General features: G+C 43.8%; 1 protein-coding gene across 1 annotated transcript; it reads left to right on the forward strand.

The window, feature by feature from the left end:
- The first annotated feature begins 30,116 nt into the window (after positions 1-30,116).
- Positions 30,117-35,485, forward strand: LOC138641352 (uncharacterized). The gene is made up of 3 exons (XM_069728909.1): positions 30,117-30,909; positions 33,314-33,342; positions 35,035-35,485. The coding sequence occupies exons 1-2, from the start codon at positions 30,163-30,165 to the stop codon at positions 33,320-33,322; spliced, it is 756 nt and encodes a 251-aa protein (XP_069585010.1). The 5' UTR covers positions 30,117-30,162; the 3' UTR covers positions 33,323-33,342; positions 35,035-35,485.
- The last annotated feature ends 36,604 nt before the right edge of the window (positions 35,486-72,089 follow it).

Here is a 72,089-nt window from a genome sequence, read left to right on the forward strand (position 1 = left end):
TGTGGAATCAAACTGCTCACTTAGGGAGCAACACTGATTGACAATCAATTTCACATGCTGTTGTGCAAATGGAATAGACAACAAATGAAAATTATTGGCAATTATCAAGACACCCCCAATAAAGGAGTGGTTCTGCAGGTGGGGACCACAGACCACATCTCAGTACCAATGCTTTCTGGCTGATGTTTTGGTCACTTTTGAATGTTGGTTGTGCTTTCACACTCGCGGTAGCATGAGATGGACTCTACAACCCACATAAGTGGCTCAGGTAATGCAGCTCATCCGGGATGGCACATCAATGCGAGTTGTGGCAAGATGGTTTGCTGTGTCTGTCAGCGTAGTGTCCACAGGCTGGAGGCGCTACCAGGAGACATGCTAGTACACCAGGAGACGTAGAGGGGGCTGTAGGAGGGCAACAACCCAGCAGCAGGACCGCTACCTCCGCCTTTGTGAAAGGAGGAACGGGAGGAGCACTGCCAGAGCCCTGCAAAATGACCTCCAGCAGGCCACAAATGTGCATGTGTCTGCACAAACTGTTAGAAACCGACTCCATGAGGATGATCTGAGTGACCGACGTCCACAGATGCTGGTTGTGCTCACAGCCCAACACCGTGCAGGACGCTTGGCATTATTTGCCACAGAACACCAGGATTGGCAAATTCGCCACTGGCGCCCTGTGCTCTTCACAGATGAAAGCAGGTTCTCACTGAGCACATGTGACAGATGTGACAGAGTCTGGAGACGCCGTGGAGAGCGATCTGCTGCCTGCAACATCCTTCAGCATGACCGGATTGGCAGTGGGTCAGTAATGGTGTGGGGGCATTTCTTTGGAGGACTGCACAGCCCTCCATGTGCTCGCCAGAGGTAGCCTGACTGCCATTAGGTACCAAGATGAGATCCTCAGACCCCTTGTGAGACCATATGCTGGTGCGGTTGGCCCTGGGCTCCTCCTAATGCAGGACAATGCCATACCTCATGTGGCTGAAGTGTCAGTAGTTCCTTCAAGATGAAGGCATTGAAGCTATGGACTGGCCCGCCCGTTCCCCAGACCTCAATCCGATTGAACACATCTGGGACATCATGTCTTGCACCATCCACCAACGTCACGTTGCACCACAGACTGTCCAGGAGTTGGCAGATGCTTTAGTTCAGGTCTGGGAGGAGATCCCTCAGGAGACCATCTGCCGCCTCATCTGGAGCATACCCAGGCATTGTTGGGAGGTCATACAGGCATGTGGAGGCCACACACACTAGTGAGCATCATTTCCTTGTCTTGAAGCATTTCCACTGAAGTTGGATCAGACTGTAACTTCATTTTCCACTTTGATTTTGAGCATCATTCCAACTCCAGACCTCCATGGGATATTAGTTGTGATTTACGTTGATAATTTTTAGGTTTTATTCTTCTCAAAACATTCTACTATAGAATGAATACAGATTTACAACTGGAATATTTAATTCAGTGATATCTAGGATGTGGGATTTTAGTGTTCCCTTTATATTTTTTGAGCAGTGTATATTAGCCACAAACTATTCAAAATATAAACTTATTAGCCAGCACTCTGCCCCACACTTACAATAAACTCCGCCACCCAATAAATATAAATTGAAAACTATGTGCATATGTTGCGTTTTTGTTGCTTTTTCCTCACACAGATTTGTTGTGGAAAATAACAGTACAGGAAAAGTGAATGAGATCCCTGAAGTCTCATGCACACGCTGCTTATTGTGATAGCATGTGCTGCATTCTGCTGTCCTTCCTGGGATAGCATGTGCCGCATCCTGGCTTCCTTCCTGGGATAGCATGTGCCACATCCTGGCTTCCTTCCTGGGATAGCATGTGCCGCATCCTGGCTTCCTTCCTGGGATAGCATATGCCGCGTCCTGGTTTCCTTCCAGGCATAGAATGTGCCGCATCCTGGTTTCCTTCCTGGGACAGAAAGTGCCGCATCCTGGTTACCTTCCTGAGACAGAATGTGCAGCATCTTGGTTTCGTTCCTGGGATAGCATGTGTCGCCTTCTGGTTTCCTTTCTGGGAAGCATGTGCCGCATCTTGGTTTCCTTCCTGGTATAGCATGTGCCGCATCCTGGATTCCTTCCTGTGACCCATGAGTGTTTCCTTCCTGGCATAGAATATGGCGCATCCTGGTTTTCTTCCTGAGATAATGTGCCTCATCCTGGTTACCTTCCTGGGATAGAATGTGCTGCATCCCAGTTTCCTTCCAGACATATAATGTGCCCCATCCTGGTCCCTTTCTTGGCATAATGTGCCATATCCTGATCCAGTTCCTTGGATAATTTGTCCTGTTCTTCTGCAACACATGAAAAAAACTATTCTTCTCACCTTCCTCCGCTCCCACACCACGCAACGTACTCTTCTGTAGCCGACGCAGGAGCTGCCAGCTGACTTCGGCATCCCCACTATGGCGCATGACATCACTGCCATGTGTCCCCAGTCTTGGGCACACCGAGGTCAGCTGCTGATCTCTGATTGATGCAGCGCAGGGAGCTGGCGGATCCCCTGCGTTGTAATATCTTTCAGCTGAATGTGTGTTCGTGGATGCACATCCAGCTGAAATATTCCTTGGTGCCGGAGGGCCTCCCTTCAGCTGCAGCGGCAATTTGTCCGCCTCTGGGATAACCTCAATATTTCCCTTTACACAAACTGTCTACAGTATTTCCATACATAAATAAGGGGGCTTTAGACATTGTGGGGAGACTTTTTGAGACTACCATTAGGCAAAAGGGACATACAGTGGTTGCCTTTATCAATGAGCCAGTATATACCTATATATTTAATACACAAGTGGAATATACTCATAAATACACATATGTGTACTATACTGTTTGTGTGCGCATATTATACAGAATTATACTGTATATATTAAGTGCAGCAATATAAATGCAGGACAGGAGGAAGGCTGGGGTCAGGGGCCACTCTGAGCTTGGAGATATTGCATCAGTAATGGCAGGAGGCATCTGGGGTCAGTGATTACAAGCAGTGAATTAGTGCCTGTGATGCAGCTCCCAGCTATCTGAACGGTGCAGGTTCAGGTTTCTCAGCCATTCACTGCACCGACCAGGAAGCACCGAGCACATAGTCACTAAGTCACTGCTGTCATGGACACACTGCCTCCTGACACTGCTGCTCTGCAGATACTAACCAGCAGCAGTTTTAACTCCCAGCCATCCCTCACCTTTAGCTCCAAGAGAAGAGGCCTTGAGGTCTGTAGCAGCTGCAGGAGACACGCTCTGCACAGGATGGATGCTGGAGCAGCAGGCATGTGACAACAAGCAGAGAGGGCCCAGAGGAGGAGCTTCGCGGACCAGCTCAGCGTGTGGGCACAAGGGACGCTATGGAAGTTTGCAATCAAACTATACTAATGTATTTACTGCCTAGCCATGCCCCTGCAAGTGGAACTGAAAGCAATGCTGCAATTCTCCTGACCTGCATCATAGAGCCAGCAGCAGCATCATGACGAGAGAAAGCGGGCCCCCTACAGCATCTGCTGCAGATTGCAGGTCCCCTTCTAACGGCAAATGACTCAGGTATCGGCCCCCTTCCTCTCCACTTACTGGAGATGCTGCCGCTGCCTCTATGACAGAACAAGACATTTCAGCAGCTGATCGGGCCCCCTCTCCTTCGGGGCCCCTGTGCAGCTGCACAGGCTGAACCGGCGGTATGTCCGCCCCTGCCTTTAATAGCGACCAGAGCCGGTGCCAAGTACCTCGCTGCCCTGGTGGGTTATTCACCTGTCAGAGACTTCAGGGGATCTGGTGGTGAAAGGAGAGAAGGCAGTTTTACCTTGCTATTTGCACAGCATAATCTTGGCAGTTCATCTTTCCACTTCAGGGCATTGCAGTACATGCAGACCACATCCATTTTCCTATGTTAACTATTGGATTATCCTGATAGTTAATGTCTGAGTGGTAGCAAAAGGCAGAGTATTTCAAATTTCCAACTTTTTCCTGTGTCCTGGTGGAAGCAGTTGTGATTCTCATGTCTGTAAGTCTTGCTTCTCTCTGCAGAGACGCTTCAGTGGTCCTTGAGGAAGCAGCTTTTGTTCTCATGTCTGCAAGTCTTGCTTCTCTCTGCTGAGACTTTTCTGTTTAGTTTGATGAAGCAGCTCTTGCCTCCCTTTCTTCCATTTCTGTACTCATTTCTGTAAGTCTTGGCTCCCTTTCCTCTTTCTGTAAATTTTGCTCATTAAAGGCATAATGCAGCTTTTCCCTTAGAGAAAGCAGATTTCAACCTTGTGGAAGTTTAATACCATTTAGTTAGAAATTTTAAAGAAGGACTAGCTGTATAAATAAATTTAAAGCGAACCAGGTATTGCCAGGCTGGTGCTGTTACATGATACCTCGGTTGGAGAAATCTGTCTTGTGTTTCTATTTTTAATCTGTGATTGGATTTTTAAGTTAATGAGATGCTTCATGCCAGACAAAAAGAAGTTCATGATTCTGGGCTCCCCCTGCAGTCTATGTCAGAGGGTGATCTGTGTGAGCACAGTAATAAATTGTGTTATTTCCGGCTTTACAGAAGGACGATAACACCATAGAAATAATAACAATAATAGGCCTGAGTTACCACAACTGTCTACAAGGAAAACTGTTGCTCATAGCAACCATTCACAGCTCAGCTTTCATTTTATAAACAACTCTGGTGAAATGAAAGATGCCAAGTGATTGGTTGCTATGGGTAACACAGGCAGAGTAACCTGTAGTGGTCAAGAAGATGTGCCTATGAAATATAGATATCAGATATTAGATAGATTAGATAATATATATATTTATATATATATATATATATATATATATATATATATATATATATATATATAGTGCCTTGCAAAAGTATTCGGCCCCCTGAAACTTTTCAACCCTTTCTTACATATCATGCTTCAAACATAAAGATACCAAATGTACATTTTTGGTGAAGAATCAACAACAAGTGGGACACAATTGTGAAGTTGAATGAAATTTATTGGTTATTTTCTATTTTTGTGGAAATTCAAAAACTGAAAAGTGGGGAGTGCAATACTATTCGGCCCCTTTAACTTAATACTTTGTTGCGCCACCTTTTTCTGTGACTACAGCTGCAAGTCACTTGGGTATGTCTCTATCAGTTTTGTACATCGAGAGATTGAAATTCTTGCCCATTCTTCCTTGGCAAACAGCTTGAGCTCAGTGAGGTTTGATGGAGATCGTTTGTGAACAGCAGTTTTCAGCTCTTTCCACAGATTCTCGATTGGATTGAGGTCTGGACTTTGACTTAGCCATTCTAACACCTGGATACATTTATTTGTGAACCATTCCATTGTAGATTTTGCGTTAAGCTTGGGATCATTGTCTTGTTGGAAGACAAATCTCCAATCCAGTCTCAGGTCTTTTGCAGACTCCAACATGTTTTCTTCAAGAATGGTCCTGTATTTGGCTCCATCCATCTTCGCATTAATTTTAACCATCTTCCCTGTCCTTGCTGAAGAAAAACAGGCCCAAACCATGATGCTGCCACCACCATGTTTGACAGTGGGGATGTTGTGTTCAGGGTAATGAGCTGTGTTGCCTTTATGCCAAGCATATCATTTGGCATTGTTGCCAAAAAGTTCGATTTTGGTTTCATCTGACCAGAGCACCTTCTTTCCCATGTTTGGTGTGTCTCCCAGGTGGCTTGTTGCAAACTTTTACCCCTTTACCCCCAAGGGTGGTTTGCACGTTAATGAACGGGCCAATTTTTTACAATTCTGACCACTGTCTCTTTATGAGGTTATAACTCTGGAACGCTTCAACGGATCCCAGTGATTCTGACATTTTCTCGTGACATATTGTACTTCATGATAGTGGTAAAATTTCTTTCATATTACCTGCGTTTATTTGTGAAAATAACGGAAATTTGGCAAAAATTTTGAAAATTTCGCAATTTTTCAACTTTGAATTTTTATGCAATTAAATCACAGAGATATGTCACACAAAATACTTAATAAATAACATTTCCCACATGTCTACTTTACATCAGCACAATTTTGGAACCAAATTTTTTTTTGTTAGGGAGTTATAAGGGTTAAAAGTTGACCAGCAATTTCTCATTTTTACAACACCATTTTTTTTTAGGGACCACATCTCATTTGAAGTCATTTTGAGGGGTCTATCTGATAGAAAATACCCAAGTCTGACACCATTCTAAAAACTGCACCCCTCAAGGTGCTCAAAACCACATTCAAGAAGTTTATTAACCCTTCAGGTGTTTCACAGGAATTTTTGGAATGTTTAAATAAAAATGAACATTTAACTTTTTTTCACAAAAAATTTACTTCAGCTCCAATTTGTTTTATTTTACCAAGGGTAACAGGAGAAAATGGACCCCAAAAGTTTTTGTACAATTTGTCCTGAGTACAACAATACCCCATATGTGGGGTGACATGCTTGGAAGCGAAGGATCGCCATTTGACTTTTCAATGCAAAATTGACTGGAATTGAGATGGGACACCATGTTGCGTTTGGAGAGCCCCTGATGTGCCTAAACATTGAAATCCCCCACAAGTGACATCATTTTGGAAAGTAGACCCCGTATGGAACTTATCTAGAGGTGTGGTGAGCACTTTGACCCACCAAGTGCTTTACAGAAGTTTATAATGCAGAACCGTAAAAATAAAAAATCATATTTTTTCACAAAAATTATCTTTTCGCCCCCAATTTTTTATTTTCCCAAGAGTAAGAGAAGAAATTGGACCACAAATGTTGTTGTACAATTTGTCCTGAGTACGCTGATACCCCATATGTGGGGGTAAACCACTGTTTGGGCGCATGGGAGAGCCCGGAAGGGAAGGAGCACCATTTGACTTTTCAATGCAAAATTGACAGGAAATGAGATGGGACGCCATGTTGCGTTTGGAGAGCCACTGATGTGCCTAAACATTGAAACCCACCACAAGTGACACCATTTTGGAAAGTAGACCCCTGTTATGATCCGGTGACCTAGGAGCTGCATGAGAACATTCACTGGAGAAAGTGGCCACTGTACTGACCGCAATCCTGAACTTAACACCGCAACTAGAAGTAGCCGTGTAGTGTACCTAACACACCTAGACACCTCGTCACAGCCGGAGAACTAAATATCCCTAAAGATGGAAAAAGGAATACTATCTTGCCTCAGAGAAAATCCCCAAAGGATAGACAGCCCCCACAAATATTGGCGGTGAGTCGGAGAGGAAAAAACATACACAGGCAGAAAAACAGGATTAGCACAGGAGGCCACTCTAGGTAGATAGGACAGGATAGGACAGAGTTCTGTGCAGTCAGTATAAAAACCCTTCAAAACATCCACAGCAGAATATACAAAAACTTCCTACATCTTTACTAAAAGATGTAGGAGCGTAAATCTGCAACTCCAGTGAATCCTACAATCAGAGCAGGAAAAAAACTGAAACAAGCACACTGGCAGTGTGCCACAGAAACAAAAACCAAACACTTATCTTTGCTGAAATAGGCAGCGAGCAGGAGAAGCCAGAAAGTGATCCAACACTTCACAAGGAACATTGACTACTGGCAAGGGCTAAAGGATCCTGCCCACTTAAATATCCCAGTCAGAATTGTAATTATCCGATACACCTGGCCAGGTCTGTGACTCAGAGACAACTGCATTCCCACCTACAACCACTGGAGGGAACCCAAGAGCAGAATTCACAACAGTACCCCCTTTGAGGAGGGGTTACCGAACCCTCACCAGAGCCCCCAGGCCGATCAGGACGAGCCAGATGAAAGGCACGGACCAAATCAGCAGCATGGACATCAGAGGCAAAAACCCAAGAATTATCCTCCTGGCCATAACCCTTCCATTTGACCAGGTACTGGAGCTTCCGCCTCGAAAAACGGGAATCCAAAATCTTCTCAACAACATATTCCAACTCCCCATCAACCAACACAGGGGCCGGAGAATCAACAGAGGGAACAACGGGCTCCACATATTTCCTCAACAAAGATCTATGGAAGACATTATGGATAGCAAAAGAGGCTGGAAGCGCCAGTCAAAAAGACACCGGATTAATAATCTCAGAAATCCTATAAGGACCAAAAAACCGAGGCTTAAACTTAGGAGAAGAAACCTTCATAGGAACATGACGGGAAGACAACCAGACCAGATCCCCAACCCGAAGCCGGGAACCAACACACCGACGACGATCAGCAAAACATTGAGCCTCCTCTTGAGACAACACCAACTTGTCCACAACATGAGCCCAAATCTGCTGCAACCTGTCCACCACAGAATCCACACCAGGACAGTCAGAAGGCTCAACCTGCCCAGAAGAAAAACGAGGATGAAAGCCAAAATTACAAAAGAAAGGCGAAACCAAGATAGCAGAACTAGCCCGATTATTAAGGGCAAACTCGGCCAATGGCAAGAAGGCCACCCAATCATCCTTATCAGCAGACACAAAGCATCTTAAATAAGTCTCCAAGGTCTGAATAGTTTGCTCGGTCTGGCCATTTGTCTGAGGATGAAACGCAGAAGAAAAAGACAAATCAATGCCCAGCCTAGCACAAAAGGCCCGCCAAAACCTAGAAACAAACTGGGAACCTCTGTCGGACACAATATTCTCCGGAATACCATGCAAACGAACCACATGCTGAAAGAACAATGGAACCAAATCTGAAGAGGAAGGCAATTTAGGTAAGGGCACCAAATGAACCATCTTAGAGAACCGGGCACAAACAACCCAGATAACAGACATCTTCTGGGAGACCGGAAGATCAGAAATAAAATCCATCAAAATATGCGTCCAGGGCCTCTCAGGGACTGGCAATGGCAAAAGTAACCCACTAGCACGGGAACAGCAAGGCTTGGCCCGCGCACAAGTCCCACAGGACTGCACAAAAGAACACACATCACGTGACAATGAAGGCCACCAAAAGGACCTACCAACCAAGTCTCTGGTACCAAAAATGCCAGGATGTCCGGCCAATACGGAACAGTGAACCTCAAAAATCACTCTACTAGTCCATCTGTCAGGAACAAACAATTTCCCCACAGGACAGCGGTCAGGTTTGTCAGCCTGAAATTCCTGAAGAACCCGTCGTAAATCAGGGGAAATGGCAGAAAGGACCACCCCCTCTTTCAGAATACCGACCGGCTCTAAGACCTCAGGAGAATCAGGCACAAAACTCCTAGAGAGGGCATCAGCCTTAATATTCTTAGAACCCGGAAGGTACGAGACCACAAAATCAAAATGGGAAAAAAACAAGGACTATCGAGCCTGTCTAGGATTCAGCCGTTTAGCAGACTCGAGGTAAATCAAATTCTTATGATCGGTCAAGACCACAATACGGTGCTTAGCTCCCTCAAGCCAATGTCGCCACTCCTCAAACGCCCACTTCATAGCCAACAACTCCCGATTGCCGACATCATAATTGCGTTCAGCAGGCGAAAACTTACGGGAAAAGAAGGCACACGGTTTCATTAAGGAACCAACAGGATCCCTCTGAGACAAAACGGCCCCTGCCTCAATCTCAGAAGCGTCAACCTCAACCTGAAACGGAAAAGAAACATCCGGATGGCGCAACACTGGAGCAGAAGTAAATCGACGTTTAAGCTCCTGAAAGGCAGAGACAGCCGCAGAGGACCAATTCGCCACATCAGCGCCTTTCTTCGTCAAATCAGTCAAGGGTTTAACCACGCTGGAAAAATTAGCAATGAAACGGCGATAAAAATTTGCAAAACCCCAAAATTTCTGAAGGCTCTTCACAGATGTGGGCTGAATCCAATCATGAATGGCCTGAACCTTAACCGGATCCATCTCTATAGACGAAGGAGAAAAAATGAAGCCCAAAAAAGAGACTTTCTGCACCCCAAAGAGACACTTAGACCCCTTCACAAACAGGGCATTGTCACGAAGGATCTGAAATACCATCCTGACCTGTTGCACATGAGACTCCCAATCATCCGAAAAAATCAAAATATCGTCCAAATATACAATCAAGAATTTATCAAGATAAGTCCGGAAGATATCATGCATGAAGGACTGAAAAACAGATGGAGCATTAGAAAGTCCGAATGGCATCACAAGGTATTCAAAATGGCTTTCAGGCGTATTAAACGCAGTTTTCCATTCATCACCCTGCTTAATATGAACAAGATTATATGCCCCCGAAGGTCAATCTTCGTTAACCAACTAGCTCCGTTAATCCTAGCAAACAAATCGGAAAGCAAAGGTAAAGGGTAGGGTTGAGCGAAACGGATCGTTCATTTTTAAAAGTCGCCGACTTTTCATGAAACCCGATCCGACCCTTGTGTGGGGTCAGCCATGCGGTACGCGACTTTCGCGCCAAAGTCGCGTTTCAATGACACGAAAAGCGCCATTTCTCAGCCAATGAAGGTGGGCGCAGAGTGTGGGCAGCGTGATGACATAGGTCCTGGTCCCCACCATCTTAGAGAAGGGCATTGCAGTGATTGGCTTGCTGTCTGCGGCGTCACAGGGGCTATAAAGGGGCGTTCCCGCCGACCGCCATCTTACTGCTGCTGATCTGAGCCTAGGGAGAGGTTGCTGCCGCTTCGTCAGAAGCAGGGACAGCGTTAGGCAGGGTCCATTAACCACCAAACCGCTTGTGCTGTAGCGATTTCCACTGTCCAACACCACCTTTTGTTTGCAGGGACAGTGGAAGCTACATTTTTTTTCCTCAGCGCTGTAGCTCATTGGGCTGCCCTAGAAGGCTCCCTGATAGCTGCATTGCTGTGTGTACGCCGCTGTGCAAACCAACTGCTTTTTTAAAAGCACAAATCCTGTTGTTCCATCCTTTCTGCACAGCTATCTTGTTTGTTTGTCCACACTTTTTATTTAATTTGTGCATCAGTCCACTCCTTATTGCTGCCTGCCATACCTGGCTGAGATTACTGCAGGGAGATAGTAATTGTAGGACAGTCCCTGTTTTTTTTTTTTTTTGTGGGAGATTAAGATTGGCATTTCTGCTAGAGTGCCATCCCTGTGTGTGCCATCTCTCTCACATAGTGGGCCATAGAAAGCCTTTTCATTTTTCTGTTTTTTTTGTGGGGTTTATAAATTCTCCCTGATAAAAAAAATACAGTGGGAGATTAATATTGGCCTTTGGGCTTCTGTGCCAGTCCTGAGTGTGCCATCTCTCTCTCAAATAGTGGGCCATAGAAAGCCTATTATTTTTTTTTTTTATTGGGTTTCTAAATACTCCCAGAAAAAATAAAAAAAAATCAGTGGGAGATTAATATTGCCCTTTCTGCTTGTGTGCCACTCCTGACTCCTGGGTGTGCCATCTCTCTCTCTCAACTAGTGGGCCATAGAAAGCCTATTTTTTTTATTTTTTATTGTGTTTCTAAATTCTCCCTGAAAAAAATCAAAAAGAAATCAGTGGGAGATTAATATTGCCCTTTCTGCTTGTGTGCCACTCCTGACTCCTGGGTGTGCCATCTCTCTCTTTCAAATAGTGGGCACTGGGCCATAGAAAGCCTATTTTTTAAATTTTTATTGTGTTTCTAAATTCTCCCTGAAAAAATCAAAAAGAAATCAGTGGGAGATTAATATTGCCCTTTCTGCTTGTGTGCCACTCCTGACTCCTGGGTGTGCCATCTCTCTCTCTCAAATAGTGGGCCATAGAAAGCCTTTTTTTTTTATTGTGTTTCTAAATTCTCCCTGAAAAAAAAAAAAAAAAAAAATCAGTGGGAGATTAATATTGCCCTTTCTGCTTGTGTGTCAGTCTTGACTCCTGGGTGTGCCATCTCTCTCTCAAATAGTGGGCCATAGAATGCCTATTTTTTTTTTATTGTGTTTCTAAATTCTCCCTGAAAAAATCAAAAAGAAATCAGTGGGAGATTAATATTGCCCTTTCTGCTTGTGTGCCAGTCTTGACTCCTGGGTGTGCCATCTCTCTCTCTCAAATAGTGGGCACTGGGCCATAGAAAGGCTATTTTTTTTTAATTTGGTTTCTAAATTCTCCCTTAAAAAATCATTTTTTTAATTTGGTTTCTAAATTCTTCCTGAAAAAATCATTTTATTTTATTTTGTTTCTAAAGTCTCCCTGAAAAAAAAAATCAGTGGGAGATTAATATTGCCCTTTCTGCTTGTGTGCCAGTCTTGACTCCTGGATGTGCCATCTCTCTCTCTCAAATAGTGGGCCATAGAAAGCCTATTATTTTTTTTTTATTGGGTTTCTAAATACTCCCAGAAAAAATTAAAAAAAATCAGTGGGAGATTAATATTGCCCTTTCTGCTTGTGTGCCACTCCTGACTCCTGGGTGTGCCATCTCTCTCTTTCAAATAGTGGGCACTGGGCCATAGAAAGCCTATTTTTTTTTATTGTGTTTCTAAATTCTCCCTGAAAAAATCAAAAAGAAATCAGTGGGAGATTAATATTGCCCTTTCTGCTTGTGTGCCACTCCTGACTCCTGGGTGTGCCATCTCTCTCTCAAATAGTGGGCCATAGAAAGCCTATTTTTTTTTATTATGTTTCTAAATTCTCCCTGAAAAAATCAAAAAGAAATCAGTGGGAGATTAATATTGCCCTTTCTGCTTGTGTGCCAGTCTTGACTCCTGGGTGTGCCATCTCTCTCTCTCAAATAGTGGGCACTGGGTCATAGAAAGGCTATTTTTTTTTATTTGGTTTCTAAATTCTCCCTTAAAAAATCATTTTATTTTATTTGGTTTCTAAATTCTTCCTGAGAAAATCATTTTATTTTATTTTGTTTCTAAAGTCTCCCTGAAAAAAAAAAAAATCAGTGGGAGATTAATATTGCCCTTTCTGCTTGTGTGCCAGTCTTGACTCCTGGGTGTGCCATCTCTCTCTCTCAAATAGTGGGCCATAGAAAGCCTATTATTTTTTTTTAATTGGGTTTCTAAATACTCCCAGAAAAAATTTAAAAAAATCAGTGGGAGATTAATATTGCCCTTTCTGCTTGTGTGCCACTCCTGACTCCTGGGTGTGCCATCTCTCTCTTTCAAATAGTGGGCACTGGGCCATAGAAAGCCTATTTTTTTTATTGTGTTTCTAAATTCTCCCTGAAAAAATCAAAAAGAAATCAGTGGGAGATTAATATTGCCTTTTCTGCTTGTGTGCCACTTCTGACTCCTGGGTGTGCCATCTCTCTCTCTCAAATAGTGGGCCATAGAAAGCCTATTTTTTTTTTATTGTGTTTCTAAATTCCCCCTGAAAAAATCAAAAAGAAATCAGTGGGAGATTAATATTGCCCTTTCTGCTTGTGTGCCAGTCTTGACTCCTGGGTGTGCCATCTCTCTCTCTCAAATAGTGGGCACTGGGCCATAGAAAGGCTATTTTTTTTTATTTGGTTTCTAAATTCTCCCTTAAAAAATCATTTTATTTTGTTTGGTTTCTAAATTCTTCCTGAAAAAATAATTTTATTTTATTTTGTTTCTAAAGTCTCCCTGAAAAAAATAAATAAATCAGTGGGAGATTAATATTGCGCTTTCTGCTTGTGTGCCAGTCTTGACTCCTGGGTGTGCCATCTCTCTCTCTCTCAAATAGTGGGCCATAGAAAGCCTATTTTTTTTATTGAGTTTCTAAATTCTCCCTGAAAAAATCAAAAAGAAATCAGTGGGAGATTAATATTGCCCTTTCTGCTTGTGTGCCAGTCTTGACTCCTGGGTGTGCCATCTCTCTCTCTCAAATAGTGGGCACTGGGCCATAGAAAGGCTATTTTTTTTTATTTGGTTTCTAAATTCTCCCTTAAAAAATCATTTTTTTAATTTGGTTTCTAAATTCTTCCTGAAAAAATCATTTTTTTATTTGGTTTCTAAATTCTTCCTGAAAAAATCATTTTATTTTATTTTGTTTCTAAAGTCTCCCTGAAAAAAAAAAAATCAGTGGGAGATTAATATTGCCCTTTCTGCTTGTATGCCAGTCTTGACTCCTGGGTGTGCCATCTCTCTCTCTCAAATAGTGGGCACTGGGCCATAGAAAGGCTATTTTTTTTATTTGGTTTCTAAATTCTCCCTTAAAAAATCATTTTATTTTATTTGGTTTCTAAATTCTTCCTGAAAAAATCATTTTATTTTATTTTGTTTCTAAAGTCTCCCTGAAAAAAAAAAAAAAATTAGTGGGAGATTAATATTGCCCTTTCTGCTTGTGTGCCAGTCTTGACTCCTGGGTGTGCCATCTCTCTCTCTCAAATAGTGGGCCATAGAAAGCCTATTATTTTTTTTTAATTGGGTTTCTAAATACTCCCAGAAAAAATTTAAAAAAATCAGTGGGAGATTAATATTGCCCTTTCTGCTTGTGTGCCACTCCTGACTCCTGGGTGTGCCATCTCTCTCTTTCAAATAGTGGGCACTGGGCCATAGAAAGCCTATTTTTTTTATTGTGTTTCTAAATTCTCCCTGAAAAAATCAAAAAGAAATCAGTGGGAGATTAATATTGCCTTTTCTGCTTGTGTGCCACTTCTGACTCCTGGGTGTGCCATCTCTCTCTCTCAAATAGTGGGCCATAGAAAGCCTATTTTTTTTTTATTGTGTTTCTAAATTCCCCCTGAAAAAATCAAAAAGAAATCAGTGGGAGATTAATATTGCCCTTTCTGCTTGTGTGCCAGTCTTGACTCCTGGGTGTGCCATCTCTCTCTCTCAAATAGTGGGCACTGGGCCATAGAAAGGCTATTTTTTTTTATTTGGTTTCTAAATTCTCCCTTAAAAAATCATTTTATTTTGTTTGGTTTCTAAATTCTTCCTGAAAAAATAATTTTATTTTATTTTGTTTCTAAAGTCTCCCTGAAAAAAAAAAATAAATCAGTGGGAGATTAATATTGCGCTTTCTGCTTGTGTGCCAGTCTTGACTCCTGGGTGTGCCATCTCTCTCTCTCTCAAATAGTGGGCCATAGAAAGCCTATTTTTTTTATTGAGTTTCTAAATTCTCCCTGAAAAAATCAAAAAGAAATCAGTGGGAGATTAATATTGCCCTTTCTGCTTGTGTGCCAGTCTTGACTCCTGGGTGTGCCATCTCTCTCTCTCAAATAGTGGGCACTGGGCCATAGAAAGGCTATTTTTTTTTTATTTGGTTTCTAAATTCTCCCTTAAAAAATCATTTTTTTAATTTGGTTTCTAAATTCTTCCTGAAAAAATCATTTTTTTTATTTGGTTTCTAAATTCTTCCTGAAAAAATCATTTTATTTTATTTTGTTTCTAAAGTCTCCCTGAAAAAAAAAAAATCAGTGGGAGATTAATATTGCCCTTTCTGCTTGTATGCCAGTCTTGACTCCTGGGTGTGCCATCTCTCTCTCTCAAATAGTGGGCACTGGGCCATAGAAAGGCTATTTTTTTTATTTGGTTTCTAAATTCTCCCTTAAAAAATCATTTTATTTTATTTGGTTTCTAAATTCTTCCTGAAAAAATCATTTTATTTTATTTTGTTTCTAAAGTCTCCCTGAAAAAAAAAAAAAAATTAGTGGGAGATTAATATTGCCCTTTCTGCTTGTGTGCCTGTCTTGACTCCTGGGTGTGCCATCTCTCTCTCTCAAATAGTGGGCCATTGAAAGCCTATTTTTTTTTAATTTGGTTTCTAAATTCTCCCTGAACAAATAAAAAAAAAAAGTGGGAGATCAATATTGACATTTCTGCTTGAGTGACAGTCCTGCGTGTGTGGCATCTCTCTCATTTGGTGCCACCGAAAACAGAGTGTGTAACATTGTGCCTGATTTTCCTTGCGGTCTCACCCACCTGTAAAGGGATATCTAAATCATACTGAAGTTATAGCTCACCGTGTAAGTTGTTTGACAGCAACAAATACCGTTACTTTGGTTACGTTTTTAAAACAATGAGGAAGTCTGGTGGAAGAGGTCGTGGCCGTGGGCGTTCATTGTCAGCTGGTAATGATGGTAGTGGTAGTGGAGCATCAGGTGGTCGTGGGAAAAAAAATATTGCACTTAAGCCTGGAGCTGTGGAGCCAGGTTCGTCGTCTGGCTACAGAAGACCTCGAACACTCCCTTTTCTGGGAGTAGGAAAACCGCTTTTAAAGCCGGAGCAGCAAGAGCAAGTTTTGGCTTACCTTGCTGACTCAGCCTCTAGCTCTTTTGCCTCCTCTTTTGAAACTGGTAAATGTAAAAGCAGCATGTCGTTAGTGGATGTTCACGGTCAGGGACAAGTGGCTTCCTTGTCCTCTTCAGCAAAAACAACAACAGAGAAGGATGCAGCAGGCGACACAACGGGTTACTCCATGGAGCTCTTTACACATACCGTCCCTGGCTTAGAAAGTGAAGCAGTTAACAGGCTATGCCCATTAGAAGTTGATTCTGACATGGAGTGCACTGATGCACAGCCACAGCCAGACTACTATGCTGGTCCTTTGACTCAGACCACAACATTGCCCTCGCAGGGTACTGATCCAGAATCAGACCCTGATGAGACTATGTTGCACCGTCACGAACGCTCTACCACCGACTTACACGGTGACACAGACAAAGTTGCGCACGAGCTAGAAGAGGAGGTTATAGATGACCCAGTTGTTGACCCCGATTGGCAGCCATTGGGGGAACATGGTGCAGGCGGCAGTAGTTCTGAAGCGGAGGAGAAGGGGCCGCAGCAGGCATCAACATCGCAACAGGTTCCATCTGCCGGGCCCGTAGATGGGACAAAACGCGTGGCAAAGCCAAAAACTGTTGGAGGACAGCGTGTCCATCCGGTTAAAGCTCAGTCTGCAATGCCTGAAATGGGATCCGAGGCTCGAAAGAGTGCAGTCTGGCATTTTTTTAAACAACATCCAATTGATCCGCACAAAGTCATCTGTCAAAAATGTTCAACTACCTTAAGCAGAGGTCAGAATCTGAAAAGTCTGAATACAAGTTGCATGCATAGACATTTAACCACCATGCATTTGCAAGCCTGGACTAACTGCCAATCGTCCCTTAAGGTTGTAGCACCCTCGGCCAATGAAGCTACTCACCAACGCTACATCCCTGCCGTCACTGTAAGGCCACCATTTTCCACACCACCTGCAGTATCTGTGCAGGTTTCTTTGCCAGGCCAAAGCAGTCAGGGTCAGGGAATCACCAGTTTCGTAGTAGGAAACACTGCATCTAGGGCACAGGCGGAAACAATACCGTCTCCAACCGTCTCTCAGTCTGCCATGTCCACCGGCACACCCGCTAGTTCCACGATCTCCAGCTCTCCAGTCCAGCTCACCCTACATGAGACTCTGGTTAGAAAAAGGAAGTACTTATCCTTGCATCCGTGTACACAGGGTTTGAACGCCCACATAGCTAGACTAATCTCGTTAGAAATGATGCCCTACCGGTTAGTTGAAAGTGAAGCATTCAAAGCCCTGATGGACTACGCTGTACCACGCTACGAGCTACCAGTCGACACTTCTTTTCGAGAAAATCCATCCCAGCCCTCCACCAGCATGTTAAAGAGCGCATCGTCCATGCACTCAGGCAATCTGTGAGTACAAAGGTGCACCTGACAACAGATGCATGGACCAGTAGGCATGGCCAGGGACGTTACGTGTCCATCACGGCACACTGGGTGAATGTGGTGGATGCAGGGTCCACAGGGGACAGCAATTTCGGGACAGTTCTGCCTAGCCCACGGTCTAGGAAACAGTTGGCTGTAGACGTTCGCACCCCCTCCTCCTCCTCCTCTTCCTCCTGCAGAAGCGAGAGCTCGTCCACAGATCGCAGTCGCCCAATCACTCCATCCACAGCTGCCACTGTTGCACACCAGTTGTCCCATTATGGGGCAGCTACTGGCAAGCGTCAGCAGGCTGTATTGGCTATGAAGTGTTTGGGCGACAACAGACACACCGCGGAAGTTCTGTCCAAGTTCTTGCTGAAAGAAACGCAGTCGTGGCTGGGCACAGTAGATCTTGAGGCAGGCAAGGTAGTGAGTGATAATGGAAGGAATTTCATGGCTGCCATCTCCCTTTCCCAACTGAAACACATTCCTTGCCTGGCTCACACCTTAAACCTGGTGGTGCAGTGCTTCCTGAAAACTTATCCGGGGTTATCCGACCTGCTCCTCAAAGTGCGCGGACTTTGCTCACATATCCGCCGTTCGCCCGTACACTCCAGCCGTATGCAGACCTATCAGCGGTCTTTGAACCTTCCCCAGCATCGCCTAATCATAGACGTTGCAACAAGGTGGAACTCAACAATGCACATGTTTCAGAGACTGTGCGAACAGAGGCGGGCTGTAATGTTTTTGTGGGAGGATACGCATACACGGGCAGGCAGTAGGATGGCAGACATGGAGTTGTCAGGTGTGCAGTGGTCGAAGATACAAGACATGTGTCAAGTCCTTCAGTGTTTTGAAGAATGCACACGGCTGGTTAGTGCAGACAACGCCATAATAAGCATGAGCATCCCCCTAATGCGTCTGCTGATGCAAAGTTTGACGCACATAAAAAATCAGGCGTCTGCAGCAGAGGAACAGGAAAGCCTTGATGACAGTCAGCCATTGTCTGGTCAGGGCAGTGTACAGGACGAGGTAGCGGGCGAAGAGGAGGAGGACGAGGAGGATGATGGGGATGAGTATATTTTTAATGAGGAAGTTTTTCCGGGGCCACTGGAAATTGGTGGCGTGGCAAGGCCGGGTTCTGGTTTTTTGAGGGACACAAGTGACGTAGATTTGCCTGAAACTGCCCCTCAACCCAGCACAACCGCAGATTTGACAACTGGAACTTTGGCCCACATGGCGGATTATGCCTTACGTATCCTCAAAAGGGACACACGCATTACTAAAATGATGAACGATGACGATTACTGGTTGGCCTGCCTCCTTGATCCTCGCTATAAAGGCAAATTGCAAAATATTATGCCACATGAGAACTTGGAACTAATATTAGCAACCAAACAATCAACTCTTGTTGACCTTTTGCTTCAGGCATTCCCAGCACACAGCGCCCGTGATCGTTCTCACACGAGCAGCAGGGGGCAGCAGAACAGAAGTGTTAGAGGTGCAGAAATCCGAAGTGGCGTTGGACAGAGGGGTTTTCTGACCAGGTTGTGGAGTGATTTTGCTATGACCGCAGACAGGACAGGTACTGCTGCATCAATTCAAAGTGACAGGAGACAACATTTGTCCAGTATGGTTACTAACTACTTTTCATCACTTATCGATGTTCTACCTCAACCGTCATTCCCATTTGATTACTGGGCATCCAAATTAGACACCTGGCCAGAATTGGCAGAATATGCATTGCAGGAGCTTGCTTGCCCGGCAGCTAGTGTCCTATCAGAAAGAGTATTCAGTGCTGCAGGTTCAATATTAACCGAAAAAAGGACTCATCTGGCCACCCAAAATGTTGATGATCTAACCTTCATTAAAATGAACCACAACTGGATTTCGAATTCTTTTGCCCCACCTTGCCCGGCCGACACCTAGCTTTCCTATGAAAAGGTATTGCCTGTGGACTACTCTGAATGACTTAATCAATCTCGTAATTTGCAGCAGCTGATTGTCCAGCATACGACATGTTTACACCTCCCTAAATGGCCAAACTCCCCACACGGGGCCGTGGTATCGCCACTTGGCGCAAGCACCCGTGAGAGTGCTGTTTGTCTGAAGAGGTGGGTGTGCCCGCTTTTGGTCGACGGCACTGCCACTGGGTCCCTCATAGTACAATAAAGTGTCTCTGGCGGTGGTGGTGCGCACCCAACGTCAGACACACTGTTGTAACATGAGGGGCCCTGGGCATGTACCGCCGGCCACAAGAGAGTTCACCCACCCCCAGCTCAAACATTGCTCTACCACTTGCACAATTATCTCTCACAGTTACACCTATGTTTAGTCTATGCGCTGACATCCGTAAATTACTGCCACTGACAATACTATTGTGTTGACATGTATGATGGTACTTAACATAGTCAGGGGCAGTGTCCTATATTTACCCAAGTAAATACTTTGTGCAAAATTACTAGGTCTGAAACTACGCAGAGGAGCCCAACCCTGTACCTAATTATTGCACCCTTTTGGTTTTTCTTTTGTTGTAATGCGAGACATTAACATGTATTGATTTTTTGGGACTACTAACTGGCAGACACTCATTACAATCGGCCGCCGCTGACAACACCAATGGTGCCCACTGCCTGTGTACCCCTGCAAGAGAATTCAAAGTGCCTACAGCCCAATTTTATTATGTTAGGCATTCGAAGCCTGTCTGCGGTCCCTCCTTCCACTAGGCCTCCACTGACCTGTCTACTGCTGCCCGTGTTCCCCTGGAACCAATGTTAAAGTGCCCACAGCCCTAATTTATTATGTTAGGCCTTTGAAGCCTGTCTGCGGTCCCTCCTTCCACTAGGCCTCCACTGACCAGTCTACTGCTGCCCGTGCACCCCTGGAACCAATTCTAAAGTGCCTACAGCCCAATTTTATTATGTTAGGCCTTCGAAGCCTGTCTGCGGTCCCTCCTTCCACTAGGCCTCCACTGACCAGTCTACTGCTGCCCGTGTACCCCTGGAACCAATTTTAAAGTGCCTACAGCCAAATTTTATTATGTTAGGCCTTCGAAGCCTGTCTGCGGTCCCTCCTTCCACTAGGCCTCCACTGACCAGTCTACTGCTGCCCGTGTACCCCTGGAACCAATGTTAAAGTGCCCACAGCCCTAATTTATTAAGTTAGGCCTTCGAAGCCTGTCTGCGGTCCCTCCTTCCACTAGGCCTCCACTGACCAGTCTACTGCTGCCCGTGTACCCCTGGAACCAATGTTAAAGTGCCCACAGCCCTAATTTATTATGTTAGGCCTTCGAAGCCTGTCTGCGGTCCCTCCTTCCACTAGGCCTCCACTGACCAGTCTACTGCTGCCCGTGCACCCCTGGAACCAATTCTAAAGTGCCTACAGCCATATTTTATTATGTTAGGCCTTCGAAGCCTGTCTGCGATCCGTTTTTTCTACTACTCCTCCACTGACCAGACCACTGCTGCCCGTGTACCCCTGGAACCTATTTAAAAGTGCCTACAGCCCAATTTTTTTATGTTAGGCCTTCGAAGCCTGTCTGCGGTTCCTTCTTTCTACTACTCCTCCACTGACCAGACCACTGCTGCCCGTGTACCCCTGGAACCTATTTAAAAGTGCCTACAGCCCATTTTTTTATGTTAGGCCTTCGAAGCTTGTCTGCGGTCCCTCCTTCCACTAGGCCTCCACTGACCAGTCTACTGCTGCCCGTGCACCCCTGGAACCAATTCTAAAGTGCCTACAGCCCAATTTTATTATGTTAGGCCTTCGAAGCCTGTCTGCGGTCCTTCCTTCCAATAGTTCTCCACTGACCAGACCAATGCTGGCCGTGTACCCCTGAAACCCAGCTGAAAGTGCATGGAGCCTCCTTTTTTTCTTTGTTTTATATTTAGAAAGCCCAGATGAACTACGCTGTACCACGGTTCAAGCTACCCAGTCGACATTTCTTTTGCGAGAAAAGCCATCCCAGCCCTCCACCGGCATGAAATAGTCTGCATTGTCATAGCACTCAGGCAATCAAACAGTAGAAAGGTGGACCTGACAAGAGACGCATGGACCAGTAGGCATGTCCACAAAAAGTTACGTGTCCATTACGGCGCACTGGGTTAATGTGTTGGATGCATGGTCCACAGGGGACAGCCTACAAAGTCTGTCTGCAGTCCCTAATTCAAATTGTCCTCCGCTGACCACACCACTACTGCACGTGTACCCCTGGAACCAATTTTAAAGTGCCTACAACCTAATTTTGTTATGTTAGGCCTACTACGCCTGTCTGCGGTCCCTCCTTCCAATACTCGTCCACTGACCACACCACTGCTGCCCGTGGACCCCTGGAACCTATTTTTAATTGCATAGAGCATCCTTTTTTTAATAGTAGGCGTACAAAGTCTGTCTGCGGTCCACTATTGAAATTGTCCTCCACTGCCCAGAGCAATGCTGCCTGTGTACCCCTGTAACCTTTTTTAAACTGCAGTGAGCCACATTTTTGGTTTAAGGCCTACTACCTGTGTCTGTCTGCGCCACTCAATACAGCTGTCCTCCTTTGAAAAAAGCAGAGCGTCAATAGTCTTGTTTTCAGCCTCTAGGAATTTTAAAACTGCATTGGGGCTACTACTTTGGTAGGGCCTACTAACGGTGTCTGCCGCCCCAAGGTGTGCCCCAGGTTTCCTCTCCATTGCTTCGATCTTCCTACTCTCGTTTAGTAGTTGTTGCAAACAACACTGCATTAGGCCTACAAATTGGGTATGGGGTGTAGAGACGGTGTGTCCCACTCCAAGGTGTTCCCCAGGTTTCCTCGCCATTGCTTCGGTCTTCCGACTCTCGTTTAGTAGTTGTTGCAAACTACACTGCATTAGGCCTACAAATTGGGTATGGGGTGTAGAGACGGTGTGTCCCACTCCAAGGTGTTCCCCAGGTTTCCTCGCCATTGCTTCGGTCTTCCGACTCTCGTTTAGTAGTTGTTGCAAACTACACTGCATTAGGCCTACAAATTGGGTATGGGGTGTAGAGACGGTGTGTCCCACTCCAAGGTGTTCCCCAGGTTTCCTCGACATTGCTTCGATCTTCCTACTCTCGTTTAGTAGTTGTTGCAAACTACACTGCATTAGGCCTACAAATTGGGTATGGGGTGTAGAGACGGTGTGTCCCACTCCAAGGTGTTCCCCAGGTTTCCTCGCCATTGCTTCGGTCTTCCGACTCTAGTTTAGTAGTTGTTGCAAACTAAACTGCATTAGGCCTACAAATTGGGTATGGGGTGTAGAGACGGTGTGTCCCACTCTAAGGTGTTAGGCAGGTTTCCTCGCCATTGCTTCGGTCTTCCAACTCTCGTTTAGTAGTTGTTGCAAACTACACTGCATTAGGCCTACAATTGGGTATGGGGTGTAGAGACGGTGTGTCCCACTCCAAGGTGTTCCCCAGGTTTCTTCGCCATTGCTTCGATCTTCCTACTCTCGTTTAGTAGTTGTTGCAAACTACACTGCATTAGGCCTACAAATTGGGTATGGGGTGTAGAGACGGTGTGTCCCACTCCAAGGTGTGCCCCAGGTTTCCTCTCCATTGCTTCGATCTTCCTACTCTCGTTTAGTAGTTGTTGCAAACTACACTGCATTAGGCCTAAAAATTGGGTATGGGGTGTAGAGAGACGGTGTGTTACACTCCAAGGTGTTCCCCAGGTTTCGTCCACATTGCTTCGATCTTCCTACTCTCGTTTAGTAGTTGTTGCAAACTACACTGCATTAGGCCTACAAATTGGGTATGGGGTGTAGAGAGACGGTGTGTTACACTCCAAGGTGTTCCCCAGGTTTCGTCCACATTGCTTCGATCTTCCTACTCTCGTTTAGTAGTTGTTGCAAACTACACTGCATTAGGCCTACAAATTGGGTATGGGGGGTATAGAGACGGTGTGTTACACTCCAAGGTGTTCCCCAGGTTTCATCCACATTGCTTCGATCTTCCTACTCTCGTTTAGTAGTTGTTGCAAACTACACTGCATTAGGCCTACAAATTGGGTATGGGGTGTAGAGACGGTGTGTCCCACTCCAAGGTGTTCCCCAGGTTTCCTCGCCATTGCTTCGATCTTCCTACTCTCGTTTAGTAGTTGTTGAAAACGACACTGCATTAGGCCTACAAGTTGGGTCTGGGTTGTAGAGACGGTGTCCTCCGCTCCAAGGTGTTCTCCAGGTTGCCTCTCCATTGCTTCAATCTTCATGCCCGTATTAAGTAGTTGTTGAAACAACACTACATTATGCCTACAAGTTGGGTCTGGGTCATAGAGACGGTGTCTTCCGCTCCAAGGTGTTCTCCAGGTTGCCTCTCCATAGCTTCGATCTTCCGATCTTCTAGCTCTCGTTAAGTAGTTGTTGAAACAACATTGCATTAGGCCTACAAGTTGGGTCTGGGTTGTAGAGACGGTGTCTTCCACTCCAAGGTGTTCTCCAGGTTGCCTTTCCTGAGCTTCTATCTTCAGGCTCTTGTTAAATAGTTGTTAAATGGAACAACTGCATTTGGCATACTAGTTGGTTTGGGGCCTACTAACAGTGTCTGCCGCTCCTTGCTGTTCTCCTGGTTTCCTGTCCTTAAATTCCATTTTCAGGCTCTCATTAAGTAGTTGTTAATGTTAGACTGCATTTGGCCTACTAGTTGGGTTGGGGCCTACTATCGGTGTCTGCCACTCCTTGCTGTTCTCCTCCACTGAACAAAGCTGTGCCGCCTGTTTACTACTGTTGCCAATTTTGAACTGCATTTCGACTACTTACTGATTTGGGCCTACTCTCTGTGTCGGCCTCTCATTCCAGTTGTCCTCCACTGCAATGTCCCCTGGTTAGTCCTGTGTTACCAATTTTGAACTACATTTAGCCCACTTTATTCTTTGGGCCTATATCTGTGTTTCCTCCTCATCCTGCCCATTGCCCAGCCAGTGATAGATGAGTCTGCTGGTACATTGACCCATAACGCAACATTCCCCGTGCACGCTACACAGCAAGATTGTGACCCTGCTGAAAGTCAGGTTCCTCTTCCCGCATACCATACCACCTTACACCATGACAAAGAGGAAGGTGCAGAGGAAAGTGCAGGTTCCTTCATCAGGTGGGGGGAGGAATACTAGTTGGCGACGTCACTGGCACAGGGCCTCTCATAGTACGCAAAAGTGTTGCTGCCGGGGGGAGGCGCCCCCGCCGTGCAAACACACCGCTGTACTTTGAAGGGCCCTGTGCCAGTGCCAATGCCAATGAGTGGGCTCCCCCGCTTGCTCAGGATCACAGCACTTGCAAAGTTGAAATACTTACCTCTCCCTGCTCCACTGCCGTGACGTGGTCCAGATTTACTGGGCCCACTAATTACTTGAACCAGCCCTACCCCGCACAACTTTAGCCAAATGACCCCCAATTTCAAATGCCTTCCAATTATTATAAGCTAAATTACGATTGACAAGCTTCTGTAACAAGAATGGATGTTTTTGCTATTAAAATGGGCAGTGTAGGTGTTTTCCTGGCCTCCACTCACTGCCGACTATGCTCCCCCATTGACTTGCATTGGGTTTCGTGTTTCGGTCGATACCCGACTTTTCGCGATAATCGGCCGATTCCACTCGACTCGACTTTTAAGATAGTCGGGTTTCGCGAAACACGGCTCGACTCTAAAAAGGTCAAGGTCGCTCAACCCTAGTAAAGGGTATTGAAACTTGACCGTGATTTTATTCAAGAGGCGATAATCTATACAGGGTCTCAAGGAACCATCTTTTTTAGCAACAAAAAAGAACCCCATTCCCAACGGTGAAGAAGATGGCCGAATATGCCCTTTCTCCAAAGACTCCTTAATATAGCTCCGCATGGCGATATGTTCAGGCACAGATAGCTTAAAAAGTCGACCCTTAGGAAACTTACAGCCTGGAATCAAGTCAATAGCACAATCGCAGTCCCTGTGCGGTGGAAGAAAACTGGACTTGGGCTCATCGAATACATCCTGAAAATCAGACAAAAACTCTGGAATTTCAGAAGGTGAAGAAGAGGAGATTGACATCAAAGGAACATCATTATGAACCCCCTGACAACCCCAACTAGTCACAGACATGTATAGTAGAACAAGACGTGCACTCTCGCTATGGGTGGTGCAGACTGAACATGGAGGGTTGCTCCAGATTATGTTCATACAACAACAGTCACACTCAATAAAGATTATCGGAAGTTGGATTTTTGTCTCAAAAAATTGTGGTTTTCTTTATTTACAAACACCAAACTTAAAGGTAGCACCGCAGTGTTTCAAGGTAGGTAACGTTTCGACCCACAGGGTCTTTCTCAAACCTTATAAAAACAAACAAAGGGTACAGGGTATCACCAAATATGAACATAAACTATTTACAAAATCATATACAGACAATAATTATATACAACACAAACGAATAGACAGGAACAAAATCCCTCTGTACATGCTACATATGTCTAGTCGCCAAGGAAAGACTCGGACGAGGCGACAAAGTAAGGATTATAAGAATAAACAGGTATACGTCCTCAGGTTTGCAATATAATGCTGGGATAACGGTGGAGCGTGAAATATCTGAAGAACAGAAGACTGCTGGGGTGGCAAGCCTAATAACAACATTGACGTAAGGAAAACAGAGTTTTGATTAAATAAAAACAAATTACAATGCATAACAATAGCGAGTACTAAATGGCAAGATGCACAGGCAAGATGCCCTGGTCTGTTGCTCTATGAGTACAACAATGAACTACCTAGGTGGTGGAATCTCTAAATGGTGGACAAATAACCATAGAAAAATGGGAGCACAAATAACCATAGAAAAATGGGAGCACAAAATGGTACACTGGTGTAATCTGAAATATGTACAAAATGAACTAACCAGGTGGTGGAAGGAATGACTTAAATGGCAGACAACTAACCTTAGAATAGTAGGAGCGGAGGACATAGGTCACTGGGTGGGTGCAGGAGTCCCGATCGGGGCTATGGGAAAAAGGGCCACTGGGTTAAGATGGTATACAGATGGTATAAAGAAGAGTAAAAGGACCCAGGAAGGGGGGATATGTACGGGGATGAAAGGAAAAAGACCAGCAAAATTACCTTTGACTTTGAAGATACTGGTGTCTGCGGTGGTGGTGTGTGAGGAGGGCTAGGGAACTGAGCGTGCTTATGAGCAGAGCGGCAGGAAGTGCCTGGATGGCGAAAATGAGGTGTGGAACGCTGGGAGCCAGGTTGCGCAAGCGCTATCTGTAGGGGGAGCGCGGCTGGAGGGTGAGAACGAGGTGTGGGACGCTGGGAGCCAGGTTGCGCAAGCGCCATATGTCCGCAGCTGTGTCAGGGCCGAGGGAGACGAGCGCTAGTAAGTGGGCAGGGCTAAAGCGCTGGGAGCCGGGCTGCGCGTGCGCATGAAGAATGTGGCCGCGCTGTGTGTAAAGGATAGAAGGGTAGAAGCAGGATATATAGAAGAGTGCCGGGAGGGTAGAGATATATGAGCGGCACGATACTACTGGTAGTGTAAACCCCTAGTAGTGCTAAAAGGGGACAGTAGCCATGGAAGCAGGGTGATCGGACAGGGGGCTCCCAATATGTGGCATTGTACATGGGCAGAATAGAAAGCCCACATGAGATGAAGGTAACTATCAGAAATAGTTATATATTTGAGAAACAAAAAGAAGATAAATGAACAAAAATGAAAATAAATGAAAAAATGGATGAAAAGAAGATGAAAAAAATAAAAAAAATAAAGAAAATGAATGAACAAAATGAAATAAATGTGAAAAGAATGAAAAAATAAAAAAATATAAAAATATATAAAAAAATAATAATAAAAAAATAATATAATAATAAAATAAAATAAAATAAAATTAAAAAATGGAATAAATTGAATGGAATGAACGAAAAAGAATATTGATGAAAACAATAAAAAGTAAAAAATAAAAAAATAAAAAATAATAAATAATAAAAAATAAAAAAAAAAAATAAAAAGTAAAAATAAAAATAAAAATTGCACAATGTACCATACTCACCCCACGGGGCAGGTGAAGGGCTAATGTGTCTGAAAAAAGAAGATATAGGTTAGTAAGATAGAAGATGCAGTTCCACCACCTGTATAGATAAAAAGTTCACATACGTCGGGAAATATACGTATATAAGAAGAACATATGGTTACTTGAATGTAAGGTCCAGTTCTCTGTTGAGGCCTCTTGGAGCCAATGTTTGCAGGGTGTAGATCCAGTAGGCCTCCATCTCCTTCAATAGTTTAATATGATTTCCCCCTCTTCGAGGCCTCTTGACTTGTTCGATTATTTGTACTCTCAGTTGCGAGACACTGTGGTTTGCACTAATGAAATGGTGTGGGACTGGTAGCCAGGTCTTCCTGCAGCGTATAGTAGATTTGTGACTAGCTATTCTGTCACGTAGATGTTGGGTGGTCTCCCCCACGTAGAGTAGGCCACAAGGGCATTTCAGGAGATATACCACATAGTTAGTGTCACATGTGTGGAAGCCTTTAATGTTATAATGTTTGCCCGAGTGGGGGTGGGAAATTCTATCACCCTTGATAATATTGGAGCAACATGCGCAGTTGAGGCAGGGAAATGTGCCTCTGCGTTCAGTGCCAAGAAAGGTCTGTTGGGGACCCGGGAGAAACTCCCTATGTCTGCTCTGACTAGGCTGTCCCTAATGTTCTGTGGGCGTCGTTTGCACATGAGTGCCGGGGTTAGGAAAGCTTCAATGTTGGGTAGGATTTGGCCAAGATGGACCAATGTTTACGGATGGTGGTGTAGATTGTGGGCATTACTGGATGATGTGTATGCACGAATGTCACCCTTTCTCTGGTAGACCTGGTAGGTGATTCAGGGTGAGGTTCTAAGGCTCTGGCTTTCTCTTTGGTGAGGAGTTCTTGGGGGTAACGTCTGTTTCTAAATTTATTAGCCATTTCATCAAGGCGGGTGGGGATAAGATTCCTATCGGATACTATCCTTTTAATGCGTGCGAACTGAGACCGGGGTAAACTGTTTTTAGTGGAGGTGGGATGGCAGCTGGTGTAGTGGAGTAGATTGTTGGTATCTGTGGGTTTAGTGAAGATGTCAGTAGAAAGGGTACCTGTGTCATTTTGGCTCACCAGAGTGTCTAAAAATGAAATTTGTGTCGTATGCCAATTTAAAGTAAATTGCAATTCTGGTCTGATGGAGTTGAGAGCCTCGGTAAAAGAGAACAGGTCCTCTGGGGACCCTCCCCATAGACAAAAAATATCGTCGGTGAAACGTAACCAACATTTGCTAAACTGTTGGAAAAGGGTGTTGGTGTATACGTGAGAACGTTCGAAGTTGTCCATATAAATATTCGCATAGGCGGGCGCCACGTTCGCGCCCATGGCGGTCCCGCGTATCTGTTGGTAAAACTGATCACCAAATAAAAAATAATTTTCCCATCATTTCCCATCAAAAAATATCGTCGATGAAACGTAACCAACATTTGCTAAACTGTTGGAAAAGGGTGTTGGTGTATACGTGAGAACGTTCGAAGTTGTCCATATAAATATTCGCATAGGCGGGCGCAACGTTCGCGCCCATGGCGGTCCCGCGTATCTGTTGGTAAAACTGATCACCAAATAAAAAATAATTTTCCCATCATTTTCGCCATCCAGGCACTTCCTGCCGCTCTGCTCATAAGCACGCTCAGTTCCCTAGCCCTCCTCACACACCACCACCGCAGACACCAGTATCTTCAAAGTCAAAGGTAATTTTGCTGGTCTTTTTCCTTTCATCCCCGTACATACCCCCCTTCCTGGGTCCTTTTACTCTTCTTTATACCATCTGTATACCATCTTAACCCAGTGGCCCTTTTTCCCATAGCCCCGATCGGGACTCCTGCACCCACCCAGTGACCTATGTCCTCCGCTCCTACTATTCTAAGGTTAGTTGTCTGCCATTTAAGTCATTCCTTCCACCACCTGGTTAGTTCATTTTGTACATATTTCAGATTACACCAGTGTACCATTTTGTGCTCCCATTTTTCTATGGTTATTTGTGCTCCCATTTTTCTATGGTTATTTGTCCACCATTTAGAGATTCCACCACCTAGGTAGTTCATTGTTGTACTCATAGAGCAACAGACCAGGGCATCTTGCCTGTGCAGCTTGCCATTTAGTACTCGCTATTGTTATGCATTGTAATTTGTTTTTATTTAATCAAAACTCTGTTTTCCTTACGTCAATGTTGTTATTAGGCTTGCCACCCCAGCAGTCTTCTGTTCTTCAGATATTTCACGCTCCACCGTTATCCCAGCATTATATTGCAAACCTGAGGACGTATACCTGTTTATTCTTATAATCCTTACTTTGTCGCCTCGTCCGAGTCTTTCCTTGGCGACTAGACATATGTAGCATGTACAGAGGGATTTTGTTCCTGTCTATTCGTTTGTGTTGTATATAATTATTGTCTGTATATGATTTTGTAAATAGTTTATGTTCATATTTGGTGATACCCTGTACCCTTTGTTTGTTTTTATAAGGTTTGAGAAAGACCCTGTGGGTCGAAACGTTACCTACCTTGAAACACTGCGGTGCTACCTTTAAGTTTGGTGTTTGTAAATAAAGAAAACCACAATTTTTTGAGACAAAAATCCAACTTCCGATAATCTTTATTGAGTGCGACTGTTGTTGTATGAACATAATCTGGAGCAACCCTCCATGTTCAGTCTGCACCACCCATAGCGAGAGTGCACGTCTTGTTCTACTATACTAGATTTCGAGTTGACGTCTGCACCCGCTCCCTCAATGACGACCAATACCTTCGCCTTTGACGAGACGACAGCATCTAGGATACTCTCCAAAATAACCACATCAGGTGATTTCCTGAAAATTCCTGCACAGGAAGTACGAACCAGGGACTACGAAAGGGAACGGAAACGACTGACTTCGTACGATCTACACGCTACCACCTTAGCCGAGTATCACAAACTCAGCAGAATACCGCGGGGTTTGCGGTGCCATCTGAGACCCACCCTATTCTCAGATAAACCTGAATTCTGCGAGAAATTTCAGTCTATACTCAACAAGTGTTCGTTGGACATTATACTCTTAACCATAGAGACACTCCAGACTGCTACTACCGAGTCTACACAGAAGATCACTTCTATTGAGGAACAACTTTGTTCTACCCTCTCAGGTACTGAGTGGCAAAGTCTGAAATCTAAAACGGATAAAATTATCGAGGATCATCGTAAGGCCCTACAGGATAAGAAGAGATCCAAGTTCCAGAGAGATTCGGACGATTATACTCAAGACCGGGTTTACAGATGGAAAGATTCCACCATTACGGGCTCCTGGCGACGAGGTTACAACTACAACCCAAGATTCACCGGCTCGCACAGCACAGACAGCGACAGCTCCACAGGCACTTTCTCTCAGAACCGTTTTTTACAGAGACGACCACCCACCAGAGCACGTGGCCGTCAGACAGGAGGAGACGCACAAGGAGGGCCGCCCGGAAACACCGCAGATCGGATGATGACCAGATCACAGGTAATCCCTCCACCTCCATCCTTAACATCTCTACATACACACTTAGCCCAACTGAACTAGCTATTCTTCAACGAGGGCTGTCATTTTGCCCTACCCCTCCATGGGATAAATTCCAATTATCCCAAGACCTTGAACGTTTTTTCAGGAACGTTCGCCTAAAGACATACTTCGGACAGGAACAAGAGATCAGAGGGAATAGGGTCCCTCCACTAAAAGGGAACCCTGCTCCCGATCTATCCATCACTCAGCTGGGCCTGCGAAACCCAAGCAATTTTTGTCCGCCCCGTTCATTTAATGCCACAGAAGCCTTTATTGATTTAGTCCAGAAGGATGTGAATAAAGTCTTAGACCAACATCAAAAGGGCCATCTACCCACCAGTAACAACATCTCTCCTATTGAGAAGCAAGCCATCAAGTCCCTCAAAGATAACAAACATATAGTCATAAAACCCGCTGACAAAGGCGGAGCCATTGTGATTCAGAACCAAACAGATTACACTAACGAAATCCGTCGCCAACTGTCTGACACAACCACGTATTTACCCATTCCTCGTGACCCGGTGCTTACAATAAAATCTAAAATACAACAGATTCTCTCTAAATACGTAGCTTTAAACACCATCGACTCTAAAACAGCCACTTTTCTAGTTAACCAGAACCCGGTCACTCCGGTATTTTATACCCTGCCAAAAGTTCACAAATCCTTAACCAATCCCCCAGGCCGCCCAATTGTGGCTTCAACAGACTCCATTCTAGCTCCAATCTCGGTATTCTTGGAAAAAATACTGACACCTCTAACTAAAAAAACTCAATCATTCATCTTAGACACAGGTCATTTCCTTCATTCTATTGGTCAAATTACTAATATCCCTCCTGATTGCATATTGGCAACCTTCGATGTAAAAAGCCTATATACCTCCATAGATCATGATCTAGGTATCACTGCAGTTGCAGAGCTTCTTCAGTCATCACACCTCAGTAACAACTCCACCCAATTGTGCCTCGATCTTTTGTCCACCGTACTAAGGGAAAATTATTTTTTATTTGGTGATCAGTTTTACCAACAGATACGCGGGACCGCCATGGGCACGAACGTGGCGCCCGCCTATGCGAATATTTATATGGACAACTTCGAACGTTCTCACGTATACACCAACACCCTTTTCCAACAGTTTAGCAAATGTTGGTTACGTTTCATCGACGATATTTTTTGTCTATGGGGAGGGTCCCCAGAGGACCTGTTCTCTTTCACCGAGGCTCTCAACTCCATCAGACCAGAATTGCAATTTACTTTAAATTGGCATACGACACAAATTTCATTTTTAGACACTCTGGTGAGCCAAAATGACACAGGTACCCTTTCTACTGACATCTTCACTAAACCCACAGATACCAACAATCTACTCCACTACACCAGCTGCCATCCCACCTCCACTAAAAACAGTTTACCCCGGTCTCAGTTCGCACGCATTAAAAGGATAGTATCCGATAGGAATCTTATCCCCACCCGCCTTGATGAAATGGCTAATAAATTTAGAAACAGACGTTACCCCCAAGAACTCCTCACCAAAGAGAAAGCCAGAGCCTTAGAACCTCACCCTGAATCACCTACCAGGTCTAACAGAGAAAGGGTGACATTCGTGCATACACATCATCCAGTAATGCCCACAATCTACACCACCATCCGTAAACATTGGTCCATCTTGGCCAAATCCTACCCCAACATTGAAGCTTTCCAAACCCCGGCACTTATGTGCAAACGACGCCCACAGAACATTAGGGACAGCCTAGTCAGAGCAGACATAGGGAGTTTCTCCCGGGTCCCCAAACAGACCTTTCTTGGCACTGAACGCAGAGGCACATTCCCCTGCGTCAACTGCGCATGTTGCTCCAATATTATCAAGGGTGATAGAATTTCCCACCCCCACTCGGGCAAACATTATAACATTAAAGGCTTCCACACATGTGACACTAACTATGTGGTATATCTCCTGAAATGCCCTTGTGGCCTACTCTACGTGGGGGAGACCACCCAACATCTACGTGACAGAATCGCTAGTCACAAATCTACTATACGCTGCAGGAAGACCTGGCTACCAGTCCCACACCATTTCATTAGTGCAAACCACAGTGTCTCGCAACTGAGAGTACAAATAATCGAACAAGTCAAGAGGCCTCGAAGAGGGGGAAATCATATTAAACTATTGAAGGAGAGGGAGGCCTACTGGATCTACACCCTGCAAACATTGGCTCCAAGAGGCCTCAACAGAGAACTGGACCTTACATTCAAGTAACCATATGTTCTTCTTATATACGTATATATCCCGACGTATGTGAACTTTTTATCTATACAGGTGGTGGAACTGCATCTTCTATCTTACTAACCTATATCTTCTTTTTTCAGACACATTAGCCCTTCACCTGCCCCGTGGGGTGAGTATGGTACATTGTGCAATTTTTATTTTTATTTTTATTTTTTATTTTTATTTTTTATTATTTATTATTTTTTATTTTTTTATTTTTTACTTTTTATTGTTTTCATCAATATTCTTTTTTGTTCATTCCATTCAATTTATTCCATTTTTTAATTTTATTTTATTTTATTTTATTATTATATTATTTTTTTATTATTATTTTTTTATATATTTTTATATTTTTTATTTTTTCATTCTTTTCACATTTATTTCATTTTGTTCATTCATTTTCTTTATTTTTTTATTTTTTTCAACTTCTTTTCATCCATTTTTTCATTTTTTTTCATTTTTGTTCATTTATCTTCTTTTTGTTTCTCAAATATATAACTATTTCTGATAGTTACCTTCATCTCATGTGGGCTTTTTATTCTGCCCATGTACAATGCCACATATTGGGAGCCCCCTGTCCGATCACCCTGCTTCCATGGCTACTGTCCCCTTTTAGCACTACTAGGGGTTTACACTACCAGTAGTATCGTGCCGCTCATATATCTCTACCCTCCCGGCACTCTTCTATATATCCTGCTTCTACCCTTCTATCCTTTACACACAGCGCGGCCACATTCTTCATGCGCACGCGCAGCCCGGCTCCCAGCGCTTTAGCCCTGCCCACTTACTAGCGCTCGTCTCCCTCGGCCCTGACACAGCTGCGGACATATGGCACTTGCGCAACCTGGCTCCCAGCGTCCCACACCTCGTTCTCACCCTCCAGCCGCGCTCCCCCTACAGATAGCGCTTGCGCAACCTGGCTCCCAGCGTTCCACACCTCATTTTCGCCATCCAGGCACTTCCTGCCGCTCTGCTCATAAGCACGCTCAGTTCCCTAGGCCTCCTCACACACCACCACCGCAGACACCAGTATCTTCAAAGTCAAAGGTAATTTTGCTGGTCTTTTTCCTTTCATCCCCGTACATACCCCCCCTTCCTGGGTCCTTTTACTCTTCTTTATACCATCTGTATACCATCTTAACCCAGTGGCCCTTTTTCCCATAGCCCCGATCGGGACTCCTGCACCCACCCAGTGACCTATGTCCTCCGCTCCTACTATTCTAAGGTTAGTTGTCTGCCATTTAAGTCATTCCTTCCACCACCTGGTTAGTTCATTTTGTACATATTTCAGATTACACCAGTGTACCATTTTGTGCTCCCATTTTTCTATGGTTATTTGTGCTCCCATTTTTCTATGGTTATTTGTCCACCATTTAGAGATTCCACCACCTAGGTAGTTCATTGTTGTACTCATAGAGCAACAGACCAGGGCATCTTGCCTGTGCATCTTGCCATTTAGTACTCGCTATTGTTATGCATTGTAATTTGTTTTTATTTAATCAAAACTCTGTTTTCCTTACGTCAATGTTGTTATTAGGCTTGCCACCCCAGCAGTCTTCTGTTCTTCAGATATTTCATGCTCCACCGTTATCCCAGCATTATATTGCAAACCTGAGGACGTATACCTGTTTATTCTTATAATCCTTACTTTGTCGCCTCGTCCGAGTCTTTCCTTGGCGAATAGACATATGTAGCATGTACAGAGGGATTTTGTTCCTGTCTATTCGTTTGTGTTGTATATAATTATTGTCTGTATATGATTTTGTAAATAGTTTATGTTCATATTTGGTGATACCCTGTACCCTTTGTTTGTTTTTATAAGGTTTGAGAAAGACCCTGTGGGTCGAAACGTTACCTACCTTGAAACACTGCGGTGCTACCTTTAAGTTTGGTGTTAGTCACAGACATGGACTTCCAGTCCAACACAGGATTATGTACCTGCAACCATGGAAAACCCAGCACGATAGCATCATGCAAGTTATGCAACACCAGGAATCGACAATCTTCCTGATGGGCTAGCGCCATGCGCATGGTCACCAGTGTCCAAAACTGGGGCTTATTTTTACCCAAGGGTGTAGCATCAATACCTCTTAAAGGAATAGGGTTCTGCAAAGGCTGCAAGGGAAAACCACAATGCTTGGCAAACTCAAAATCCATTAAATTCAAGGCGGCGCCTGAATCCAAAAACGCCATGACAGAAAATGATGACAATGAACAGATCAAGGACACAGATAACAGAAATTTAGGTTGTATAGTACTGATGGTAATTGAACTGGCGATCCTCTTTGTCCGCTTAGGGCAGACAGAAATGACATGAGAAGCGTCGCCACAATAATAACACAACCTATTTTGACGTCTGAAACCTTGTCGTTCCGTTCTACACAGAATTCTATCACATTGCATAGGCTCAGAAATTTGCTCTGAGGATAACGCCACAGCGAGCACAGTTCTGCTCTCCCGCAGGCGTCGGTCAATCTGAATGGCCAGAGACATAGAATCACTCAGACCGGAAGGCGTGGGAAACCCCACCATAACATCTTTAACGGATTCAGAAAGCCCCCTTCTGAAAATTGCCGCCAAAGCATCATTATTCCATTTAGTCAACACAGACTATTTTCTGAATTTCTGACAATACAATTCTGCCGCCTCTTGACCCTGAGACAGGGCCAACAAGGCTTTCTCAGCTTGATCCACAGAATTAGGTTCATCATATAATAGTCCAAAAGCCTGAAAAAAGGAGTCAATATTAAGCAAAGCCGGATTCCCGGATTCCAGGGAAAACGCCCAATCCTGCGGGTCGCCACGCAGCAGGGAGATTACGATTTTTACCTGCTGAATGGAATCACCAGAGGATCGAGGTCTCAGGTCAAAAAACAGTTTACAGTTGTTTTTAAAACTCAAAAATGTAGACCTGTCACCAGAAAACAAATCAGGAATAGGAATCTGCGGTTCTAAAGCAGGAGTCTGAACAATATAATCAGAAATACCTTGCACCCTAGCAGCAAGCTGGTCTACATGAGAAACTAATTCCTGAACATTCATGCTTGCACCAGGCTCCTCAGGCACCCAGAGATAAAGAGGGAGGAGAAGACTAAACAGACTGGAGAAAAAAAATGGCTCAAGAGCTTCCTTCCCTTCTTCTGAGATGCATTTAACTCATTGTTGGCCAGTAGTACTGTTATGATCCGGTGACCTAGGAGCTGCATGAGAACTTTCACTGGAGAAAGTGGCCACTGTACTGACCGCAATCCTGAACTTAACACCGCAACTAGAAGTAGCCGTGGAGTGTACCTAACACACCTAGACACCTCGTCACAGCCGGAGAACTAAATACCCCTAAAGAAGGAAATAGGAATACTATCTTGCCTCAGAGAAAATCCCCAAAGGATAGACAGCCCCCCACAAATATTGGCGGTGAGTCGGAGAGGAAAAAACATACACAGGCAGAAAAACAGGACTAGCACAGGAGGCCACTCTAGCTAGATAGGACAGGATAGGACAGAGTTCTGTGCAGTCAGTATAAAAACCCTTCAAAACATGCACAGCAGAATATACAAAAACTTCCTACATCTTTACTAAAAGATGTAGGAGCGTAAACCTGCAACTCCAGTGACTCCTACAATCAGAGCAGGAAAAAAACTGAAACAAGCACACTGGCAGTGTGCCACAGAAAAAAAACCAAACACTTATCTTTGCTGAAATAGGCAGCGAGCAGGAGAAGCCAGAAAGTGATCCAACACTTCACAAGGAACATTGACTACTGGCAAGGGCTAAAGGATCCTGTCCACTTAAATATCCCAGTCAGAATTGTAATTATCCGATACACCTGGCCAGGTCTGTGACTCAGAGACAACTGCATTCCCACCTACAACCACTGGAGGGAACCCAAGAGCAGAATTCACAACAGACCCCCTAAGGAACTTATATAGAGTTGTGTTGAGCACTTTGATCCACCAAGTGCTTCACAGAAGTTTATAATGCAGAACCGTTAAAATAAATCTTTTCACCCCCAATCTTTTATTTTCCCAAGAGTAGGAGAAGAAATTGGACCCCAAAAGTTGTTGTACAATTTGTCCTGAGTATGCTGATACCCCATATGTGGGGGTAAACCACTGTTTGGGCGCATGGGAGAGCTCGGAAGGGAAGGAGCGCCGTTTGACTTTTCAATGCAAAATTGACAGGAATTGAGATGGGACGCCATGTTGCGTTTGGAGAGCCACTGATGTGCCTAAACATTGAAACCCCCCACAAGTGACACCATTTTGGAAAGTAGACCCCCTAAGGAACTTATCTAGATGTGTGGTGAGCACTTTGACCCACCAAGGGCTTCACAGAAGTTTATAATGCAGAGCCATACAAATAAAACAAAAAATTTTTCCCACAAAAATCATTTTTTAGCCACCAGTTTTGTATTTTCCTGAGGGTAACAGGAAAAATTGGACCCCAAAATTTGTTGTCCAATTTGTCCTGAGTGCGCTGATACCCCATTTGTGGGGGGAACCATTGTTTGGGCGCATGGGAGGGCTCGGAAGGGAAGGAGTGCCATTTGGAATGCAGACTTAGATGGAATGGCCTGCAGGTGTCACATTGCGTTTGCAGAGCCCCTAGTGTACCTAAACAGTATTTTCCCGAGGGTAACAGGAGAAATTTGACCTCAAAATTTGTTGTTCAATTTATCCTGAGTGCGCTGATACCCCATATGTGGGGGGGAACCACTGTTTGAGCGCATGGAAGGGCTCGGAAGGGAAGGAATGCAGACTTAGATGGAATGGTCTGTAGGCGTCACATTGCGTTTGCTGAGCCCCTAATGTACCTAAACAGTAGAAACCCCCCACAAGTGACCCCATATTGGAAACTAGACACCCCAACGAACTTATCTAGATGTGTTGTGAGAACCTTGAGCCCCCAAGTGTTTCACTACAGTATATAACGCAGAGCCGTGAAAATAAAAAATCTTTTTTTTCCCACAAAAATTATATTTTAGCCCCCAGTTTTGTATTTTCCCAAGGGTAACAGGAGAAATTGGACCCCAAAAGTTGTTGTCCAATTTGCCCTGAGTACGCTGATACCCCATATGTTGGGGTAAACCCCTGTTTGGGCACACAGGAGAGCTCGGAAGGGAAGGAGCACTGTTTTACTTTTTCAACGCAGAGTTGGCTGGAATTGAGATCGGACGCCATGTCGCGTTTGGAGAGCCCCTGATGTGCCTAAACAGTGGAAACCCCCCAAATTATAACTGAGACCCTAATCCAAACACACCCCTAACCCTAATCCCAACAGTAACCCTAACCACACCTCTAACCCTGACACACCCCTAACCCTAATCCCAACCCTAATCCCAACCCTATTCCCAACCGTAAATGTAATCTAAACCCTAACCGTAACTTTAGCCCCAAACCTAAATGTAGCCTTAACCCTAGCCCCAACCCTAATCCTAACCCTAACCCTAGCCCTAACCCTAGCCCTAATCCTAACCCTAACCCTAGCCCTAACCCTAACCCTAACCCTAGCCCTAACCCTAGCCCTAACCCTAACCCTAACCCTAGCCCTAACACTAAACCTAGCCCTAACCCTAACCCTAGCCCTAACCCTAACTCTAACCCTAACCCTAACCCTAGCCCTAACAATAACCCTAGCCCTAACTCTAACCCTAACCCTAGCCCTAACCCTAACTCTAACCCTAGCCCTAACCCTAACCCTAGCCCTAACCATAACCCTAGCCCCAACCCTAACCCTAGCCCTAACCCTAACCCTAGCCCTAACCCTAACCCTAACCCTAGCCCTAACCCTAACCCTGGCCCTAACCCTAACCCTAACCCTAGCCCTAACCCTAACTCTAACCCTAACCATAACCCCAGCCCTAACCATAACCCTAGCCCTAACCCTAGCCCTAATCCTAACTCTAACCCTAGCCCTAACTCTAACCCTAACCCTAGCCCTAACCATAACCCTAGCCCTAACCCTAACCCTAACCCTAATGGGAAAATGGAAATAAATACACTTTTTAAATTTTTCCCTAACTAATGGGGTGATGAAGGGGAGTTTGATTTACTTTTATAGCGGGTTTTTTAGCGGATTTTTATGATTGGCAGCCGTCATACACTGAAAGACGCTTTTTATTGCAAAAAATATTTTTTGTACTACCACATTTTGTGATCTATAATTTTTCCATATTTTGGTCCACAGAGTCATGTGAGGTCTTATTTTTTGCGGGATGAGTTGCCGTTTCTATTGGTAACATTTTCGGGCACGTGACATTTTTTGATCACTTTTTATTCCGATTTTTGTGAGGCAGAATGACCAAAAACCAGCTATTCATGAATTTCTTTTGGGGGAGGCGTTTATACCATTCCGCGTTTGGTAAAATTGATAAAGCAGCTTTATTCTTCGGATCAGTACGATTAGAGCGATACCTCATTTATATAATTTTTTTATGTTTTGGCACTTTTATGCGATAAAAACTATTTTATAGAAAAAATAATAATTTTTGCATCGCTTTATTCTCAGGACTATAACTTTTTTATTTTTTTGCTGATGATGCTGTATCATGGCTCGTTTTTTGCGGGATAAGATGATGTTTTCAGCGGTACCATGGTTATTTATATCCGTCTTTTTGATCGCGTGTTATTCCACTTTTTGTTCGGCGGTATGATAATAAAGCGTTGTTTTTTGCCTCGTTTTTTTTTTTTTTCTTACGGTGTTTACTGAAGGGGTTAACTAGTTGGCCAGTTTTATAGGTCGGGTCGTTACGGACGCGGCGATACTAAATATGTCTATAGAAAATGAGGTGCTCACTGTCCTTAGATAAGGTGCTCAGGAGAAAAATAGTAGAATCAACAGAAAAAACTCCGGCACACAATGGAAGTCAATGCAATTTTCTTGTGAATTTATTAGGAAGTAACAGCGTTTCAAATAATGTTAAATCCGTTAGAAGAAAGATATGTAACACCGCATACGGAGGAAAAAGAATTCTATGCATCAATTCACAGGTAACAATTTCATTTCAACGTTTCGGCCTGTAAGCCTTTTTCAAGAAAACCTGTACATGAATCTTACCATCTTTACCTTACCATCCAGTAAAAGCAGGACCTGCCTCTCTGGGCTGTTACACTGACAAAATGCCACTGTTACTGGATAGACAGATGGTAAGATTCATGTACAGGTTTTCTTGAAAAAGGCTTACAGGCCAAAACGTTGAAATGAAATTGTTACCTGTGAATTGATGCATAGAATTCTTTTTCCTCCGTATGCGGTGTTACATATTTTTCTTCTAACGGATCTAACGGATTTAACATTATTTGAAACGCTGTTACTTCCTAATAAATTCACAAGAAAATTGCATTGACTTCCATTGTGTGCCGGAGTTTTTTCTACTGATACTAAATATGTGTACTTTTATTGTTTTGTTTTTTTTATTTAGATAAAGAGATGTATTTATGGGAATAATATTTTTTTTTTTCATTATTTAGGATTTTTTTTTTTTTACACATTTGGAAATTTTTTTTTTAACTTTTTTACTTTGTCCCACTGACTTACAGTGCTGCAGGCTTCACAGTGCCTACTCTAAGCAGGCGCTGTGAAGCCACCTCCCTCCCTGCAGGACCCGGATGCCGCGGCCATCTTGGATCCAGGCCTGGAGCAGGGAGGGAGGTGAGAAAACCCTCGCAGCAACGCGATCACATCGCGTTGCTGCGGGGGGCTCAGGGAGTTAATCATGTTTGATCGCGGTGTGCCAGGGGGTTAATGTGCCGGGAGCGGTCCATTACCGCTCCTGGCACATAGTGCCAGATGTCAGCTGCGATAGGCAGCTGACACCAGGCTGCGATCGGCCGTGCTCCCCCCGTGAGCGCGGTCGATCGCATATGACGTACTATCCCGTCGGTGGTCATAGGGGCCCATCCCACCTCGACGGGATAGTACGTCTAATGTCAGAAAGGGGTTAAACAGCACTTTTTATGGATATCTTTAAGAAATGGCTTTCTTCTTGCCACTCTTCCATAAAGTCTAGATTTGTGCAGTGTACGACTGATTGTTGTCCTATGAACAGACTATCCCACCTCAGCTGTAGATCTCTGCAGTTCATTCAGACTGATCATGGGCCTCTTGGCTGCATCTCTGATCAGTCTTCTCCTTGTTTGAGATGAAAGTTTAGATGGACGGCTGGGTCTTGATAGATTTGCAGTGGTATGATGATACTCCTTCCTTTTCAATATGATCGCTTGCACAGTGCTCCTTGGGAGCTGTCTAGAAGCCGCAAATCATGCAGTTGTTTTGACATAAACTAAATCTCCGAGCACGCCAAAATACTCAGAGACCACCCGAGCATGCTCAGAGAAACTCGTGTAGCGAGCATAATCGCTCATCACTAGTAGTAATTCAAATGCTTAAATTTTACTTGCAGCCTGATGATATCACATCTGTAACCCTGGAGATGTCATAACAGCTGCAGCAAGTCATTGAGCTCAGCACTAATATCGGTTTAGTCCTCATGAGCATTGAGGTCAGTTATTGTCTGCAGCAGTCATTTATGCTAAAGACATGACATCACTGCTGCATCATGTAAACATCACTACAGTGGCAGAAATAGAAGGTGAGTAATGCTGATTACACTGGTCAATAAAAAAAAAAATCATCAGCAATGATAATATGTCTGTTTTAGGGAGTTTGATGTGCTGATTCAAAAAATATGCTTAGTTCACTCTCTCACATAAAGTTTCTGAGGTAGCAGTAGTTTTGTTATTACATTATTTCTGCATTTTCAATGTATGTGGTTTTTCCTATGTTATTCCAATTTCTTTGCTTGTTTTACTTAATTATGAATTTTCTTACAGGGACAACATCAGGAAAGGTTTTAGTGAGTTTTATGGGAAGGAGTATTGACAGTGCAAGCAACCAATGACTGCTTCTCGTAAAGTCACATGTTATGGGGAGGAGCTATTATGAGGTGGTAAGATATGAGTCAGTCAGAAAAGGATGGTGATGGCAGCAAGAACAGGTATGTGAGACTCTCACAGGAGAAAGGCCTATATATCTGCCACAAGGAGATAGAAGGGAAGGCAGCGGACAGCCGCCATTGTGAGAGGATTTTCACTGCATTTCTGGGAGTGCAAGTCGCCTCAGAGGGACGAAAACAGCTCAGCCACTGAGGTGTAACTGAGTGAGGGTCTCCACAGAGAGAACCTGAAGCAGCCAATAAAACACTGAGAAACTGCCTGTCTGCAAATGTTCATCTGTAACGAATAGGCTGACCCATTTACCTTACAACTGTATATAGTTATCTACCAGATAGCCTCCAGTAAAATTAGTTCTGAATACAAGCTGCCTCTGTCATCTCTGGGGAAATATCTACATATAGTCGGTCGGCTCATCGCATTTTTTTTTAGTTTGCCACCACCATTGAACTGAACTTACTCTACTGTTTGATCTAATTTGTAGGAGAAAAATGCCCCAACAGTGTATCAATCCTCTGAACAGATTCTGCTATGTGCATGGTTCTTTTACACCAAAAGGCCAAGTACGTTCAATCACTCATGAAATTAAAAAAATCTGGTCTGCCAATGGGAATGCAAGGAGGTTTCAAAAAATAGTGTTGCTTCTTGTGTTTATTGGACAGTAGAAATACAGTAGAGCATTATGTTCGTCGTGAATGGGAACAGAGAAACATCTATGCTATAGGTAGAGACAATGTTCAGCATAATCCTTAAGTTTCTCCAACAAACATCTTTCTTCCTCCGCTACATATAAAGTTGGGATTGATTAAAAATTTTGTGAAAGCCATGGCAAAGACAAAATCACAAGGGTTCCAGTACACTTAGCAGAAATTATCCAGTATTTCACCAGCAAAACTGAAGGATGGGGTATTTCTTGGTCCTCAGATCAGAGAGCTTATGAAAGATGATGTGTTTGAAGGAACTCTAAATGATAAGGAATTGAGATCCTGGAAAAGCTTCAAGTGGATGTGTGAAAACTTCTTAGGAAAGCAAAAATCATCTCCCGCCTCGACTACTGTAACCTCCTGCTCTGTGGCCTCCCCTCTAACACTCTTGCACCCCTCCACTCTATTCAAAACTCTGCTGCCGGACTAATCCACCTGTCCTCCCGCTATTCCCGGCCTCTCCCCTCTGTCAATCCCTTTACTGGCTCCCCATTACCCAGAGACTCCAGTACAAAAGCCTAACCATGACATACAAAGCCATCCACAACCTGTCTCCTCCATACATCTGTGCAGGCTCGGACTGGCCCACCGGAGAACCGGAGGATCCTCCGGTGGGCCCTGGCACTGACACCTGCTGGCAGGACCCCCACTGCTCCAGGGCCCCCACTGCTCCAGCCTCCAGGGCCCCCCTGCCGCCCGCCTTGAAGATGATACTCACCCTGCTCCAGCGATGGTCTCGGCGTCTGCACTGCAGCTCGTCCTGAACGAGCGGTCACGTGACACCGCTAATTAAGACCATGAATATGCGCATATTCATGACCTTAAATGAGCAGTGTCACATGACCGCTCAAGCAGGAAGAAGGTGCTGCGCCCGTGCGCCGGCGCCTGGAGTCGGGACAGAGCGCGAGGGATGTCGGCACGGCCGTGCAGTGGGACAGGTGAGTACTGTATGAGGGACGGGGGGGATGAAGGAGGACATAAGCCGGCGCGCCGAGCAGGAGCAGGAGCGGGAGCGGGTGCGGGTGCGGGTGCGGATGCGGAGAGATAAGCCATGCATACAGGGGCGGACTATGAGCCATGCATACAGTAATGGGGGAATATAAGCCATGCATACAGGGGCGGACTATGAGCCATGCATACAGGGGGGAATATAAGCCATACATACAGGGGGGGGGGATATGAGCCATGCATAGGGGGGCGGAATATGAGCTATGCATACAGGAGGGGGGGGATATGAGCTATGCATACAGGTGGGGGGGATATGAGCCATGCATAGGGGGGATATGAGCCATACATACAGGGGGGAATATGAGCGATGCATACAGGAGGGGTGAATATGAGCCATGCATACAGGAGGGGTGAATATGAGCCATACATACAGGGGGGAATATGAGCCATGCATACAGGAGGGGTGAATATGAGCCATGCATACAGGTGTGGGGGAATATGAGCCATGCATAGGGGGGCGGACTATGAGCCATGCATACAGGGGGGAATATGAGCCATAAATACAGGGGGGGATATGAGCCATGCATAGGTGGGCGGAATATGAGCTATGCATACAGGGGGAGATATGAGCCATGCATACAGGAGGGGGGGATATGAGCTATGCATACAGGTGGGGGGGATATGAGCCATGCATAGGGGGGCGGAATATGAGCTATGCATACAGAGGGGATATGAGCCATGCATACAGGAGGGGGGGATATGAGCTATGCATACAGGAGGGGTGAATATGAGCCATGCATACAGGAGGGGTGAATATAAGCCATACATACAGGGGGGAATATGAGCCATACATACAGGAGGGGGAATATGAGCCATGCATACATGGGGAGATATGAGTCATGCATACAGGAGGGGGGCCGTTATACAGTATGGAGCATCATCTGTGGCCGTTATACAGTATGGAGCATCATTTGTGGCCATTATACAGTATTGAGCATTATGTGGGATCATTATACAGTATGGAGAACTGTGTGGCCGTTATACAGTATGGAGCACTATGTGTGGGTGGTCATTATACAGTATGGAGCAATGTGTGGCCATTATACCCATTATACACTATGGAACATCATGTGTGGCCATTATACAGTATTGAGCATCATGTGTGGCCATTATACAGTATTGAGCATCATGTGTGGCCATTATACACTATGGAGCATCATGTGTGGCCATTATACAGTATGGAGAACTGTGTGTGGCCATTATACAGCATGGAACATTATGTGTGGCCATTATACAACATGGAACATTATGTGTGGACATTACATGGTATGGAGCACTGTGTGGCCATTATACAGTATGGAGCACTGTGGGGCCATTATACAGTATGGAACATTATGTGTGGACATTATACGGTATGGAGCACTGTGTGGCCATTTTACAGTATGGAGCACTGTGTGGCCATATTTTTCTCTGTTTATAAGTATTGTATATAAAACAGTGTGATCAGCAGTGCTAAATGGCTGCGGTTGGGACGTGGATATGGGTGTGACTAGTTGTGAAATGGGTGTAGTCAGAGGCGTGGCCTAAAATTTGCCACGGCGCACTATGCGCGCCGCAAACTTTATACCTCCTTCCCTTCTTCAAAAGTTGGGAGGTATGGTACCGCATCTGCCAGATCATGGCAAGTGCCGCAAATCCCATAGGGAATGAATGAGGCCGAACGCAGTGTTGCCATAAGTGATCCGTTACGCGGCAGATGCAGAAAAACTGCCGGATCTGCTGCAAAAGGCGACTTTCACATCAGTGATTCTTGCCAAAGTCACTGCTGATAGTGTCATACTCACCAAAAGGGGAGGCAGCGCTAAAAGTGCCTAGGGCAACAGAAACTCTAAATACGGCCCTAGGGGGCTACATTATATTCTGTGGGGGGACTGCATTATACTCAGGGTACTACATTATATTATGGGGGGCTACATCATACTATATGAGGGGTTACAGTATACTCTATGGGGGGCTGCAGTATATTCTGTGGTGGGGCTGCATTATTCTCTCAGGGGACTACATAATATTATGGGGGCTACATCATACTATATGAGGGGGCTACAGTATACTCTATGGGGGGGCTGCATTATATTCTGTGGTGGAACTGCATTCTCTCAGGGGACTACATTATATTTTGTGGTGGGTTGCATTATACTATATGAGGGGGGGCTGCATTATACCCTATAGGGTGCTACATTATATTCTATGGTGGGGACTGCATCATACCTGAGAGGGTTGCATTATATTTTGTGGGGTGCTGCATTATATTCTATGAGAGGGGACTGCATTATATTTTATGAGGGGGCTACATCATATTCTGTGAGGGGGCTACCCCAACCCTTGCTACATTATTAAGACGTGAACTACCTTATATTATACCCTGATATTAGCTCTTTTTACCACACAATTGGTGGTTTTGTATCTATTTCTATGTAGCTACATAGTGGGCCCCAAGAATGATTTTCTCTGGTGGGCCCAAGGTGCTCCAGTCCGACGCTGCATCTGTGACCTCGTCTCCCGGTACTTTCCTGCTTGCAACCTCCGATCCTCACAAGATCTCCATCTCTACTCCCCTCTTATCTCCTCTTCCCACAATCGCATACAAGATTTCTCTTGCTCATCACCCCTACTCTGGAACTCTCTACCACAACATATCAGACGCTCACCTACCATCAAAACCTTCAAAAAGAACCTGAAGACCTACCTCTTCCGGCAAGCCTACAACCTGCAGTAACCACCGATCGACCAAACCACTGCACGACCAGTTCTATCCTCACCTACTGTATCCTCACCCATCCCTTGTTGATTGTGAGCCCTCGCGGGCAGGGTCCTCTCTCCTCCTGTACCAGTTGTGACTTGTATTGTCCAAGATTATTGTACCTGTTTTTATTATGTATACCCCTCCTCACATTTAAAGCACCAAGAAGTAAATGGTGCTATAATAATAAATAATAAATAATAATAATAATAAAAATCTCCAGAATATGTTGAAGGTGTTGAGGAACTGCTAAATGAATACCAATGTCTTGGATGTCGCATGTTTCTGAGAATGCACTTTTTGCATTCACATTTAGTTTTCTTCCCTCAAAATCTGGTGATGTAAGTGATGAACAAGGCGAGCAGTTTCACCTGGACATTAACCCCTTCAACCCGAAGCCTGTTTTCAACTTCCTGACAGGCTATTTTTTTCAATTCTAACCACTGTCAATATATGAGGTCATAACTCTGAAATGCTTCAACGGATCCTGGTGATTCTGAGACTGTTTTCTCATGACATATTGTACTTTATGATAGTGGTAACATTTCTTTGATATAACTTGTGTTTATTTGTGAAAAAATGGAAATTTGGCAAAAATTTTGAAAAATTATCAATTTTCAAATTTTAGTTTTTATGCCCTTAAATCAAAGAGATGTTTCACACAAAATAGTTAATAAATAACATTTCCCAAATGTCTGCTTTACATCAGCACAATTTTGGTAACATCATTTTTTTGTTAGGAGGTTATAAGGGTTAAAAGTTGACCTGTGATTTCTCATTTTTTCAACAAAACTTGCAAAACCATTTTTTTAGGGACCACTTCACACTTGCAAAAAAAAGGGCTTGATTTACTATCTATAGCTCGTTTTTCCAGCAGGTTTTTATGTTTGTCAGCTGTCACACACTAAAAGACGCTTTTTATTGCAAAAATAGTTTTTATATCACCATATTTTGAGAGCTATAATTTATTCATATTTTGGCCCACAGAGTCATGTGAGGTCTTGTTTTTTGCAGGACGAGTTGTTTTCATTGGTACCATTTTCAGGCACATGACTTTTTTTAAATCACTTTTAATTCCGATTTTTGGGAGTCAGAATTAACAAAAACCAGCAATTCAGGAATTTCTTTTCGGTGGGCATTTATATAATTCCATGTGTGGTAAAATTGATAAAGCAGCTTTATTCTTTGGGTCAGTACGATGACAGCGATACCTCATTTATATTTTTTTATGTTTTGGTGCTTTTACACAAAAACGTTTTTAGAAAAAATAATTATTTTTGCATCGCTTTAGTGTGAGAGCTATAACTTTTTTTTATTTTTTTTTAGTTTTATAGAGTGGGTCATTACAACAGATACAGCGATACCAAATATGTGTACTTTTATTGTTTTTTTTATTTGCATCATGGGCATTGCTGCGGGGTGTCAGCTGTCACATACAGGTGACATCCACACGCGATCGCCGAGGCGCTCACCGTGAGACCGCGCGATCGTGCCACCGTATTAAAGTACGCCGTGTTAAAGTAATGGAACAACGCTACCAGGGTTTTTGGAATGACTCAATGATGGCAGATTACTGTTGGCTGCTATATAGGGACAACCATGAAAAATTGTATCAATGTCAGTCTAATGTCATGCACTTTTAATTTCTGCTCATATTTTGGCTTCTATTTTGCATGTGAAATTATTTTGGTTCAATAAAAACTGTTTTGTAAGGGTGAAGCATTTTTTTCTGATATGTAGATTACTGTTTTCCTAATGTCGCCAGTATATTTCTTATACCTTATAATAATGATGTTGCTCCATTGGAACTATATGTGCTACAGAAAAAACTATATACATTTTTGAAATCAAGACAAAAAGATGATTCAGAAAGTACAAAGTTTTTGTAGACCTGTGCTACTTAACATAGATGTATGCAGAAGATTGAAAGATACAAAAAGCGCAGTTGAAAAATCACATTAAAAACGCACTCAAAATCTAAATGAAAAACTGCAAGTAATGTAATTTAGTGAATTGGTGTAGAAAATCTTAACATAAAAATGCGCGTACCAAATACGCATCATGGGAAATTAGCATCACCCTCTCACACTTTCTTTATATGGTAAGGGAAGAATGAAATGGTAAATGACCTGGCTCGGGAATGAGGTTAAGGTTTTTTCTTAAAATTTTGCCACAGGTATGAAGCACACATTATTATCTGTCCTTCTTTTTCTTCTTTGAAAGTTGGGAGGTAAGGGACATCTCCTGAAATCCCCTTGTCTTTTTCTTGAACACACACTAATACAGATGTCAGTGTGTGTGTGTGTGTGTGTGTGTGTGTGTGTGTGTGTGTGTGTGTGTGGACATTGTTTCCTACTAATTCTGTGAAGAACTGTTTGGCATTGCAGAGTATCATGATTTTATATAGATATTTGTGTTGAAACAGATATACTGGCAAGAAACATAATTTTGGACATTAGAATCAAAATAGTTTTTGTGTTTCTCATTAAATGTCTTACTTTTTACTATCTTGTTTTAAAATTGGCATTAACCTAGTAAACATCTTGAATAATTTAAAAATATTCAAAATAATTTATCCACATTCACATTATCGTTGTTCTAAAGTAAATTATATCTGGAGATTAAAGCTAAGTGCTTTTTGTTTATAAATAATTTACTGTAATCCAGGAATTTGTACTTTTTGTTAATGTATTGTTTGGATTGCCATAAAAAAGGAATAATTAATTGCCATTAGTTATTAAAACCAGTGACTCAACTAGTAAATTGTTTCCAGTCTCAACTCTTTTTATTTTGGTTAAAGGGAACCTGTCACCCCGTTTTTTGAGATTGAGCTATAAATACTGTTAAATAGGGCCTGCGCTGTGCGTTACTATAGTGTATGTAGTGTACCCTGATTCCCCATGTATGCTGAGAAATACATTACCAAAGTCGCCGTTTTCGCCTGTCAATCAGGCTGGTCTGGTCAGGTGGGCGTGTTCACAGCGCTCTTTTCTTCCCCAGCTTTCCGTTGGTGGCGTAGTGGTGTGCGCATGTCCAGAGTTCCGACTTCCCTGCGCCCACGTGAAGACACAGCGCGCGATCTGCACTGTAATCCCTTGCATCGGTGGGGGCGGCCATCTTCCTGGGGCCGCGCGTGCGCAGATGGAGTGCTCTGCTGCACGGGGCTTCAGGAAAATGGCCGCGGGATGCCGCGCGTGCGCATTAGAGATCGCGGCGGCCATTTTCCCAAAGCCGAGTTTGCATCTCGGCTTTGGGAAAATGGCCGCCGCGATCTCTAATGCGCACGCGCGGCATCCCGCGGCCATTTTCCTGAAGCCCCGTGCAGCAGAGCACTCCATCTGCGCACGCGCGGCCCCAGAAAGATGGCCGCCCCCACCGATGCAAGGGATTACAGCGCAGATCGCGCGCTGTGTCTTCACGTGGGCGCAGGGAAGTCGGAACTCTGGACATGCGCACACCACTACGCCACCAACGGAAAGCTGGGGAAGAAAAGAGCGCTGTGAACACGCCCACCTGACCAGACCAGCCTGATTGACAGGCGAAAACGGCGACTTTGGTAATGTATTTTTCAGCGTACATGGGGAATCAGGGTACACTACATACACTATAGTAACGCACAGCGCAGGCCCTATTTAACAGTATTTATAGCTCAATCTCAAAAAACGGGGTGACAGGTTCCCTTTAAATAAAATATTTCAAGAAGACTTAAAAAAGACAAAAAGAAACCCAAACCAAAACCAATCAATGAACTTCTCACATGTATAGCCATATTAAATGTGTTATATTATTTTGGACAGGACCAAAAAAGTTCCAGATGATCCTCCGATTGCTCCAGGCTCTTAAGGTACCGTCACACTAAGCGACGCTGCAGCGATACCGACAACGATCCGGATCACTGCAGCGTCGCTGTTTGGTCGCTGGAGAGCTGTCACACAGACAGCTCTCCAGCGACCAACGATCCCGAGGTCCCCGGTAACCAGGGTAAACATCGGGTTACTAAGCGCAGGGCCGCGCTTAGTAACCCGATGTTTACCCTGGTTACCATCCTAAAAGTAAAAAAACAAACGCTACATACTTACCTACCGCTGTCTGTCCCCGGCGCTGTGCTTCTCTGTACTGGCTGTGAGCGCCGGGCAGCCGGAAAGCAGAGCGGTGACGTCACCGCTCTGCTTTCCGGCTGCTGTGCTCACAGCCAGAGCAGAGAAGCAGAGCGCCGAGGACAGACAGCGGTAGGTAAGTATGTAGCGGTTGTTTTTTTTACTTTAACGATGGTAACCAGGGTTAACATCGGGTTACTAAGCGCGGCCCTGCGCTTAGTAACCCGATGTTTACCCTGGTTACCAGCGAAGACATAGCTGAATCGGTGTCACACACGCCGATTCAGCGATGTCTGCGGGGAGTCCAGCGACGAAACAAAGTTCTGGACTTTCTTCCCCGACCAGCGACAGCACAGCAGGGGCCTGATCGCTGCTGCCTGTCACACTGGACGATATCGCTAGCCAGGACGCTGCAACGTCACGGATCGCTAGCGATATCGTCTAGTGTGACGGGGCCTTTACACAGTATTGACCCTTAAGGGACTATCATACATATCTTTAGATATGGCACCTTGTTATAACTGTAAGATTGTACAAGCTCAGAAACTATGTCCTTGCAATCACATTGTGAGCCTGGCGGTGATTTACCTCCTGATGTCATGGCTGAGATAAGAGAAACCTAAGAGGTCGCTATCAGGACATGGTTGCAATGTCCTTTATAAAAACTGGCCTCTTGATATGCTGGAAAAGAAATAGCAATACCTACTCGTTTCAAATCTGCATACAGTAGCATGTAAAAGTTTGTGTACCCATGGCCAAAATTAATGTTATTGTGAACAGTCAAGCAAGTTGAAGATGAAATTACCTCTAAAAAGCTTAAAATTAAAGATTACACATATCCTTTGTATTTTATGCAAAAATTATATATATTTTCATATTCTACATTTTAAAAATGTAAAAAAGGAAAATAGTCAGAAACAAAAGTTTGTGCACCCTTGGAGATTTGTGTGCTTAGATAACTTTGACCAAGGTTTCAGACCTTAATTAACTTGTTTGGGTTAAGGCTTGTTCACTACCATCGTTGGGAAAGGCCAGGTGATGCAAATCTCCAGGATTTATAAAAAAAACCTGCCTAATCTAACCTTGTGCCAAAAAACACCAGCCATTTGGTCTTCTAAGCAGCTGCCTAACAAAAATAAAATGAATGAAAATAAAAATGGTGGAGGCCCACAAAGCAGGAGACGGCTGTAAGAAGAAAGCAAAGTGTTTTCAAGTTGCCCTTTCCTCAGATCAAAATTTAATGAAGAAAGAGAAGTTAACAGGAACACTAGAGACCAAAATAAGGTCTGGAAGACCAAGCAAAATATCAGTGAGAGCTGCTTGTAGGATTGCTAGAGAGTAAAATCAGAACCCCAACTTGACGGCAAGAGACCTTCTGCAGACTCTGGAGTTGTGGTACAGTGTTCTAATGAAGACACCTGCACAAATATGGCCTTTATGGAAGAGTCATTAGAAGAAAACCTCTCCTGTGTCCTCACCATAAAATTCAGCATCAAAAGTATGCAAAAGAATATCTAAATAAGCCTGATGCATTTTGGAACCAAGTCCTATGGAACGATAAGGTTAAAATGTGGAGAAAAAGGGCACAGAATTTCAAGAAAAGATCATCTCGCCAAACATAACATATGGGGATGGTCAATCATGCTTTGAGGTTGTAGTGCAGCCAATGACTTGATATATATATATATATATAGAGAGAGAGAGAGAGAGAGAGAGGGTGTATTAAAATACAAATATATAGAAATGCTAATACAGATAATGACAAGGGCAACATTTCACGGGTAGAGACAAGAATGGATAAAATGAAATGTCAACAAATTCTTGAGGCAGACATAACACCATCTGTAAAAATGCTAACAGTGAAAACAGGATGCCTTCTACAAATGGATAATGATACTGAATACGTCAAAATCCACAATAGACTACCTCAGAAGGTGCAAGCTGAATGTTTTACAATGGCCCTGACAGTCCCCTCATCTGAACATCAGTGAAAATCTGTGGCTAGACCTCAAAATAGCAGTGCATGCAAGATGACCCAGGAATCTCTCTCACAGAACTGTAAGAATTTTCCAAAAAGGAATGGATGAAAATCCCTCAAAGAAAAATAGAAAAATTCTTATCTAGCTACAAAAAGCATTTACAAGCTGTGATACTTTCAAAAGGGGTGCTATGGAACGCCTGCCAGGGCCGTGGGGTACTCGATACCCGGGTTCAGTACTTAAAGGGGATGTCACGGTGGCGGCGACCCGGTCTGTGGCCCCGGGCGCCCAAGTAAAAGGGAATGTCTTTAAAGGGGTTTGAATAAAGTTTGTTCGTGATGCCACCTGTGATTCTCGGTCAGAGATGACCGACGCTGCTTAAAGGGGTCCACTTGGGTGATGTTATGGCAGCTAAGATGGTATGGCTTCCCATAGGTGAAGCTGGGTCCCCAGGGCTCCCAGTGAAGTGAGGACAGGTGGTAGGTCATGTAGAAAGAAACAGATGACACAGGGTTGCAGTCTCTTTACTTTTTTACTGAAGGTTCAGGCAGCCACAGTCCAGGGTCCTGGAATACAGGTACAGGTAGGGTCTGGCCAGCTTGGAAGCGAGTTGGGAGTCCCCCATTCCAGGTGAGGTTAAAAGCCTTCCTTCTAGCACTGTGGTATAGTCCCTTGCTGCCTTAAGCCTCTCACAAGGTCCTCACATTTTTTCTCTCTGTCCTTCTTTCAGTAAGACAATACCTGTAATGACAGGTGACTCAAGCCTTTTTACAGGATCTCTATCACGACCCGGGCACTATATGTTACTGTGTCTTCAGGTGTGGGATGAACAGGTAACTTGCAATCAGCTGTCCTGCCAGTTTCTGCTGTGCCACTTGGAGTACGACACAACCCTGGTCTTCCGGCTAGTGATGTCTGCGCTCTGTAGGGAGGTAGCCCAATCGCAGCGAACCCCCCTAGCTCTACAATTCACCCATGCTTTGTTCCTCCTCCATGCTCTATACCATCTGTTCTACTTTCCTTTCACTCTCTCTAGGAGCTGCAGCACTTCTTGTGGCTGCACGCCTCCTCTGCTTCCTTCTCCTCTGTTTCTGACAGGAACTGACTCTCAGACTGGCTGACTTTCCCTCCAGACCAGAATATATATAGGGAGCCACCCACAAGCTGGATCAGAGCTCCCCCTTCTGGCCTGGAGTGTGAACATGTTGCATGCTCTTGTGTACCTGATAGAGAGGATCTTCCTTCGCTTCCAAGCGTGACATCACTCTCCCCATGAGGAAAGCAATGCCACTGTGACAACCAGGAACCAGGGGTATCACAGCTACATGGTGCTAACCTTTCAGAGTGCCTAAACTTATTCATTGGCCCATTTTCCTTTTTGTAATTTTTAAAGTGTCAAATATAAAAATATGTCTATTGCTTTGCCTAAAATACAAAGGAAATGCTTCATCTTTAACTTTATGCCTTTTAGAGATCATTTCATCTTCAACATTCTTAACTGTTCACAATAACACTAATTTTGACCAGGAGTGTCCAAACTTTTACATGACACTGTATATGCAAAGTTTTTGTTCATGGCTTACAATGTAATCTAACAATCTGTCTTTAATATGCCTATGTTCTAGCTAATAAGCTGATGTACATCTAATTAATCAAGGTGTGTAAGCTTCTTCAGAGGTGACACCCCAATGTATGTTTAGTTTTTTCTTCACCCCCCTTCTTAAAGAAATCTAGAAGCAAAACATGCTTTGGGGTGTCTCCTGTTTCTTCACAGGTTTTGCCCTCTATATAGTCTCCCTTGTTATTTGGTGATATTAGAGTATCTTTATAATTCATAGTGCTTTTCTATCACCAATAGTTACATTTTGTTTGTATTTTAAATCAGATTCCACATTAAGTACTTTTATTTCTTTTTCCAGAATTTGGTATCAGTTGCAGAGTGTATTGTCTACAATTACAGGTTTGGTATTGTATTATGAAAGAAATCTGCAATTTGTATCCTGTTCTGATTCACTATGTGATAATCATAGAATTATAAAAGCTCATTGTTCTGAAAAAAGTTGATTTTAATATTCAGTGTTTTGTTCTATCAAATGTGATTGTGTACGATTGTGTTCGATTAGATTTCTTGAGTTTTTCAAAAATATTTCTTGACAGTTAATGATCAGATGAAACACATTACATATGGAATAGTAGACATGCAGGCATTGCTACAAAACATACCCCTTTCCCTAATGTTTTGTGTTGTTCTATAGTGAAGATGGCACCTGGCAGATACAAAACTAATGTATTTCACGTACTAGACGTCAGTTGTTGTTTTGTGTGTCATAACAGTGTTTTGTTCTTTCTGTGTCTCTTTCCCATTCCCTTGGTATATTTTCTGTTGTGCATAAAAATATTCCTGCTTTTTGAACATGAATGTTGTTTAGTGAAAGTATGCATGGTGTCTTATTCATTTAGTGTTTTAACAAATCTTTATAGATATCTGAATCTGAAAAATCCATCCTGGCATGTGCAGTCTCATACACAGATGAAGTAATACTAATTCAGTGCACATTTCTTTTCTCCCTATTTAAGGAAAGGTTTGGGATCAGGATGCTGTTTAGTTCAATTGAGCAAGTCATAAAACCATCCTCGTATTGTAGCACTTACAGTCCTCTGTAAATTTAATATGTTGCAGCTTTGTAATAATATTTTCAAGTTTGATTATGTATAACGGTCAGAGCAGGGAGAAGGGAGTGGACCCTCTGGACCGTGGAAAGACCAACCCTGGGCGAGCGGACCTAGTGATGAACCGACCCCAATCCAGGGACCGTCAGGGGCAGGCCCAGAAGTCACTTACCCATGGTGGAAGTACCAAGAGGGACAGTTCCAAGAAGGAAGGAAGGAGAGACAGAAGGCTTTGAGAATTAGGCTCCAACGGGGGACACGGGTAGACTGAGGAATGACCGGAGAGCAGGAAAGCCGGAACGGAGTGAGACTGTGGAAAACAAATGGTGACTAGCAACAAGAAAAGGGAATAGCAGGAAACTGGAGGGGGGAATCCTAAAGAGTCTAAAAGGAAGCGAAGCCAAGCACAGAATCAGATGGAACTGAGTACAAAGCACTAGCACAGGAAGGAAGGGCCAGAAGCACTAGCAAAGCTATGAAAATCAGGCACCTAGATGCAGGGGGGACTGCCTCTTATAGCAGAGGCAGAAGTGGGATTGGCTGCTGAATTATTGACCTTGGTGACCCCAGGAAGAAGAAACAGGAAAGATGCGCCTGCGTCTTCAGGAGAATCCAGAGCGCCTGCGCAGACACCGCATTCCCCCAGGGGAGCAAGGCACCGGAAGTGAAGAGGAGGCATTGGCGCGCCCGGACCCGGAAGTAGAACGCCGGGAACATGCCTCTGCAGGGAAGAAGAGAGCGGCGCACCCAGACCCAGCAACAGCAGTGGCAGCAGACACCACAGCAGGGAAGGAAGAGCGGTCATGCCCGGGCCCAGCAGCAGGAATGTGGCGACGAGCAGCTGCGGTAACAGTACCCCACTCCTTACAACTCCCCCTACGTAAACTGGCAAGAAATTTGTTAACAATGCGAGGGGCATCAAAAGGCTCCCAAGATCTCTCCTCAGGACCAAAACCCTTCCAATCAACCAAGAAAAAATCCTTACCACGAATCTTCTTAACAGCTAAAATATCCCTCACCTCAAAAATATTGTCAGTGCTGACTGGTTGAGAAGAGGTACTAGATGAAGGATGGAAGCGGTTAAAGATAGCTGGTTTAAGTAGAGAGACATGAAAGGTATTGGGAATACGGAGCAAGGCAGGCAATCTCAGCTTGTAGGCGACATCGTTGACTTGACACAGAATCTCAAAAGGACCAATGTAGCATGGACAAAGTTTGTAGGATGGAATCTCGAGTCTGATGAATCTCGAAGAAAGCCAGACCTTATCACCAGGCATGAAAGGAGGGGAATCTAAACGCTTCTTGTCGGCTTGTCTTTCATTGTAAAGATGCTTTATCGAGTGTCTCTTTAACTTCACCCCAGATCATGGAAAATTTTAGAGCTAAGGAGTTGGCTGCAGGGACACCAGAGACTGGAGAGACTAGTAGGGGCAAACCAGGATTAAGTCCGAATACAACGAAAAAAGGAGATCTCGCTGAGGCTTCACTGGAGTGGTTATTGTAAGCAAACTCAGCCCAAGGGAGCAGATTGACCCAATCATTATGATGAGCATTGGTGAAGTGCCGCAGATAGGCGGCTAAAGTCTGGTTAGTTCGTTCAGCTTGACAGTTGGTTTGAGGGTGAATAGCGGAAGAAAAATCTAGAGACACCTTTAGGAGTTTGCACAGAACTCTCCAAAAGTGAGAAGTAAATTGTACTCCTCTGTCTGACACTATGTGCAGAGGAAAGCCATGGAGTCTGAAAATGTTCCGGATGAATATCTTCGCCAACTCAGGAGCAGAGGGTAATCCGGGTAACAAAATAAAGTGAGCCATTTCGGAGAACCGGTCCACAACAACAAGGATATCTGTACATCCGGAAGAGCTTGGTAAGTCGGTAATGAAATCCATGGCGATATGCTGCCACGGCGCAGACGGAACTGGAAGAGGAAGTAGATTGCCAAAAGGTAACTGTCTGGGTACCTTGTTCCTGGCACAGGAAGGACAAGATGCGACAAATTCTTTGACGTCCAGACGTAACGTAGGCCACCAATAATACCGGGAGATGAGGAGGAAAGTCTTCTTCGATCCTGCATGACCAGCCAAATTAGAAGAATGACCCCAGGATAGCACCCTCTCTCTATCGCAGTCCGAGACGAGGGTTTACCAGGTGGAGGACGAATCATTTGTAAAGGAGCCACGGTTATGACTTTGGAGGGATCTATGATGTATATGTTAGGGGTCGAGTTCCCGCCTCTGCACAGGGGGAATCCCGGGCCATCTCCGCTGTGGTCTCCCATTCTTTTCCTGCCGCAGTGGAGTCTGCTCAGCGGATACGTCGGTCCCAGCGTCTTGCTCAGTCCCACTCTGCACAAAGAGTTACTGCTGCTTTTCTTCCTTCTGCCATTGAAGCCAGTGTTGGGCAGTGGCGAGCAGATGCTTTTGGGACTAAGTCCTACTTTTCTCTTTCTGAGCATGCCCAGGGCAAGATCTCCCGTTGGAGATCGAGGGTCACATGCTCAGGTACTGCAGCACATCCCATTGGTCCTCCAGGAAGGTCCTGAAAGTGCAAAACTTCGGTAGCAGCTTCCCATTGGTCCTTTATTGGAAGGTCCTGAACGTCCTGCCACTATATAAGCTGTGCATGACCGCACGGCCATGCGCTAGTATTGACTTTATATAATGTGTGTGTATAGATGGATGTATGTCGATGGATGAAAGCTCCTAAATCATTCCCATTCCTAGTGTTGTTGACTGTTCGCGAATGATGGTAGCTATCTAGCGCCCGACTAAGCCATCAGCATGAAACACACATTACTGCATCTAGTTGCTGTGACCGCCAGTGCGGCACCGTGCGCTTTCTCAGCGCTTTCCTGACCCAAGTCTGGGTGGTTAGTGGCATCCGCTAGTGTAGCACAGCATACACTACTGTGCATAATAGTTACCTCTGATACCCCAATTGTGGTGTCGATCGCAAGAGGTCTACACTAACTCTAATCCTGTGTCCTGGGATAGAGTTCTGTGATTCCTTGCTTGCGCTCTCTGTGCGGTACCGTGACCATGTGACTTAACAGGGATCGCTTCCTTCACACAGGGTGAAGTTAACCTGTGTGTGTAGTCACATTGTACCGCCATATAGTGCCGCCATTCACATACCAGCAGGTTTTCACCTGCACGGTGGACCTCGGACTGCGAACGCACCTAATACCGTTACATCTTTAACTTGGTGCGTTCCGCCAGTCCTAACAGTATGCTGGCTGTTCCACAGTATCTGGCGCCTGAAATGACCTTGACAGTGCGTCTGCTTTAACGTTCTTATTGCTGGGCCAGAAGCGTAGCTCAAATTCGAAACGGGAAAAAATAGTGACCATCTGGCTTGTCGAGGGTTTAGTCTTTGCGCAGTTTGCAGATACGCAAGATTCTTATGATCAGAGAAAATTACAAATGGATGTACAGATCCTTCTAGCAGATACCTCCATTCCTCCAAAGCCAATTTGATGGCTAACAACTCATGATCTCCAATAGTATAGTTTCATTCAGAAGACGAAAAGGCCTTAGAGTAGAAGCCACAGGGAACCACCCGACCTTCAGAAGTCTTTTGCGAGAGCACTGCTCCGTAACCCGTAGAAGAAGCGTCTACTTCCAGAATGAAGGGTTTGTTAACCTCTGGATGATGCAAGACTGGAGCAGGGGAAAAAGACTTCGTAAGAAATACAAAGGACCTCTCAGCCTCCGGGGTCCATACCTTTGAGCAGGAACTTTTACGGGTGAGAGAGGAAAGAGGCTGGATCACAGACGAGAAATGCGGAATGAATTGCCTATAGTAATTGTCAAATCCAATAAATCGTTGGATGGCTTTCACTCCGCAGGGTCGCGGCCAATTAACTATGGCATTCACTTTTTTGGGATCCATCTTGAGGCCAGAGTCCGAGATGATGTATCATAGGAACGGCAAGAAAGTCTGCTCGAACAGACATTTCTAGTACTTGGCATACAGTTAGTTTTCTCTCAGACGTTGCAAGACTTTGCGAACACTTCTTCGATGAGATGGAAGATCTGAAGAAAAAACAAGGATGTCATCCAAATATACTACAACACATGAGTAGAGAAGATCTTCGAAAACATTGTTAACGAATTCTTGGAAAACCGCGGGGGCGTTGCAAAGTCCAAAAGGCATAGCCAAATACTCGTAGTGACCGTCCCGGGTGTTAATGGCGGTCTTCCACTCGTCACCGGAGCAAATACGGACTAAATTGTAAGCACCTCGCAAGTCAAGCTTAGTGAAAATATGAGCACCTCGAAGATGGTCGAAGAGCTCCAGAATGAGAGGCAGAGGATACCTGTTCTTGACTGTGATGTTGTTCAAACCTCGATAGTCAATACAAGGACGAAAGGAACCATCCTTCTTTTTTACGAAGAAAAACCCTGCTCCAGCGGGAGAGAAAGATTTTTGGATGAATCCTTTGGCCGGATTCTCTTGGATATACTCGGACATAGACTGGGTCTCTGCTGCCGACAAGGGGTAGATTCTTCCTCTAGGTGGTGAGCAAGGTGTAGAAGAGGTAGATGCAGTAGTGGTGGGGACTCGAGGACTACTGGACAGACGGGAGGAAGGATTAAAAAAATTAGGTCTCCTTTCCCTAGCAGACTCACGAGATCGCTCTTGAAAGCGGAGGTCTATGCAGGTAGCGAGGGAGATAAGATCCTCCAGAGTAGTTGGAGTGTTACGTCCAGCGAGCTCGTCCTAAATCCGGCTTGACAGACCCCACCAAAAAGCGCCCACAAGAGCCTCATTGTTCCATCCTAGTTCCGAAGCCAGAGTATGAAAGCGGATGTCATACTGGCCGACAGAAAGGGAACCCTGATGTAAATTAAAGAGAGACTCTGGAGTAGAAGCTAAACGTCCGGGCTCATCAAAAACTTTACGAAAGGTCTCGAGAAAAACCTCTAAGTGGGAGACTACGGGGTCTTCACGCTCCCACAAGGGATTAATCCAAGCCAAGGCCTCCCCCTCCTAATGAGACACAATAAACGCTACTCTAGCTAGATCCGTGGGGTACTGCTGGGGTAGGAGCTCGAAATGGAGACGACATTGATTCAGAAACCCCCTGCAGAGTTTGGGATCGCCGCTGAACCTAGGAGGTTTTCCCAGACGAGGAGGAGGAAGGGAGGTGAATGAAGGAGTAGAGTCTAGAGATGACACCAGAGCGGAGGCAGCAGGAGCCGACTGTAAACTAAACAGGCGATCACCAATAGACACCATATAACTTAACATGCGGGTCTGAGTATCTCGCTGTTGGGAGAGCTCCTACTGAAGGCTCGCCAGCTGGGCGGCATTCACCGGGTCTGCTGCTTGCAGAGAGGTTAAGCGAGACTGCAGTACAAAGCACTAGCACAGGAAGGAAGGGCCAGAAGCACTAGCAAAGCTATGACAATCAGGCACCTAGATACAGGGGAGACTGCCTCTTATAGCAGAGGCAGAAGCGGGATTGGCTGCTGGAATTACTGACCTTGGTGACCCCAGGAAGAAGAAACAGGAAAGATGCGCCTGTGTCTTCTGGAGAATCCAGAGTGCCTGCGCAGACACAGCATTCCCCCAGGGGAGCAAGGCATCGAAAGTGAAGAGGAGGCATTGGCGCGCCCAGACCCGGAAGTAGAACGCCGGGAACGCGCCGCTGCAGGGAAGGAGAGAGCGGCGCGCCCAGACCCAGCAACAGAGCGTATGGAGTGCGCAGCAGCGGCAGCAGACACCACAGCAGGGAAGGAAGAGTGGATGCGTCCGGGCCCAGCAGCAGGAAAGCAGCGAAGAGCAGCAGCGGTAACATTATGCTGTTTTTTACTTTCTCATCAAGCTTTGGAAATTGTGGATATGATTTAAATTTCTTCAATAAATCTTATTTTTTAATAATATTTGCTTAACGGTTTATCCCAGTTTGATTTCTTCTTGTTTAAGCTCCGACAACATGGCATTACATTGCACCTGGAATTCATTAGATATTATATAAATATATACTGTATATAATATAAATATAGTAGTAGGTTGTTTTCTGATCCGCAAATCTCATGAAATCATTTCTTCCTTAATATAAGTGCATAGTGTGGTATGGTCTCACCATATGCTTAAATCTGTAGTTGTGGCTACTTCTAAATGACTCAAGTGACATGTTACATTATTATTGTTATTTCCAACATTAATAATGGTAAATAAGTTTCTGCTGCAGGACTGAATCTATCTTGCTTTTCAATGCTTTGCAAGCTAGTATTATTATTATTATTATTTATTTATATAGCACCATTGATTCCATGGTGCTGTACATGAGAAGGGGTTACATACAAGTTACAAATATCACATACAGTAAACAAACTAACAATGACGGACTGATACAGAGGGGCGAGGACCCTGCCCTTGCGGGCTTACATTCTACAGGATTAGGCATCTTGTAATATATTACATCCAATTGATTTCCAAAAATAGTCTAAACACAGGCAATTTAAATAATTAGGAGGATGTTTGATGTAATTTACAGTGGGGATAATAAGGATTTGATACACTGACGATTTTGCAAGTCTTCCCACCTACAAAGAATGGAGAGGTCTGGAATTTTTATCATAACTACACTTCAATTGGAGAAAGGTTGAACTTGATGGACCAATGTCTTTTTTTTTCAACCTATCTAACTTTGCAATTATGTAACTCTGATTTAATCTGACAAATCCTAAAATTGACTGAAATATTTGGCTCATATATGCAGCAACACTGATATTTATTTTTGTCATTGGCTAGAAATATTATTTCACACACATAAAGCAATGTTGGCCAGTTATATAAAGAAGTCAGTCTAATAAAATCTCATGCTCATGAAAAAGCTTGAGGCAATATTCTGCTTTGTTTCAGTGTGAAAATCTGATACAGCTTCAAGATGTTGATTGCCTCTGTTTTGTCTTCACATCACTGGCTTTGCTGCAGATACTGTATGTGATATAGTAAGTTTCACATGCAATACAAATGTAACTGCTTGCTTAATTCATTCATTGAGTTAAAATTATAGCTTTATATGATTGCTTTAACATATTTGTATGATTCAGTAGGCAGATTTTATAACCAAGGTAAGATTTATTAGCATGTTCATATATTATTTTTTATCAGACATTAACCCCTTCACCAGGAAGCCTGTTTTCAACTTCCTGATCAGGCCATTTTTTTCAATTCTGACCACTGTCACTTTATGAGGTCATAACTCTGAAACACTTCAACAGATCCTGGTGATTCTGAGACTGTTTTCTCGTGATATATTGTACTTTATGATAGTGGTACAATTTCTTCAATATGACGCGTTTATTTGTGAAAAAAAAAATAAATTTGGCCAAAATGTTTAAAATTTTGCAATTTTCAAAGTTTTTGTTTTTATGCCCTTAAATAAGAGAGATGTGTCACGCAAAATAATTAATAAATAATATTTCCCACATATCTGCTTTACATCAGCACAATTTTGGAAAAATAATGTTTTTTTGTTAGGAAGTTATAAGGGTTAAAAGTTTACCAGCGATTTCTTATTTTTACAACAAAATTTTGCAAAACCATTTTTTTAACCCCTTTCTGACATTAGACGTACTATCCTGTCGAGGTGGGGTGGGCCCCTATGACCACCGACGGAAAGTACGTCATACGCGATCGGCCGCGCTCACGGGGGGAGCACGGCCGATAGCGGCCAGGTGTCAGCTGCCTATCGCAGCTGACATCCGGCACTATGTGCCAGGAGCGGTCACGGCACATTAACCCCCAGCACACCGCGATCAAACATGATCACGATGTGCTGGCGGTGCAGGGAAGCATCGCGCAGGGAGGGGGCTCCCTGCGGGCTTCCCTGAGCCCCCTGCAGCAACGCGATGTGATCGTGTTGCTGCGAGGGTCTGCTCACCTCCCTCCCTGCTCCAGGCCCGGATCCAAGATGGCTGCGGCATCTGGGTCCTGCAGGGAGGTAGGTGGCTTCACAGAGCCTGCTCAGAGCAGACACTGTGAAGCCTGCAGTGCTGTAAGTCAGATCGGTGATCTGACAGAGTGCTGTGCAAACTGTCAGATCACCGATCTGTGATGTCCCCCCCTGGGGCAAAGTAAAAAAGTTAAAAAAAAAATTTCCAAATGCGTAAAAAAAAATAAAAAGAAATATTCCTAAATAATAAAAAAAAATATTATTCCCATAAATATATTTCTTTATCTAAATAAATTAAAAAAAACAATAAAAGTACACATATTTAGTATCGCCACGTCCGTAACGGCCCGACCTATAAAACTGGCCCACTAGTTAACCCCTTCAGTAAACACCGTAAGAAAAAAAAAAACAAGGCAAAAAACAACGCTTTATTATCATACCGCCGAACAAAAAGTGGAATAACACGCGATCAAAAAGATAGATATAAATAATCATGGTACCGCTGAAAGCGTCATCTTGTCGCGCAAAAAACGAGCCTCCATACAGCATCATCAGCAAAAAAATAAAAAAGTTATAGTCCTGAGAATAAAGCGATGCAAAAATAATTATTTTTTCTATAAAATAGTTTTTATCGTATAAAAGCGCCAAAACATAAAAAAAATGATATAAATGAGGTATCGCTGTAATCGTACTGACCCGAAGAGTAAAACTGCTTTATCAATTTTACCAAACGCGGAACGGTATAAACGCCTCCCCCAAAAGAAATTCATAAATAGCTGGTTTTTGGTCATTCTGCCTCACAAAAATTGGAATAAAAAGCGATCAAAAAAGTCACGTGCCTGAAAATGCTACAAATAAAAACATCAACTCGTCCCGCAAAAAACAAGACCTCACATGACTCTGTGGACCAAAATATGGAAAAATTATAGCTCTCAAAATGTGGTAACGCAAAAAAATATTTTTTGCAATAAAAAGCGTCTTTCAGTGTTTGACAGCTGACAATCATAAAAATCTGCTAAAATACCCGCTGTAAAAGTAAATCAAACCCCCCTTCATCACCCCCTTAGTTAGGGAAAAATTAAAAAAATATCTTTATTTCCATTTTCCCATTAGGACTAGGGTTAGGGCTAGGGTTAGGTCTAGGGTTAGGGCTAGGGTTAGGGTTAGGGCTAGGGTTAGGGTTAGGGCTAGGGTTAGGGCTAGGGTTAGGGCTAGGGTTAAGGTTAAGGCTACAGTTAGGGTTGGGGCTAAAGTTAGGGTTAGGGTTGGGGCTAAAGTTACGGTTAGGGTTTAGATTACATTTACAGTTGTGAATAGGGTTGGGATTAGGGTTAGGGGTGTGTCAGGGTTAGAGGTGTGGTTAGGGTTACTGTTGGGATTAGGGTTAGGGGTGTGTTTGGATTAGGGTTTCAGTTATAACTGGGGGGTTTCCACTGTTTAGACACATCAGGGGCTCTGCAAACGCGACATGGCGTCCGATCTCAATTCCAGCCATATTCTGCGTTGAAAAAGTAAAACAATGCTCCTTCCCTTCCGAGCCCTCCCGTTTGCCCAAACAGGGGTTTACCCCAACATATGCAGTATCAGCGTACTCAGGACAAATTGGAAAACAACTTTTGGGGTCCAATTTCTCCTGTTACCCTTGGGAAAATACAAAACTGGGGGCTAAAAAATAATTTTTGTGGGAAAAAAAAGATTTTTTATTTTCACGGCTCTGCGTTATAAACTGTAGTGAAACACTTGGGGGTTCAAAGTTCTCACAACACATCTAGATAAGTTCCCTGGGGGTCTAGTTTCCAATATGGGGTCACGTTTGGGGGGTTTCTACTGTTTAGGTACATTAGGGGCTCTGCAAACGCAATGTGACACCTGCAGACCGTTCCATCTAAGTCTGCATTCCAAATGGCACTCCTTTCCTTCCGAGCCCTTCCATGCGCCCAAACAGTGGTTCCCCCCCACATATGGGGTATCAGCGTACTCAGGACAAATTGGACAACAACTTTTGGGGTCTAATTTCTCCTGTTACCCTCGGGAAAATACAAAACTGGGGGCTAAAAAATAATTTTGGGGGGATGGAAAGTTTTTTTTTTTTATTTTCACGGCTCTGCGTTACAAACTGTAGTGAAATACTTGGGGATTCAAAGCTCTCACAACACATCTTGATGAGTTCCTTAGGGGGTCTAGTTTCCGAAATAGTGTCACTTGTGGGGGGTTTCTACTGTTTAGGTACATTAGGGGCTCTGCAAACGCAATGTGACACCTGCAGACCATTCCATCTAAGTCTGCATTCCAAATGGAGCTCCTTCCCTTCCGAGCCCTCCCATGCGCCCAAACAGTGGTTCCCCCCCACATATGTGGTATCAGCTCACTCAGGACAAATTGGACAACACATTTTGGGGTCCAATTTCTCCTGTTACCCTCGGGAAAATACAAAACTGGGGGCTAAAAAATAATTTTTGTGGTAAAAAATTTTTGTTTTATTTTTACGGCTCTGCGTTATAAACTTCTGTGAAGCCCTTGGTGGGTCAAAGCGCTCACCACACATCTAGATAAGTTCCTTAGGGGGTCTACTTTCCAAAATGGTGTCACTTGTGCGGGGTTTCAATGTTTAGGCACATCAGTGGCTCTCCAAACGCAACATGGCGTCCCATCTCAATTCCTGTCAATTTTGCATTGAAAAGTCAAACGGCGCTCCTTCCCTTCCGAGCTCTCCCATGCGCCCAAACAGTGGTTTACCCCCACATATGGGGTATCAGCGTACTCAGGACAAATTGTGCAACAACTTTTTGGGTCCAATTTCTTCTCTTACCCTTGGGAAAATAAAAGTTTGGGGGTGAAAAGATAATTTTTGTGAAAAAATATGATTTTTTATTTTTACGGTTCTGCATTATAAACTTCTGTGAAGCACTTGGTGGGTCAAAGTGCTCACCACACCACTAGATAAGTTCCTTAGGGGGTCTAATTTCCAAAATGGTGTCACTTGTGGGGGATTTCAATGTTTAGGCACATCAGGGGCTCTCCAAACGCAACATGGCGTCCCATCTCAATTCCTGTCAATTTTGCATTGAAAAGTCAAACGGCGCTCCTTCCCTTCCGAGCTCTCCCATGCGCCCAAACAGTGGTTTACCCCAACATATGGGGTGTCAGCGTACTCAGGACAAATTGTACAACAACTTGTGTGGTCCAATTTCTTCTCTTACCCTTGGGAAAATAAAAAATTGGGGGCGAAAAGATAATTGTTGTGAAAAAATATAATTTTTTATTTTTACGGTTCTGCATTATAAAGTTCTGTGAAGCACTTGGTGGGTCAAAGTGCTCACCACACCTCTAGATAAGTTCCTTAGGGGGTCTACTTTCCAAAATGGTGTCACTTGTGGGGGGTTTCAATGTTTAGGCACATCAGGGGCTCTCCAAACGCAACATGGTGTCCCATCTCGATTCCAGTCAATCTTGCATTGAAAAGTCAAATGGCGCTCCTTCGCTTCCGAGCTCTGTCATGCGCCCAAACAGTGGTTTAACCCCACATTTTGGGTATCGGTGTACTCAGGACAAATTGTACAACAACTTTTGGGGTCCATTTTCTCCTGTTACCCTTGGTAAAATAAAACAAATTGGAGCTGAATTAAATTTTTTGTGAAAAAAAGTTAAATGTTCACTTTTATTTAAACATTCCAAAAATTCCTGTGAAGCACCAGAAGGGTTAATAAACTTCTTGAATGTGGTTTTGAGCACATTGAGGGGTGCAGTTTTTAGAATGGTGTCACACTTGGATATTTTCTATCATATAGACCCCTCAAAATGACTTCAAATGAGATGTGGTCCCTAAAAAAAAATGATGTTGTAAAAATGAGAAATTGCTGGTCAACTTTTAACCCTTATAATTCCCTAACAAAAAAAAATTTTGGTTCCAAAATTGTGCTGATGTAAAGTAGACATGTGGGAAATCTTACTTATTAAGTATTTTGTGTGACATATATCTGTGATTTAATTGCATAAAAATTCAAATTTGGAAAATTGCGAAATTTTCATAATTTTCGCCAAATTTCCGTTTTTTTTTCACAAATAAACGCAGGTACCATCAAAGAATTTTTACCACAATCAAAAAGTACAATATGTCACGAGAAAACATTGTCAGAATCACTGGGATCCATTCCAGAGTTATAACCTCATAAAGGGACAGTGGTCAGAATTGTAAAAATTGGCCCGGTCATTAACATGCAAACCACCCTTGGGGGTAAAGGGGTTAAGGACCATCTCACATTTAAAGTGACTTTGAGAGGCCTATGTGACAGAAAATGCCCAAACGTGACACCATTCTAAAAACTGCACCCCTCCAAGTACTCAAAACCACATTCAAGAAGTTTATTAACCCTTCAGGTGCTTCACAGGAATTTTGGAAATGCTAAAAAAAAATGAACATTTCACAAAAAAATACTTCAGATCCAATCAGTTTTATTTTACTAAGGGTAACAGGAGAAAGTGGACCCCAAAAGTTGTGCAATTTGTCCAGAGTATGCGGATATCCTATATATGCAGTTAAAACACTGTTTGGGTGCATGGCAGAGCTCAGAAAGGAAGGAGCACCGTTTGACATTTCAATGCAAAATTGGCTGGAATTGAGATCGGACACCATGTCGCGTTTGGAGAGCGCCTGATGTGCCTAAACAATGGAAACCCCCAACAACTGACACCTTTGTGGAAAGTAGACCCCCTAAGGAACTTATCTAGATGTTTGGTGAGCACTTTGAAGTCCCAAGTCCTTCACAGACGTTTTATAATATAGAGCCGTAAAAATAGAAAATCACATTTCTTTTCACAAAAATGATCTTTTCTCCCCTAATTTTTTATTTTACCAAGGGTAACAGGAAAAATTGGACCCCAAAGTTGTGTAATTTGTCCTGAGTATTTACCCAATATGTGGAGGTAAAACACAGAGCTTAGAAGGGAAGAAGAAGCACCATGTCGCGTTTGGAGAGCCCCTGATGTGCCTAAACAGTGGAAACCCCCAATTATAACTCCAACCCTAACTCCAACACACCCCTTACCCGAATCCCAACCCTAACCATACCCCTAACCTCAACACACCCCTAACCCTAATCCCAACCCTAACCATAACCCTAACCACAAACCTAACCCCAACACACCTCTAACCCTAATCCCAACCATAGCCCTAACCACAAACCTAACCTTAACACACCCAGAACCCTAATCCCAACCCTAACCCTAAATCCAAACCTAGCCCTAATTCCAACCCAAATCCTAACCCTCATTTCGACCCTAACCCTTATTCCAACCCTAACCCTAATCCCAACAAAAACCCTAATCCAAACCCTAACCCTAACTTTAGCCCCAACCCTAACCCTAACTTTAGCCCCAAAGTTAACCCCAGCCCCAACCCTAACCCTAACCCTAATGGAAAATGGAAAAAAATACATTTTTTAAATTTTATTATTTTTCCCTTAATGGGTGATAAAAGGGGGTTTGATTTACATTTTTTTTATTTTGATTACTGTGATAGGATTTATCACAGTGATCAAAATTAACCATTAGGAAAAATGTCCTATTGTTGCCGGGTGCCGGCCGGCAGATCTCGGCAGGAGCACAGCACATGCACCTGCCATTTTATCCCAGAAGAAGACACCGGCGGGACTTCACGGGGGCATGCAGGGACACCAGAGGTACTGGGAGGGTGATCGGGGGACCCTATTTCTCTCTCCTTTGATGTGCGATCACATCAGAGGAGAAAGAAATTAAATGGAAAGTACCCTTAACTGCCACTGTTAAAAGGCATATCGGTGGTGATTGCAGGGGTTAAAGAAGTTGTCCACTGCTTGGGCAACTTCTTCTCATACAGTACCCCATGCCTTGACCCAATAATAAAGCTTATACTCACTTCCCGTGCTAGCTCTGATTCCACGGTGTCATCACTTGCTCTTCATTGGGCTCCCTGTTATGATCTGGTGGTTTAGGAACAACATTAGACAAGCTCTGAAGGAGGTGGTATCTGTACTGACCGCAGACCCTGAACCTAGCAGCGCAACTAGAAATAGCCGTGGGGGGTACCTGACGCTCCCTAGACCCCTCGGCACAGCCTAAGATCTAACTACCCCTAAAGATGGAAACAGGAAACCTATCTTGCCTCAGAGAAAATCCCCAAAGGAAAGATAGCCCCCCACAAACATTGACGGTGAGAGGAGGGGAAAATAACATACGCAGAGATGAAATCAGATTTTAGCATAGGAGGCCAGTCTAGCTTGATAGATAGGACAGGAAAGGATACTGTGCGGTCAATATAAAAACTACAAAACAATCCACACAGAGTTTACAAAATCTCCACACCTGACTAAAGGTGTGGAGGGTAAATCTGCTTCCCATAGCTTCCAGCTAACAGAAAAAATCCATAATGACAAGCTGGACAAAAATAGAATGCACAGAACAATAAGTCCACAACATGTGGACTGAAATGAGCAAAGCCAGAACTTATCTTTGCAGAACTGGTCAGGAAACCAGAAGAATCTAAGCAGAGATGTGAATCCAGCCAGAAAACATTGACAAGTGGCATAGGCTGAAGACTAGAGCCAGGTTAAGTAGCAGAGCCAGGAGAGACGATTAGTGAAAGCAACTGCAAAGCTAAACCCAAGGAGCAGCAGTTCCACTCAAAACCACCAGAGGGAGCCCAAGGGCAGAATTCACAAAAGTGCCATTTACAACCACCGGAGGGAGCCCATGAACGGAAATCACAACAGCTCCCATGCTGTTGTTGTGATACATGACCCGGCACCCAATTGGTGCTGGCACCACAGTCCTCACCTCCCGTCTAATTGAACATGAAGAGGAAGTCGGAGAGCAGCTGCAGCCAGGACTTCCCTTTCATGTTTGATTTGTCAGAAAGTGAAGACAGTGATGCTGGCGCTGATTGGGTGACAGGGTTACATGTCACAGCAACCACAGGAGAGCCCAGGGGACCGTGAGTGTTTACGTCGCTGGCGGAGCGCCAGCACGGGAGGTAAGTATAGGTTTTTTATTTTATCAGGGACAAACATTTTGATCAAGAAGAGGTTGTCCTAGTAGTGGACAACCCCACTTAAAACATCACTTATAGGGACAGGGAGTTAAATGTACATTTACAGTATACTATAATACATGGGCATGTAAGCACTAATTTCAAAGGAAATTGGGAAATGATCAAAGAATATCCAAGGCACTATCATCCTATGGTGGTATTCATCAAAATAAAGATAATCAATACAATTTTCCTGTGGAAAGAGCATAGTAGGAATGTGTGAATAAAGCTATGACTTTGGAGAGGGGGCAGCCTCTGGGAAAGAACATTAAGAATGTTAAGTTACAGATGAACCTTTAAATTGTTATATAATAATAGTAGTATGGAATCTGAATAGTTATGTAGAGCGATGGAGAGAGCAAATGTTCCGTGTAATGAGATAATTCAGCTTTTGTAAACAGGGATGTGGAGTTAATCTGGCTGTGCATTAGCAGATCTGCACTAATTAGGCTATATAAGAGGTGAGTTGGTGGGTGAGCGCCAACATTTTTGCACAAGCACAGGTGCAGTGGTTCATCAATCTGTCTTTTACTATTCCTACCGTTATTATATTAATAATATATATTAATAAATATTTATTATAGTGTATAATGTATAGTGCACATTCATTTATTCCACAAGAATCTTTGACTCTCATTTTTCAATCTTTGGTACAGTTTGTATACATATCCCTTGAAAAGGTTGAAATTGGTTGAAACTTTGGATCAACTTTATCTGTAAAATCACTGGTCAGATCAATTAAAATACACAAAAGGCATTTGATTCTTACAAATATTTTGGTGCCGGGGGTACGCAACACTCTTGTTACAGAATGTAAAGCCTTTGCCAGAAAACAAAAGTGTCAGCGGTAGTGCGGGCTTACTAAAATAGTAACAAATGTATAGGCAAAGAAAAAAATTCTGTCATATAATAATAATATAATAACAATTATTTTATTCCTATAGCGCCAACATATTCCGCAGCACTTTACATTTTAGAGGGGATTTGTACAGACAATAAAATATATTACAGCATAACAATAATCACATAAACAGATACAGAAGTGAGGGCCCTGCTGGCAAGCTTACGATCTATGAGGAAATAGGGAGACACGAAAGGTGGATGGTCATACAATTTAACCCTATTTTTTTCAACTGTATAGGAAAGCAACATACTGTTTTTGTTACAAAGGGATGCTATGCCACTACAACCTTACACGGTTATATGTCTGAGCTTCCTGTCATAGGTATACATCTTGGACATATGGCTCTGAGAAAAGGCTCTGTTCTAGTGTAGTGTGCCCATAGCCGCGTTAATACTGTTTGGTTCTTATTACAGTATGAATAAAGCAAAGATAGTCCCTATCCTAAAGATTTTTCTAGTACTGATTTGCACATGAATGAATAGCTATGTGCCAGCAAATAATAGCATACATGATACCATATGTAATGCAACCAAAGGCGAATGGCTAACACACATTTTAGAGCAAACTATTATTTAGAAGTTATCATGGATGCATCAAAACTTTTGCTACAGCTTCCAAATTGTTTCCTACTAAAATCAACTCATATTCTACCATGAATTTGGTTATGCATGGCATCACTATTGAACTAAACTTTAAAAAATTAAACTGTATGAACTATTCCCAAATAAAACTGCTTGAAACTGCCCTTTATGTGGCCACATATAATTTTTTAAAGTATACTACCCTGTTTTCAATTTGTAATCAGTTTTTATACTAGACTTTTTTTAATATGTCATGTAATGCATGTTATT

This window comes from Ranitomeya imitator, chromosome 6 (assembly GCF_032444005.1).
Source record: "Ranitomeya imitator isolate aRanImi1 chromosome 6, aRanImi1.pri, whole genome shotgun sequence".
Classification (NCBI taxonomy): domain Eukaryota; kingdom Metazoa; phylum Chordata; class Amphibia; order Anura; family Dendrobatidae; genus Ranitomeya; species Ranitomeya imitator.

What these genes read in the sequence shown, in the direction of transcription:
- LOC138641352 (XM_069728909.1), top strand. Translation starts at nt 30,163, where the DNA reads ATGACGACCAATACCTTCGCCTTTGACGAGACGACAGCATCTAGGATA.